The sequence below is a fragment of the Carex rostrata genome, chromosome 11 (assembly GCF_964058835.1).
Source record: "Carex rostrata chromosome 11, lpCarRost1.2, whole genome shotgun sequence".
NCBI lineage: Eukaryota > Viridiplantae > Streptophyta > Magnoliopsida > Poales > Cyperaceae > Carex > Carex rostrata.
In genome coordinates, this window is record NC_135928.1 from 10,751,681 (window position 1) to 10,814,188 (window position 62,508).

The window sequence follows — 62,508 nt, forward strand, 5'->3', positions numbered from 1 at the left end:
TATCCTACTGCGCATCGCATACGCCATTTGCGCGCTATGCAGTTGTGAGCCGCAAAAACAACATTTTAAAACATTGCCTATAATATATACTTTCTCAAAAATCATCCAAGAATTAGATGCTGTATTTTGGATAGATACAACCTCAATGATCTTTTTTCTCAAAAAACAATTGCTGCTAATTATAATTAAAGTGCATTAAGTCAGTAATGGGATATACATAAGAGTTGACGCCTAATCAAGTCAAGGCTTGAAACATGAGTTGAGTTAGGTTTCTCTGTTTTGACCCCCCTTAATCACATCCTTAGCTAGGCTACGCATTAATTTATGGTCAAAGGCGGTTCAAAAATCATAAATCATGCTTTTATCTTTTGAAGGATGTTGATACATAGATAACAAAAAGGATAATTAAGCCGTGTTTTGCTGGACCAAAAAGAGGAATCGCTATTATTGATAATTTGGATGATATCGGATGAAAGATACTACTTTGTTTTGTAGTAATTGTTTATATATTTTAAGGATTGAAGATTGATGATTCACAACATATCTGTTCCTCTTTGTTGATAAGCACCACTAAGATTTTATGTTGTCATTTGATCTTAAAATTTTATGTTGTTAAATGACACCTTAACAGGAAGCTTCTAAGCTGCTCTGATGATAGAAGATTAGAATACCTTAATTAACATGCATGCATGACCAGGATATATTCAGTTACTAAAAGAGGTAAATGCAATTAATTCTCATGTCTACTGAGTACTGATAGAACAAGAAAATTGATCATGTCATCGGTGATAACTACATGGTTTTAAAAAAAGTTTTTTGGTCTCATCTTGAGAAAATGTCTTCTCCAACTGGAACACTCTAGGCCTCGATAAAACATATGACATCACTATCTTTAGAATAATAAACACGCTTATGGTAAAAAAATTAATAAAATTATGCAGCTAGTGACTAACTAGGCTTCTGAAGGGTTTCCCTTTCACCACCCAAATAATTATGTTGCTTTTTTTTTTGTTAATTTGTTAACCATCTGCAGTAGGTCTCCACTAAACATCTCCAACTTGAACAATTGTTTTTTTTTTTGAGGATTAATGCCCGTAGGCTTTGATATTTTAACCAAATCGTCTCATTACATCAGATATCATTTCCCTAGTACATCGGACTAAGAGAAAATTGGATAGGTAAACTTGAACAATTGTTAGGGCATGCTTCAGAACGCCTTCATTAATTGAAGGAAAGTAAAAGAAGATGAGAGAATACTTGCTCCGGAATAAAAAACATTAAGGGGAGTGAGAGGCAGCGGACAGGAGCGGAGGTGAGTTCTGCATATAATTTATTTAGATCTGAATCGGAATGTAGAGAAGGTGAAATATCTAGCATGTCCTTTTCTTCTAGTCCAATTTCACTACACATGATGCGATTGTAAGTAGATCCTTATTATAAAGGAATAAACTAGTCCTGATCAAGAGAGGGAAGGTCGTTAAGGTCATTCTAAATATTTTCCCATAAAATAAATAAATTAAAATCGTTAGGCTCTTAATGCTGACAGAAAATAATAAAGAAAAAGAAACAAAAATACAAATGATAGTTTCAGCTCATGACGTTAAAAGAACTGACTAGTGAGTCAAGCAGTTAAGTGAAAATAAACACTTGCCATCTTAAGGAAAGGGAAAAAGACCATTCAAGCAACAAAGATGCAGAGACACGTGCTAGCTTGAGAAACAGTAAAAAAAGGTCTCCTAAGCGGTGAATTTTTAGTCACTAGCTAGCTTGAGAAAAAGTTGGCAAAAAGGTTTTAAACGCATGTCCGTCTCTACAAGCGCAACTTGTGGGGATTGTTGAGGATTATGCAAGACTTGGAGACAATAGCTAGAGACCTATGTTGCATGGATGTACGGGTATCGTATCGGATACAACACAAAATACGGCAGTACAACAATTTTCAACACGATATGGGTATTGGGCGATACGATACGGGTATCGATATACGACAATAAGATACGTATCGGATATGAGTACAGGGCCATATATGAAGTATCAGGGTAACACAGCTAAATACACTTAGAAGCATATGCTATATGCAGTTTATCAAGATTATAATATCAATCACATTAATATCCGATCAATTAGGATCATTCTGTTGGATTAGATTTTGTGTAATAGGAAAGCTTAACATCTTGTAAAATAATTAGAAAATACTATATTAGTTAATTAGCCTATATAAACCCTTTGTAAGTAATGAATGACTAATTAATCAATCAAATCATCTCTCTTTCAATTCAATCTTAATTTTCAACAATATGTGTAGTAGAAGGTACTGCCACAGTCTAAAAAATTTATTTGCATCCTTGTGTCCAAAAGATAACAATATACTAACAAACCATAGCACTTCAAATTTATTTTTAGTACAAGAAAATTTTATGGAAAAGATGAAGTACACAAATTATCAAACCAAACCAGCCCAGATGTTATTCTGACAGTAGATTCTATGCGCCCCTTTTGTTTAATAGTACTATATGCCTCCATTATTTGCTCAAAACGCTTTCTCATGATTACTTGTTAAACTTAATTAACACAGCAAAGGTGAGGGGGTTTTGAATCCCCAATAGCATCAAGCCACATAGGGGTGGAACACACGGTAAGCACAAACCATTATTTTTCTTTAAAGTTTCACAAAAAGGGTTGGTTGGTGAATAAGTAACAAATATTACAATGCAAATCTGGCAACATGACAATGGCAATTCGGTGATTTTGAGTTGCAAAGGTAGTGGAATTGGCAATGCTTTGAAAGGGACATGTTGTTCATGATGGAAAAGTGTAAGATATATAGTAAAATGTATGTATATATATAGAGAGAGTGAGATGAAACACACGGACAGCACACATCACTACCAATACATATATTTCCTGACTTAGGAGACAAGCCTAGTTTAAAACTCAAAGGCTTCTCTCTTTCTGGGAGTTGGTTTCTCTTTTGCTTAAAACATGGAGCAGGTGGTATGGAGGAAGGGTCCATGGACAGCTCAAGAAGACAAGCTTTTAGTAGATTATGTGAACCAGCATGGAGAAGGCAGATGGAATTCTGTTGCTAAAATTACAGGTTAATTTTCCATCTCTCTCTCTCTCTCTCTCACACACACACTATTTTTATGAGTGTGTTTAGCAGCGAATTATACGAATTTCTTGCTTTATTTTTTTATATCAACTTTAGCAGCTTAATTAGAGGGTTATAAAGTGTTAGTTAGTCTTTCTCAAAAAAAGAAAAGAAAAGAGTGTTATGTTAGTCTTTTGGCAACAATTGATTTAATGAAAGTAAACAAAGTTCTTTCAAGCTCACAGATAAAATTCCACTTGTATTTTAAATGTCTGACTTAAATTCAAGTTAATTACTACCACTTAATTTAATTTTGTGCAAATTAATTTTTATAGGTATGAGGAGAAGTGGAAAGAGCAGCAGGCTGAGATGGGTGAATTATTTAAGACCAGACCTCAAAAGAGGCAAAATAACCCCACAAGAAGAGAGCATCATCATTGAATTACACGCATTGTTTGGCAACAGGTATGTAATAGTATCTCACACATGCTACAATTGACCAAAATCGGAGACTCAAAGTCTTCTTGTACCCACAAAGCAAGTCTTGCAAGTTGCCAACTAAAGGTTCTTTTAATGATTTAATCTTCAGGTGGTCAACTATTGCAAGAAGTCTTCCAGGGAGAACAGACAATGAGATAAAGAACTACTGGCGGACACACTTCAAGAAAAGTAAGCCCTCGAAAAGCATTGAACGGGCCCGCGCACAGTTTCTAAGACAACGCGAACAGAGACTCTACAACCAAGAACTACACTTACAGCATCAATTACAACTCCAGCAGCAGCAACAACAACAGCAGCCACAACAACAAATCGAACAGGTCGATGTGAAAGATGCCATGTGGCCAGCGGAGGAGGCCACATCGGCTTATAACATTCCAGATATGGAGTTGATGTATTCCTACTTGCCATATGTGCTTCAAGACAGTGCCAACTGTTTTGCCAATGATGGATTTGTGGAAGAAGAGGGAGCGTGGGGCACACTGTGGAACCTCGATGATTGCGACATGGCGTGGCATGGCACCCCTGCAATGCATGCAACAGAATTTGCTTTATACTAGTATGAAGGGGAATATTAATCAGTGCATGTAATATAGGGGTGGCCTTGAATGTTTTGTGTTGGTGGATAGACACATATTCTTACATGTAATATAGGGGTGGTAATACTTTTTGGAAAGAGAAATGATGAAATAATATGTATTGAATTTTTTCTAATATTACAATCTATTCTCTTGGCCTTTTATAGACTGAGAATTATATGCTGAATGATATAGCCGTTGGCTACTTTCCTAACGTACAATATTCTAGATTTTCCTAATCTCAGGAAATTATGCTAGGTACTAAATTAAGCTTGACAGCTAATTTAAGATGCTAGTCTAATTTCATTCTTAAATGGTCAATGATGATTTTCTGAGACCTAAACTCTATTTCTCAACACTCCCCCTCAAGTTGGGTTCGAATAAATTTATAGAACCCAACTTGTACAATATATTTTGAAACATCCCTTTATCTAATGCTTTGGTGAAAATGTCAGCTAACTGATCTTGACTTCTCACAAACGGAGTTTCGATTTCTCCAGCTTGAACCTTTTCTCGTATGAAGTGACAATCCACCTCAATATGTTTAGTTCTTTCATTAAATACTGGATTTGAAGCAATGTGCCTGGCGGCTTGATTATCACAATACATTTACATTGACCCTTCACATGAAATCTTCATATCACATAACAATTGCTTGAGCCATACTAGCTCACTAGCTGTTGATGCCATTGCTCTGTATTCTGCCTCCGCACTTGACCTTGCAACTACGTTCTGCTTCTTACTTTTCCATGTCACGAGATTCCCGCCTACAAATGTGCAGTATCCTGTGGTTGATTTTCGATCAAAGTTCCCAGCCCAATCTGCATCAGAGTAAGCGAGAATATTGTTAGTATTGTTTTTCTTCATCCATATCCCTTGTCCAGGAGATCCCTTTAGATACCTAATAATTCGGTTCACTGCATCTAGATGAGTGGTTCTTGGTGCATGCATGAATTGGCTTACGGTACCAACTGCAAAAGCTATGTCTGGTCTAGTAACAGTTAAATAAATTAACTTACCAACCAATCTTTGGTACTGTCCTATATCCTTTAAAGGTTCACCACTTTCTGGTTCGAGTTTATTATTGGTATCCATAGGGGTATTAGCAGGTTTTATACCAAGTTTACCTGTCTCCTTTAAAAGGTCAAGGGTATATTTTCTTTAAGAAAGCAACAAACCTTTGTCAGAATGAGCAATTTCAATACCTAGAAAGTACTTTAGTATTCCTAGGTCTTTGATGTCAAACTTTTCTTTTAGGTTTCTTTTAACATTATCAATTTCTATATTGTTATTTCCAGTGACAATTATATCATCTACATAAACTAGAACAATTGTAGTTGAAGTGTTTGTGTGTTTAATGAACATAGATGAGTCAGCAGAACATTTTGTAAAATTGTGAAGTAAAAGAGAGTGGCTAAGTTTGGCATACCATGCGCGAGAAGATTGCTTTAAGCCATAAATTGACTTGTGTAATTTACATACTAGGGTTTTGTCAAATTCATGTTTGTGACCTGCAGGTAAAGTCATGTAAACCTCATCTTCTAAAGTACCTTGAAGGAATGCATTCTTAACATCCATCTGAAATAAACTCCAACCCAAATTAATAGCAACTGATAAAAGAACTCTAATAGTGTTCATTTTGGCAACTGGAGCAAAAGTTTCTTGGTAGTCAATACCATACGTTTGGGTAAAGCCTTTTGCAACAAGTCTAGCTTTGTATCTTTCTACAGTACCATCACTATTGTATTTAATTTTGTAAACCCACTTACATCCTACATGTTTCTTTCCATTTGGTATAGAAACAATAGACCATGTGTTATTTTTCTCAAGAGCATTTAATTCTTCTTTCATTGTTTGATCCCAAACGGGATTGTTTTTTGCTTCTTGAAACGTGGTTGGTTCAATATGTTCAGAGATACTAGTTAAAAAGGCTTTGTGTTTTAAGGAGACCTTATTATAAAAACATAATCTTGAATTGGATACCTTACATTGTATGTGACAAAATCACGTAACCTGGATGGTGGTTGTGTTGACCGAACTGGATACCTCCTAAGACTTGTATTTTCTTGACTTTCTCCCCCTATGTGTTGCTCCTCTGCCTCATTTATTTGTTCGTCATATTGATTTTCTCCCCCTGAGTGCAAGTCCTCTTCATTTGTACTTGTGCAATTTTCTTGAATTTTTGTACCTTCAAAAATTGTTAGTTCTAGAAAAGCAATATCATTTCTAGGTTGCAAATCCTCTTCTTTTTTATAAAAGGGTACTTTTTCAAAAAATGATACATTTCTAGATATATATAATTTTTTGTTAGTAGGGTCATAACATTTATATCCCTTTTTTTGAAAAGAATATCCAACAAATATAGCTTTTACTGCATTTTTATCTAATTTATCTTGTCGTTTAATATGTACAAAACATGTGCATCCAAAAACTCGAAGATGATCTAAGTTCATTTTTCTTTTGTTTAAAATTTCTAATGGACTTTTATTGTTCAAATTTGTGCTAGGTAATATATTAATAAGATATATAGCAGTTAAAATAGCATCCGACCAAAATCTTTTTGGAACATTTGATTGAAAAAGCAAACACCTAGTAACTTCTAATATGTGACGATTTTTCCTTTCTGACACTCCGTTTTGTTCAGGTGTGTTTATACATGTTGTTTGATGAAAAATTCCTTTTTGTTTAAAAAACTCTAAAAATATTTTATTAACATATTCAGTACCATTGTCGGACCTAAATATTTTAATTTTGGTACCATATTGATTCTCAACAAGGTTTAAAAATTCTTGAAATTTAGAAAAAACTTCATTTTTGGATTTTAGAAGATAAATCCAAGTGGTGCATGAAAAATCATCAATAAATGTGACAAAATATTTAAAACCATTGTAAGAGTCTACTGGTGCCGGCCCCCAAACATCAGAGTGTACAAGTTCAAATACTTTTGAGGTTTTATTGGTAGATAATGAAAATGGTAGTCTAGTTTGTTTTGAAAAACGACAAATCTCACAATGACTTGAATTTAAATTTGAAAATGAAAATAACTTATTTAATATTTTATCAGAGGGATGACCAATCCTCCAATGCCATAATTCAGTTTGTTCTACATTATTATTAGCAACAAAAGCTTTATTTGAAAAATCTAAAATATAAAGACCATTTTCTAATCTTCCTTCACCAATCGTCATCCCTGTTGTTTTGTCCTGAAATATCACAGCTTGAGATGAGAAAATTACATCACAATTTAAATCTTTTGTAATCCTACTAACAGACATGAGATTAGAATTAAATGTTGGTAAATGTAAAACATTTGGAATTTTTTGTTCCACATAAATTAATTGTTCCTATATTTTTAATAGGTACTTGGTCACCATTTGCAACAATTACATTTTGTGGGTTTTTTATTTTTTGTACATTTTCTAAAATTTCAATATTACCTGTCATGTGGTCAGTTGCACCAGAATCAATAATCCAATTTTTACATGAATTTTGGTGCAAATCAGATTTAACTTGACATGCAATACCTGTGTAAATACCTATTATTCCCAGCTTATTTGTGATCTGGGCCACAATATTATCGAGTTGGGCTTGAGAGAGAAGTGGGCCTGCGGCTTGAGAGGAGACAGATGCGGATTCGGACCCAGGCAAAAACACGGACCCGAATGGCATTGAGGAGGACCCGATTGGCTGTTGAACCAAGTTCGCCTCTTTTCTCTCCGTCGCCCCTTTCTTCTCCCCTTCATTTGCTCTGTAATCGCCTCCCTTGCGAGCTCCGCCACCTCTTTCTCCCTTCCTCTTAGGGCGGAGATGCGGGTAGAGGAACCAACATTGGTCTCTCCTGTGTCCCTCCTTTTTGCAATTTTCACACTTTTCAGTGTTGTTGGCTCCCCGTGCCTCCCCCTTAAAACTAGGGTTTCGGTTATTGACAAGGAAGGCTTGGTTTTCGGTGCTTGGTTCACTGTTCATACCTTTTCTTCTCGACTCCTCTCTTTGCACTGTGGCTACAATACTCGAAAGAGAGGGGAGCTCGAGTTCCATGAGAATCTGAGCCCGAATTGGTTCAAAACTGGTGTCTAGACCAGCCAAATAGGTGTAGATACGCTCAAATTCTACCCTATCTTGAAGAATTTTGGGATCACAAGTTGGTGGAAGGTAAACAGATAACTCATCCCATTTTTTCTTTAAATTCCCATAGTACTCAGTATTTGGTCTATTTTGTTGTTTTATTTGAGCAATTTCTAGCTTGATCTGAAAAATGTGTGCAAAGTTTTGTTGGTGCCCAAACATTTCTTTAACTGAATCCCACATCTCTTTGGCAGTTTCACAAAGCAAAAAAATTCCACTTATGCTTGGTTCCATGGAATTCAGGAGCCAAGAGCAGACAATATCATTGTTCTAGTGCTTGAGGATCAACCTCACCTTCTTTTGGGGGTTCTGGTTTTTTTATCTTGCCATTGATATAGCCTATCTTACCTCTGCCGCTGAGAGTCAGTGATACCGATCTTGCCCAGGACAAATAGTTGTTGTCGTTGAGTAGAGTGGCCGTGAGCCTCAGGTTTGGATTAGCGTCGCCATTGAGCGACTGTTGACCACCTGTTGTTGCTTCTGCCATTCTTGTTTCAACTTTGTCTGTTGTTGTTGCTTCTGTCATTAGGGTTTTGTGATTTTTGTTCTCAGGTCCTTTAAACCTGGCTCTGATACCATAATACTTTTTGGAAAGAGAAATGATGAAATAATATGTATTGAATATTTTCTAATATTACAATCTATTCTCAAGGCCTTTTATAGACTGAGAATTATATGCTGAATGATATAGCCGTTGGCTACTTTCCTAACGTACAATATTCTAGATTTTCCTAATCTCAGGAAATTATGCTAGGTACTAAATTAAGCTTGATAGCTAATTTAAGATGCTAGTCTAATTTCATTCCCAAATGGTCAATGATGATTTTCTGAGACCTAAACTCTATTTCTCAACAGGTGGCCTTGAATGTTTTGTGTTGGTGGATAGACACATATTCTACTTTCCAAAGGGCCTAAAAGATATACATACCTCTTTAAGGGCAGCCATACCAATTGTTCGGCAGATGGCCCCACAAGCATCTGACATGGTTCTACTTTGGAGATGGGAACCAAGAGGCTACTATACAGCGAAATCAATTTATGAGACTTTCATGGGGTCAGGGAAGATAAAGGAAGAGATGCGAATATATGGAACTATAAAATACCAGAGACAGTGAAGATCTTTGCCTTTTCTGATGTTAAAAATGTAAAATTCTAACACAAGATGTTTTACAGAGGCATAATATTGGATGCACAATAGGATGTGTTATGTGTCAGACCCTTATTCTGGAGACCAATATACATCTATTATTTGAATGCACATATGCGGTAAAAGGTATGGCAGGCTATCACAAGAAGAATAAGGCATCTCGTCATATTGCCGGGACGTTGCATGCAGGAAATATGGCACAAATCCCTGGAGTTACAAGCAAATCGGAACTGGAAGTGACTCAGACTGGTATTGACAATCTGTGGATGTTAGTTGATATGGAAGCAGCAGAATGAAATTCAGAGACAAAAGACTGCCGCGCCAATAGTGTTAGTGGATTGGATCTTGCAAGAGTTTCAGATGTGGCGTAAATTAATAGTGTTTACCAGTAAATTTTTAAGTATATATAGCAATAGGCTAGGATAGCTAGTTGGAAATTTTTTTTTTTTTCAACTAATGTAACTTTGGCAGCCTCTGCCGAATTTTCCAAGAAAAAAAGTTCAGACTTATTTAAAAATCTTGACAATTGACAAAGCGGTTACTAAAATATAAACATGTAAAATAACAAATATTCTAAACTAAACATTCTTGATGATACATGGCTTGCTTAACAATTAAGCACATGTTCTAAACACAATTCGATCACAAGCGCACGACCTTACTATGTGATACTACAGTTTGTCGAACCACGACAAAATATTAGAAATACTGACTGACAAATTGTCAGTAATCTAGATCAATTGAAATGAGTGAATTCTAGAATGAAAACTAAATCTTAGAGATGCGTGTTAAATTATGAGAGTGCAGGTTCAATTATGTAAATGCAGCATGAATCTCTAAATACAAGTTGGAAGTTTTAGAATTCATGTTAAATCCTAGTGTGCGACCCTAAATCTCAGAATGCAGGTAGAATTCTGGAATCCAGTAGATAATGAAATCTAATGAGATAAATATCCAGGATTACAGGTTTATTGTAATATCTTATTATGCTAATATTTGAGTTGTGATAATTGAGTATTATTATTTAAGGTAAGTACTTATAAATTTTCATGGCATCATACTGTCTTCAAGTTACGGATGATTTGATGTCCTGTCGGACTGTTCAATCGGCATCGAAATTCACACGTTCGGTTTAGGTTTATGAATGATTTATTTCTATCCTTGCATCTTTCAAATTCTTCCTAAAATTTGTATTGTCATGAGCTGTCGTTCAAAAATTTTCTTTTTACACAAATTTCTTGCAATTTTATTCTCTAATTCTGCAATAAATAAACAAATTACATATATATTATTCCATCTCTTGATCAAGCACAAAACATAGAAATTGGAGATGATTTTAGACCTCACCGTACATAAAAAAGAATAGAAGATTGACACTTATCAAACTCCTCTCAACTTAAGAAGCTTTGCATGTTCGCAATCAAATCAATATACTAAGAGTTCATGGCTGGTGTCTAAATTAATCCATTTAACATATATTTCTTGAGAAAAATGTAGAAACATAAAATATAGAAATTAATTTTGCATAAAGCTGAATGTTTTTGACAAAAAAAAAATAAAAATCAAAGGATGTTAAAGATGTATTACAGGTAGTTCTTGTTCACACCATTACATACACAACACTTTTATCCTCGCGGATACTGTCCTATTTTTGTAGTGAATTCATTGATCATGATTAGATACAGCAATCAGAATGATAATAATTCAGTTTTATTGATGCTTAACGGTTGACCAAACCATTCACAAATTGCATCATATATATTTGATGTGTGATTAACCTAGATTATAGAGAATATATATAGTACCCCACTTTCTTCCAAAAATAGCATATATATAGAATTTTATTTTTAATATTTTAATTTAATTATAATAATCGTGTTATCAGTTATAATAGTTCAAATGAATTCCGATGCCAATTTATTTTGTCCCTTATAGAGCTTAGTTTCTATTTGTAGAGTTTGTTTTCCTCCGAAGTTACATGAAATAATATCACATTCCAAATTATTGTGATATTCTCCATTCAACGAAGACTGTTAAGTATGATAATTGAGAAAACTGACCGATTTAATTCACTTGTACATACGCACAAATGAAAGTCCAGTTAAAGATATAGTAGTATATGTAAATATGAAAAATTGATTGGCATATATAGTTAATTTCAATTATTTGGACTTTTTCAATTACTAAAAAAGTGGCCTTTGATTCGATGTAAAATGTATCATAAACCAATTAGTATGAGAGCTGAATTAATTACATATATTTGAAGCAAATTCTAATTGTATGAAATGGGGATGTTAATCAAAAAAAGTACTGAGCAAATATACAAATAGCCAATATGTTCTAGAAACAACATGATCATTCCATTCGTTCCTATCATTGTTTGCAACTTAATTAATGAAGTTGTTCCTTCTAGGTTGAGTAGGCAATCTAGAATCTTGTAATTAAACTTAATTTATTTATTAAAATATCATTAGCGACAATTTGTTGCTGATCTTAAAAAAAATGAAATTGTTCCGTTTTGCTTTTCTTAGTATTAGAATATTATCATGAGTATAACTAGGGTGTTCTTAAGCTCACCAAAGTGTTTGGTGAGCTTAACTTCAAAATCCGTCAAATCAGTTTCAAATGACGAATCTGAACCATTGAAACTCGCCTAACTTACAAGTGCTGCATCTACATGTGAAAATTTTAAACATTTGAATTAATTTAATATAAAGTCAAGTGGTCAAAAAACGTTCAAAAAATGAATGCACTAAAATTAATTTATTAGCCTTCTAATTTTGACCTATTGCCTTTATACTAAATTAATTCGAATGTTTAAAATTTTCACATGTAGACACATCACTTGTAAGATAGGTGGATTTCAACAGTTCGGATTCATCATTTGAAACCGATTTAACGGATTTTGAAGTTAAGCTCACCAAACACTTTGGTGAGCTTAAGAACACCCTAGTTCTACTCTATTATCATACTTGATTGTATATGCATGAGTTGCTATATATCCAGCAACTTCACCAACTCAAATATAAACAAATCTTTTTTTCACTAATGCACCTCATCTAAAAGTACAGGTTAAGAACAACCTTTAGATCTAACGACAAAGAACAACACCCTTCATATGTCGTAAGTTCGAAATCCGGGTGGGGTTCTTTGTGAACATTAAATGAAAGTTGGTAATTAGATCTCCACCTTTTGATTAAAAAATATAGGTCCATACAATTTTATCTGAATTTAATTCATATCTAGCTTCTGGTTAACAACATTTTTGTATATCAAAAAATATGTCAGCCTGTAAAGAAGAAAATGTTTTTGTTTGGCTCTATAATATATATATTTTTTCAATTGTTGATCTATCGAACGACAAAGATAGGGACTGTTGATACAAACTTCATTATAAAATATAATACTAGAATCTATTTTAGAATGAATTAGGATGATGTGGGATCATTAAAAGCCGCCACGACTGCATTTGCTTTACTTAGCATATATATCCTTTCTTGACTCATCAAATCTTGTTTTTTGTCCAGTGTAACTTGTTTCATATAGTATATATTTCCCTTTTCGTTATAATATAGCATAGTGCATACGGCATACCTTCTCAATGTGCATAGATATACCTTTCTCAATGAGCTCACAGACAATGCATGGGACAATGATACGATGCACTAAGCTTTCTATTCATAGACCAAAATAATCTTTTGTAATATAATACACTTTGAGATTCTTCTAAACCACACAAACCAGACAGGTGTCGACTTTGGCAGCGTAATTTTGAATAGATTAATCACAATTGGATCCCAAATTGGAAACCCAAATCCCCACTTTATTGTAATAAATTAACCTCAAATTTTATTGTAAAAGACTTAAAAGGAAAGCAGGGACCACCGCCCACAGGCCAGGTGGGCTTCTTTCAACGGCACAAAATCCACCCACTAATTAATTAATTCAAAGTTATCATTAGCGTGTAAACCATATTATGTTGTTTAATTTGTTTTTGTACAACACCGCTGCATATATGAAATGTTTTGTTTTGTCCTTTGGTGTGCAACGTTTCAAAATGGAAGAAAAGAAGGGAAAAGGAAAAACCATGCATGGAATGAATCAGATCGATGTTGAGATATGTTTTGTAAAAAAAATACCTAGTTTTTACAAGTAAATATTAATAAATTTAAACAGCATGCTTCCTCTTTACACTTCAACAATATAATGATATAATGTTCAACTTTTCATATTATTCTGCCTAAGAAAAAAGGCCTACGGCTCTACAAAAAGCCTCTATGCAACGTGGGCCTTGGCCCAATGCTCCATTCTGCCTTTTTGCTTTTCAAAATCTCAAGTGATAGCTTTTATGTGCACCATAAAAGAGAGATTTAATTATGAGACAAGTTAAAACCAAGGCTATTGTTAGTAAGTGACCATTTGTTTTTTAAATATATATTTATATGTCGCCTCAGGAAAGAGAGAAGAAAGTACATAGCCACATAGGTTCTAGCTTGGCTGTTTTAATCTTTTTGCATTGTAATGTTATACTGTAATTTAAAAGATATGAAATAGTTGCATTGGTTAAGTTACATATTATAGAATCATCATGTCAAAGACAGTGGAATTCATGCATTTGTTACTATATAAAAAGAGAGGCCAGGTTCCTATCTTTAATTACTTACAAAAGAAAAAGAGTCTAGATCAACTTCTAAAGTGCCCAAATATATAAAATGAAATAGGCGGTATGTTGTTTTTCTCAAAAAATAAAATTAAGTTTTCTAGATTTCACTTGTTTTGAGGAGTTGATGTAGAAGAAACTCAGACACGGTACAACAAAATATAAAGGAAAAACAGCACTTAGGCAACCGGTAAAAATAGTTTTGAGCACACTACACAAAATAGTGTTAAGAAGCATGAATTACATATTCAATAATTAACATACTCAGATTTTTTAGAATTTTTACCTTAGACATATGAAGTTGCTGATCTGAGCCTACTATATATAAATATAAGATGATACCAGTATCTTATAATATTTTCTTATGTTTAACTAAAATTTTCTAAAAATATTAATTTTAATTAAAATCTCAGAATACACTTCCTTATACACTATCTACATATCATACTGCGCATTGCATATGCCGTTTGTGCGCTACACAGTTGTGAGCCGCAAAAACAACGTTTTAAAACATTGCCTTTAATATATACTTTCTCAAAAATCATCCAAGAATTAGATGCTGTATTTTGGATAGATACAACCAAATTTTTTATTAATAGAAATAAATTAAAAAAAATATTTAAAAAGAGCATTACTTTAATTTTTTTGCGAAAAGTAGGTAGAACGGGTTTACGTAACCCGTCCCACCGGACGGGACTACACAACCCGTCCTGGGTTTATCGTTAATCCATGTTCCTAATTAAATTCGCTAAAAAAAAAAAAAAAAAACGGACGGGACTACACAACCTGTCCCGAGTTTAAAAAAAAAAACCAAATACTCGGACGGTTTTGCTAAACCCATCCCGTCGGAAAAAAAAAATCGGGACGGTAGTACACAACCCGTCCAGGGTTTAAAAAAAAAAAGAAAGACTCGGACGGCTTGTTTTATACCGTCCAGGCACTTTAACTCACCCACAAAAGGCAGGCAAGGAGTTCAGACGGAGAGGAAAGTTCTCATTTCTACTCAAACAGAAGGCAAGGCATTCAGACGAAGACATCACTCAAATAGCAGCAGACAGAAAGAAGTTGTTGTTGTTAATAGCGAAATCAAATTTCAAACAGGTAACTCCTTAATTATATTTTATGCTATATTATTCAGTAATTTTTATAAAATAATTTAATTAATATTAGTTTTTATTAATGTAATAATAATAATATGTAATTTATTCATTATTGTGTAGGTTAATAATATGTAATTTCTATTTAATTAATATTAGTTATGAATATATTTCAATAGGTAAATTTGGTAAGGTATCACTAAAATGTTATGAAATTTAATTTGTTTTTACGTAATTATTGAACTTTATATTTGTTTAATTAAATGATTTTATTATTTTTTGCTCTGTCATTCAGTAATTTTTGTAAAATAATTTAATTAATATTAGTTTTTATTAATGTAATAATAATAATAATATGTAATTTATTCATTATTGTGCAGGTTAATTTATAAAAATAATTAATCATGTTGATGCTGAGAATTTATTTTGGTGGTGAAATACGACACGGTCGTAAAGGAGTAGAGTATAGTATTAGTCCTCGATTCTCATTGAGTGTGACTGATGAATACGGTTGGTATGATGTGAAAGGTAAAATTTATCGCCAACTTGGATATTCTGAGAATGAGTATAACCTAAAAGCACATGCACGGGTTAATGTTGGTACAACAGCCCGACGTTATTATGAGAAAATTGAAATCGTGTGCGATCAGAGTTGGAGAGGTATTTATATCCAAAGTATGCGTGCCCAAACCCAGTATACTTTTCTCGATTTATACATTGAGTTGGTTCCAATCATCGGTGAAATACAACCGCAGTTATTCGTTAATAGTATTGTACCAAAAACAAATCCAGAACCTCGATAGACCCAATATAGTGATAACTATGCGGGTCCCAGTTTCTTCGAACCCTATCAGACACAAAAAACACCGAGGCGAGACCTTTATCTGCATCCTTATCCCAATATGAACGAGTTGTCACCGTCTGTTCAGACAGAATACAATAATCAGAATAGCCCATGGATCGATCCACCGAAGGCAGCTGATCCTAATACTGATTTTGATGATGTGCCACAAAGTGATGATGAAGAGGACGCTGACTCATGTGAGGATGACGCCGACTGGGATAATGAAGCTGATTTAGAAGGGGATGTCCGGGATGATACCTCAACACAATCACACCAAACACCACGCGTTCAGGCTGAACATTTTCCCATAAGTGACCGCGGTGTAAGTCACCCTGTGGCAAGCTTCAATGACACCTCAGCATTTCAACCCGCAGATGTCAACTTCTTCAGTAGGCCGAATCATGTTCATGATACACTTGCTATAGGTAATGAGTTCTCTTCAAAAGAGGCTCTACAATTGAAAATAAATAGTTATCACATCAAAAAGAATATTGAAGTAAAAATTACGGGGAGCAATAGAACTAGCATGGTAGTCAATTGCAAGGACACCAGGTGTGCGTGGCGTTTGTATGCTAAGTCTGGATTATTTTCATCTAAGTGGGAAATTAGAATAATTTCAGGACCACATACATGCCATGCTGATGCTTCTCGTACCGATCATGCACAATTAACTGCAAAAATGGTCACCGATGTTATACGAGAAGATATTAGGGAGAATGTTGCCTTAACCATTAAAAGCGTTAAAGGGCTAGTCTGTAAAAAATACAAGGGAATCATTCCCAAATATAACAAGTTGTGGCGTGGTCGAGAGCTGGCAATTGCACAACTATTCGGTAGTTGGGAAAAATCTTACGACCTTCTCACTCCATTGTTGGAAGCAATTAAAAAAGACAATCCAGGAACAAAATTTGGAGTTGCGCACGAACCCACAGGAGATCCAACAGAAAGGTTGTTTAAGGCAGCTGTGTGGGCTTATGGTCGGTGCATTGGTGCAGTGCCTCATCTCAGGCCAATCATTAGTATTGATGCATGCTTCCTTTCTGGTAGGTATCAAGGGAGATTGCTGATAGCGTGCGGTTACAATGCTGAGAACCAGTTGTTTCCTCTGGCTTTTGCATTAGTCGGGGAAGAGAGTTTCCAGACATGGGGATGGTTCATGAGGTGGTTGCGTCTGGAGGTAATTGGTAATAAGTTCATGTTCGTTGTTTCTGATCGGCACATGGGAATCAAAAAAATATTCACCGATAGATACGGTGGTTGGTACGAGGATGGTGGCGAGTGCGTTCACAGATTGTGCTCACAACACATTGCCGAGAATTTGATGAAAAAAGTACACAATAGAAAACTTTGTGACCTATTTAAAATACTTGTGAACAAAAAGAAGCCACGGAGGTTTGAGGAGTTCTTCGAAATATTACGAAAAAAAAATCCAGATGCAGTTGCGTACTTAAATAATGTCGGTAAATATCAAGATACCAATCATAATGAGATCCCTAAACCATGGAAGGTGTATCAATGTATGGACAACGGCGCTCGTTGGGGAATTATGACTACTAACGGATCTGAATCGTTGAATAATGTATTCAAATTTAGCCAGAGACTGCCAGTCGTTGCACTGGTGGAAGACACATATTACAAGTGTCTTGTGTGGTTTAGGGATAGACAAGAAAAAGCAATGGCTCGCTTAGCTAGTCAACAACTTTGGTCAGAGCGAGTTGAAAAACTATTGGCTAAAAGAATCAAAAAGTGTCTGAAAATGAATTCCATGCCACTCGGTGTGCACGGTGAACACGAGGTCAAGGTGAATGATGAGAGGGTCGTGTACAAAGAACGAGATGGAAATTTTACTTATAAAAAAGAACTTTCCGGTATAAGGTCATCATAAGCAATGAAAACATAGCACAATGTGCATGTCTCAAACCACAGATTACCAGTATACCGTGTGCTCATGTACTTGTCGTGTGTCGAGAACGGAGATACAACCACAACATATTCGTGAATCATTTGTATTCCGCAAAGACACTTGCCGAGACTTGGAGTGACCAATTTCACGGCTATGCCAACCAATGTGAATGGCCTCGCTATGACGGTCTAACTATTGTTCCAGATAATAACAAAATCAAGAAGGGTAGGAGAAAGCACGCTCGTATAGTCATGACGATGGATGAAATGCAAGGGAGGAGAGTGGGACACCAAGCTAGACTTTCGACGTCCGACAGACGTGCGGCAGGTTGGTTGCATTATTTTTGTGTCATTCTCATTTGAAATGTATGTACATAATATATTAATGACCTTGTTATTGTGTTATTTGTTTAGAGGCTTCCTTCAGTAGGAATCAGGGACAGCAAACTAGACATTCTGTGTCTGACATATATACAGTAGGTTTCTTAATATTTTAATATTGATTAATTTTTTTTTCCTTATCCAAAAATTGTGTATTCTAATTAATGCTTTTAAATTAGGAACATCTTCTGGTTACAGTCGAAGATGAAGTCGTACATGGAAGACTCTTTTTAAGTAGTTTATTTTTGTTATTTGGTTTGTCATTGGAGATTATGTTTGTAGTTTGTATTATGCATTGAATTTTTTTCTATGTTGTAAGTAATATATCCATGTTTACATCATAATAATCCTTATTTGCATTAAAAAAGCTATTTTGGCATTTAAAGAAACATAAAAATAAAAAAAAAATTCTCAAGTAGCATTCATGAAGCTAAGTATCATTCATACAAATAACTAAAACTAAATTAAAGTAACAGTTTATTTATCCAACAGTCCATTTATTACAGTCCATTTAAATACCTAGTCAAAAGTGAACAAGTCTGGTGCTCGGTGCTCTCGTCGTGGGTATCTTCGTTCAGGTCTAGCTTCCTGTTTGTCCACTCTCCTACGCCTGACGTAAACATTATTGTACGATGGGAAAAAGTGATTCACTGCTTGTGTACATGGCCTAATGACCGAACTAGGTCCTGTGTTGTCTTCTGCACCAGTAACATCTAGCGGGGCCAGCCTGATATGATCCGAATTCTACAACAATCATTTTAGTATTTAGTACACATGATCGACTACTATTTAAATAAAACTTAAAATTTTGAAATTACTACTTGATATACCGGACTAGGTCCTGTGTCACCCGTGTATTGCGCATCCTGACGATAGGCCTGATCGTATGTCTGGTCCCAATTGACAAACACATTCACTCCCTGTAATAAATATTTTATTATTTGTAAGAAATGTAATAAACAATTATTTAATAATTATTTCAAGAGAGATAAAAATACCTGATAGACCTGACTAGGTCCTGTGTTGTCTTGTGCGAATGTGATAGGAACCTCTGATTCCTACAATAATTATTTTAGTATTCAATAAACCATTACAAAAATAATGAAAATTGAACATCATAAGTGATGAAATTATTACCTGATGGACCTGACTAGGTCCTGTGTGATAAACTGGGGCTTGCTGGTACACCGAGCTATCTAACAACTCTGACATGAACTGCCCAATGTCATCCGTTCTCTATAAAAATAATGTAGTATTGTAATAAACAAACTCGACGATTATTTGTAATTTCTTGGAGTATTAAATAATTACCTGATAGGCCTAGTCAGATCCTGTGTTGCCTTGTGTGGACGTGCCATGATCCTCCGCTCCCTATAATTAATATTTTGCTATCTTAATAAACATAATCGACAACTAATTACAGTATTTTTTTTATACTTACCAGATCAACCTGACTAGGTCCAGTTTGAAAGCTTCTGAGGTATTCATGTAATCTGTCATTTGTTTCTATCCATCTCTCATGATAGTTGGGATTTATGTCTTGTGGCAAGTCAGGGATGTGTTCTGGATTATCACCGTCTGAGATGTCATCGATATTGTCTGGAAGATCGGCTGCCCTCAACATACTTTGCAATTTAGCATCCATACCGTTGTCTCTGAGAAGGCCACAACTTGCTTTCAGAAAAAATTTCCCTATTTTCTTGAGTGCCCTCGATTTCGTCAATCCAATAGCTGCTGATATTATCTTTATCCCTCGTAATGTCTATAAAATAAAAAAAGTGGTAAGTCCATTGAAAGAATAATAACATCTCATTAATATTTTTAATTTGTAAAACTTACATCACGTGTCGATTTCGGAGCACCGGGAATGTACCCTACTTCGCCAATCTCATCTCTGTATTCTGGAATGGGATCATCAAGACTCTCTATGCACCGCTTTCCTAAGAAGATGTTGAACATGCCATTCTCTTGGAACCAACTTCGATATGGCAATATGTCGTAATGACTCCAATACCCGATTGGAACAACCAAGTGGCCTTCTGGGTTAGATGCCTCATTTACGTAATTCTGGTGCACATTAGACCAATTTACTAGTCCCACATTGGCACTGTGAACAAATTTATGTAACCGGCGTACCTCATCCTCGGGAAGCGGCAGTGGTGGCGGGAGCGGCTATGCATACCCAAATTGCCTCATCACACGATCTGGATAATAGTGCTCAATTATCCAAAAGTGCACAAGTGGCACACGAGCTAGCCATACACCCCTTTCGTCATTAATCCGTGATGGCAGCTTACATGGTATCTAATTTAACAATGCGTTGTAGGGCTCCCAATTTACCATGTAATCTTCGAGCTTCTGCAGTTCGTTGCGGAAGTAACTAACTCCACTCCGATTGTGACCTTGGCGATAATCATGGAGACAACACCCAATTTGGACTCCAATCATTTAAGGGACGAGGACGGCCGGTCGGTAAACGAGACCAACACCAATGTTGTAGAAGCACAGTTGGCCCTGACATAAGCTTTGTTTTGCGCTGAATTGCAACACAAAGACTTCTGTAGAGATAAGCTAGAACAGCCCCACCCCAGTTGTACTGTTCCGGGGAATCAAGATTTTCTAGAAATTGTAAATACATTGCCGGAACCGAATCTCCCGACGAATCAGCAAAAAACATAGACCCGAACAAATCGAGTACATACGCCCTTGTGTAATGGCGTATCTGCTCCTCTGTCGGCTCACCCGGTTCCGTATTTGGCATTGCAGCAAATTGAATACGCAACTCCTTCAAACTTATAACATACCCAGAAGTCATTCGAACCTCTTGCGTGTCGTTTGGCCCCGATCTCTTTTTCTTTTTAAGCACCGCACTTGCGGTCCCATTTCCAAGAAGTTGATCCACTAAGATAGACCAAGTACGATCTGAAGGACCTGTCACCGGTAACCCTACGATCGGCAGCGCCCAGAGACAAGAAACATCCTGCAGCGTAATTGTCATCTCTCCCACGGGAAGATGAAAACTGTGGGTCTCTGGTCTCCATCGCTCCACGAGACCAGCGAGGAGTGCTGGGTCAATTTTTATGTGAGCCATTTGAGAAACCTGATACAAACCGAGTCTAAGCAAGAATGGTTTGCAAAGGTCGTTGTACTTAATCCCAGTCCAGATACCTCGAGGGTCCACTCCTACATTTCTGTAATCCTGTCAATGTTATAAAATTTAATTAAAGTAAAATATTGTAATTCAAATAGTTATATCATTTTATAAAAAAAACAAAATTATATGATTCATGGAGTAACTTACATCATCATGGATTCGTGAGATCTTATGTTGGTCATGCGGCATTCATAATAAATTGCTAACATTATTTGCTGACCATGCCGATTCAAAACCAAAATCATCATGTGCAGCTACAGCATGTGAAGGGCCACCCGAATCACGACTGCTTGACATTCTGCATGCATGATATTTTAAAAAAAATTAATAACAATCTAAATTTACTAACCACTAATATTATTAAATAAATTACTAAATTAAGCAATTACTTATGAACTCTAAAACTCACAAGAATAAATAAATTGATAAGTAAATAAAATACGAGATGAATAAATTATCTAATTTATCACTTCTTGCAAAATACACTTACCAAACTAATAAAAATGAAATCTAATTAATTCAATTCATTTTCAGAATAGATTAGAAAAATAAGTACCTACATTACCTAAATTACTTGTATTACCAAAAAATCTAAAATTAATGAACTATGAACTTTAGGCTAGAATATTGTCCAAATAATCCTATGAATTATTTCTATCTAATAAATTGCAACTACTAATTGAGAGTAGGTAGTTAATCTCAAGAATAATTAAAATAATGCTATCAAACTAGGGGTGAACTTGGAAAACCAAAGTTATCATTCAGTTTTAAAAATAGAACCGAACCGACCCGAATTAGCATAGCAACCGAACCGAACCAAAGTTTTATTTCGGTTTGCTCGGTTTGTTCGGTTCAAACCGAAATATATTAATTTTTTTAATTAAAACAATTGGTTATAAACCAGACTATTAAGAAATAAACTAAGATATTTAGAAATAAACCAAGTATTTAAAGCAATTGATTAAATAAACCGGAGTATTAACAAATAAAAGGGTGTGGTTCCGATCAAATTCGTATTATATGAAAGTTCGGTTGGTTCAGTTATTTTGGTTTTAAATTTTTTCATACCGAATCGAACCGAACCGAAGTTATAATTCGGTTTTGAAAAACCAACCAAATTGATCCAATAAACTGAAATAACCGAACCGATCCAACAAACCGAAATAACCGAACTAATTCAGTTCGGTCCAAAATCGAACCGTTTGAATACTCCTAATCAATTATTTTAAAATGCAATTAACAAATTAATTAAATTCACTATAATCAATAGTTTGATAACAAATCAAATTAAAAATTACTACAAATTAATACATTTTTACACTAATTTAATTTAATTATATTTAAATCAAACCTGAAATGATGGATGACTGAGGCGGCTTGTGTGAGGCGAAAATTCACCGATCCGGACGGGTTGCGTTAGTCCGTCCCCTTCGTTAGCTTCAACCCGCCTTCCGGATCGTTTTTTGCTGCGGAGCGGAGACTTTTTTTGTTGCGGAGCGGAGACAACAAGAGTGTCTCCGAGAGACAGCGAGAGATAGCGAAAGGAAGGAAGTAAATAAGTGGGGGACGGGTTAAGAAGACCCGTCCAGGAATTTTTTTTTTTTTAGAGTGGGACGGGACGCTTAAACCCGTTCGAGAATATATATATATATTTTTTCAGGGCCGGGACGGGATGCTTAAATTCGTCCGGGAATTTTTTTTTTTTTTCCGTGATGTTGGTTAACGGCTAATCAGATTAACCAGGACGGGTTAAATGAACCCGTCCGGTGGGACGGGTTAAATGAACCCGTCCGGTGGGACAGGTTAACAGAACCCGGTCTACCTACTTTTCTCAAAAAATCAAAAGTATTCTTCTTTTTCGATATTTAATTTATTTTATTTCTATTAATAAAAAATTCGGATAGATACAACCTCAATGATCTTTTTTCTCAAAAAGTAATTGCTGCTAATTATAATTAAAGTGCATTAAGTCAGTAATGGGATATAAAAAAGAGTTGACGCTCAATCAAGTCAAGGCTTCAAACGTGAGTTGAGTTAGGTTCCTCTGTTTTGACCCCCTTAATCACATCCTTAGCTAGGCGAAGAATTTATGGTCAAAGACGGTTCAAAATTTTATCTTTTGAAGGATGTTGATACATAGCTAACAAAAAGGATAGCATAGCCGTGTTTTGCTGGACCAAAAAGAGGAATCGCTATTATTGATAGTTTGGATAATATCGGATTAAAGATACTACTTTGTTTTGTAGTAATTATATATGTATTTTAAGGATTGAAGATCGATTCACAGCACATCTATTCCCCTTTGTTGATAAGCACCACTAAGATTTTATGTTGTCATTTGATCTTAAGATTTATGTTGTGAAATGATAACTTAACAGGAAGCTTCTAAGCTGCTCTGATTAGGGGTGTCAATGACACCCGTTTACCCTACCCGTATCGTATTCGATAAGACGGGTATAGGTTAGATTTTTTTCATTAATTTATTGAGTATGAGTATGGGTAAGAATTTTATTTCGTTAGATAAATGACTATGGGTACGGATAAAGGATATTTTGTATCCGTTGGGTAACGGGTAATTATATAAAATAAATTATATCATAAGAAGAATATTATGTTAAACATTTTACTTTTTTATTTGAATATTTTATTATTTAGTTAAGGAATTGAATTTGTTAGAAGAGATATTTGTGATTTTGATTTTTTTTCTTAATAAAAAACTATTACTTAGAATTAATTATATATTTATATTTTATATTAGTAATTGTGATTGTATATGTATGACATGATACGTTTTGATAGTTTATTTGTAAAAATATATAATAAAACTATTATATTTGTATTATTCGTTGTTTGCCCACTATCATTTCGTTACCCACTAATCTTAACAGGTATGGGTAGTGATTGGTAAACGGGCCGGGCCGGGCGGTCCGGGCAAAACCCGGGCACGGGCACGGGTAACCACGGTCACGGGCGTCACGGGCACACGGGTACAACGGGCCGGGCGTCACGTTTTTTTTTTTTTCAAAAATCCTGCCCTGCCCGTTTAATACCCGTGCCCGTCACGGGTTCGGGGGCAGGACGGTCCGGGGGCCGGGCGGTCCGGTCCGGGTCCGGATCGGTTTTTTTTTTCTGTTTTTTGTTTCTGTTTTTCTGTTCTGTTTTTTTTTCTTCTGGTTTTTTTTTCTGTTTTTTTGTTCTGTTTTTTTTTTGGTTCTGTTTTTTTTTCTGTTTTTTGTTTCTGTTTTTTTTTTTGGTTTTTCTGTTCGGTTTTTCGGTTCTGTTTTTTTTGTTCTGTTTTTTTTTTTTCGTTTTTCTGTTCTGTTTTTTTTTGTTATATTTTTTTTTTCTGTTTTATTTTGCTGTTTTATTTTGCTGTTTTTTTTTGCTGTTTTATTTTGCTGTTTTTTTTCTGTTTTTTTTTCTGTTTTTTTTAAAACCAATAAATTATAAATCCAAATTTATACCAATTTAAACTCATTTGACATGGTTGTATATTTGAACTCAATAATTTTTGTTATAATAAAATATAAATAAAAAATTTCTTAAATCAATTATTTTAAAAATAATTAAGCTCTTATTTTAAAACAATAGATTAAAAAATAAAAGTTACCCTCTTCTTTTATTTCGGGCTTGGGACCGGCTATGTAAAATAACATAGGCAGAGTTCTAACTTTTTTTTTGTTAGTAATTTTTCGTTAAAATGAATAATTTAAAAACTAATTGATAATTAGGTGGATAATTAGAGGAACTATCAGGATAATTGGGTTGATAATTTTATTAACCTATTAAAAATCTAACCTATTCAAAACAAATCAAATTACTTCACATATTCAAAAAAATAAATCTAACATCTTTCATTACCCTATTAAAAATAAATCCGAATTTCAAAAATAAAATCTAACTTATTCAAAACAAATCAAATTACTTCACATATTGAAAAAAAATAAATCTAACATCTTTCATTAACCTATTAAAAATAAATCCGAATTTCAAAAAAAAAATCTAACATATTCAAAACAAATCTAATTACTACACATCTAACAAATCTAATATAAACTAAATAAATCTAACAAATCTAACATAAAATAAATCTTATAAATCTAATTACTTAACAAATTTAATAAATCTAACATTCAATAAATATAACAAATCTAATTACTTAACATTCAATAAATCTAACATTCAATTTAAATTCTAAATTTTTTCTACAAAAATAAATCTAACATCAAATTTAATTTTTAAATTACTCTACAAAAATAAATCTAACATTCAATATTTCAATCTAACAAAATTTAATCTAGCAAAATTTAATCTAACAAAATGTAATCTAACAAAAATTAATGTTACCTTTTTAATTTCGCGGGAAAATCTTCGAGAATACCTTCGTAATTCCGTTTCCGTTTGCGTGTTTGCATTTGCGTATTTGTTAAATTAACAACTATTTTTTTTAACAATAAAATTAAAATTGGAGAATAATAAAAATATCGAGATTGAGATTGAGATTGAGAGAATGAGAGATGAAAATATTGAGAGAGATGTGAAAATTTGTAAGGAATGGGTGTATATTTATAGAATTTTGTTTGGAGGGATTAAAATTTGAAAAAAAAAATGGGTAGGGGTCCGGGTAGAAAGTGGGGATGTGGGGCATGGGGGGGGGGGGGGGGGGGGGTAGAATTTGAGTTAAAATTTTGAATTTTAGACCAAAAGTAAAAAAAAAAAAAAAAATTCTGCCACGGGCTCACGGGCAGGGACACGGTCACGGGCACGGGCGTCACGGGTACGGGTTACGGGTACGGGGGTCCGGCTTCTTGTTAGTTTGTAATAATCTAGAAGTCAATAATACGATAATTTATCATAAAGCTTTGTTCATGAATTGAATGTTTATTTATATATCATTTTGTTGCCATGAGTATTATTGAATTTATGGATCATTTCGAGTTCATGACTGAAATTGTGAAACTCCATAATATAGATGATATATACTCTTAAAAGTCACTGACCAAGGTAATTAGCAGGAACACTAATTACCGCGATAAGGTTAGTATGTGGATTAAAAGATGGTTAAGTTTTACAAACCACCTAACACGAGATGTCATTTTAATCACATAGATACATGTTCTAGGAACATGGTATTTGACAGACCCCGAATGAAACATTAAATAGAATTGTGTTTGTGTCATTAATGTTTTCATTCAGTGTTAAGTTCTAAAGTATGAGGTATTCATCTTTCCTACTAAGAAATGTATATGTGTGATTGTTATCAAACGCTGTCGGTAAAATGCAGTTATAACGGTAGCTCTTCGGTATACATGGCTTAGCTGAGGCAGTGATGGTTTACCAAAAGTACTATTGTCCCTCGTATCTCTATACGAGCTATAGCATCACTGGGCCCCTTGATAGAGTAGGATTATCTGCTAGCAGTATAATTACAAGAGTAATTATATTTGATAATCTGCTCAAGATCAAGAAAAGATTAAGTTTGCAAGGATGACACACATCTACCTTGAAACTAATCTGATAGCTATGAGACAAAAGAACTGACACAAGTAAATAGTTTACTGGATCGTGATATTGTACAGTACAGCATCATCTGTGTAATTGGATGGTCATGATGTGTTGCCAGATACCACTCATGATTATAGAAGTTAAAACAGTTTTAACTCTGTTTACCAACATAACACAGATCCTATTGGGTCACACCATATAAGAGCTACTCGGAGAATCTTACTGATTAATTATAAATTGATTATAATTAATATTAAGATGGTTATAATTAATTATACGTGATATAATTAAATTATAAATGTCATTTAGAATGACAAGCAGAAACAACGGTTAATTTATAAACATACGCGTTACGTTGTATAAAAGTTACCGAACAACAACCGAAAAGAAATATAATTGTATATGACAATTATATATATTTGATTTGGATTTTAATTTGTTAATTATGGATTTGAATTATGGGTTTAAAAGCCCAAAATAATCAAAGCCTTAATTAAAATTAAAAGCCCAAAGTCCAAAATCAAAGCATTTTACTATTCATGCCTTAATGGGCTAAGGGCAAAATGGTCTTTTTACACCTATGCCACCTTGCATGACACCTTAGGGTGTAGAAGCATGGAGAAGAGTGTGGAAGGGTGTGGAAGGGGTATTTTGGTCTTTTCACATATTAAAGGATGAGGTATCAAGGGTTTTTGGTAAATAGATTTGTTTTGAGGGGTATTTCGGTCTTTTGCGAACCTCCTCAAAACACTATAAATAGAGGGGTGAGGGTAGAGAGAAAACTTACTAATTCACATGTTAATCTGATTACTTCGTTAATCGGAATTTCTCTCTTCCCTGTTTCAGTTATTACGAGATTCGGAAAAATATATTTTTGCAAACTCTGCGGTATTTCTTGTTTTGCTTTTAAGTGAAACAGAATAACTTGGAGTCTTAAATATATTTAATCTGTCCCTATTTTGGTGAATAGTGTTTCTGCAGAATTCCGCGGTTTATAGTATTTCTGGCAGAAGAAATAAACCGCTCTCCGGTTAGTCCTGGTGGATAACTAATAAAGGTATCACACGTGTGATACTCCGAGTCGATTCCTTCCCTGGTGAGGCTCTACTCGATCGGTCTGCATTGCAACTGTGATTTGGAAACAAGGTATAAATATGTTATATTAATCTATTTAATTGGTAAGTAGATTAAAGTTTTAGAAATCAATCATGGGGTAGATCTGTAAAAGGATTAAATTGGGTTTTGATGCCGAAGGAATACTGAAGGTGGACCGCCTTGGAAAGTTTCCTGACATACCCCGTTTAATCTTGAGCTTAAGTTGGCCGTAGAAATTTTTGTTCTACGGTCATTCCGCAGCTTAAGCCTAAATGGGTTTTGGTTACCCCGAAACCCAACAGTTCTCACGGGCATTTTTCCAAAAAACCGGGTCCGGCCCGTTTAATACTCGTGCCCGTGTACCCGTGCATACCCGTGGCACGGGCACAGTCCGGTCCAGGCACGGGCACGGGCGGACCGGTCCGAGTTGGGTCTCTGGAGGCATTTACCAAACACTAGGTATGGGTAGGTTAGGATAAGACAAATTCTTAACGGGTATGGATAGGGTATGGGTATGAAAATGGTTCCACCCTATCCGTATCGTAACCATTGACACCCCTAGCTCTGATGATAGGTTACCTTAATTAACATGCATGCATGACCAGGATAAGTATATATATTCAGTTACTGCAAGGGGTAAATGCAATTATATATATTCTCATGTCTTCAAATAGAACAAGAAAATTGATCTTGTTATCGGGTGATAATTACCTGGTTTTTAAAACAGGATTTTGGTCTGATCTTGAGAAAAATATCTTCTTCAACTGGAACACTCTGGGTCTCGATACAACATATGACATCACTATCTTTAGAAAAATGAACACGCTTATGGTAAAAGTATTAATTAAATTAAGCAGCTAATGACTAACTAGGCTTCTGAAGGGTTTCCGGCCCTTCACCATCCAAATAAATTATGTTGCTCGTTTCTTTTTGTTAACTAACTGCACTTGGTCTCCACTAAACATCTCCAACTTTATCAAATTGTTCAGGCATGCTTCCGAACGCCTTCATTAGAGGAAAGGAAGACACTACTACAGTATTTCAAATCTGCACCGCTTTTTTTTTACATTTAAAACCGGTTTTCACACTGGTGCTGATCGGGCTAGTGTTGATTCCACTGATTGATTAGCAACGGTTTAAAACCGGCGCTAAATGTAATGCAACAACACTGGTTTTTACGTAAAAACCGGTGCTAAATGTAATGCAACAACACTGGTTTGTTCATAAAAACCTGTGCTAATTGTTATAAGCTAAACCGATTTCTTCATAAAAACTGGTGTTATAAGCTATATTCAACACCGATTTTGTTAAATAACCGGTGTTATATATCAATTGAATTGTTTAGTATTTTTTTTTAGAACCGATTTTTATCTAAAACCGGTGCTAATTTTTTTCTTATTGTTTGGAATTCGGTTTTGCATTAGGTTGGCCTCCGAATTTGCTAGCTATATATAAATAAATATTCACATGTGCAAAATATAGAATGGCAAAACATTATACAAATGAAACAACACATAATTTAAAAGTATTATCTTAACTAAATTTGATAGTTTCAACAAAAATAATCTAAGATAATATCATCTCTCACACTATCTTAACTAAAACAAGCTAAGATAACTTCATAGTCAATTATAAATATTTTTTCACAAAGAAATTAGGCCATATTATCTGAAATTGTTTAAGATCTTCCATCGAATACGACGACAAACTTAAGCACTGCATGAAATTATATTAAATTGTTAATTTATATGTTGAACTTATTGGACTTAAAGAGAACTGCATCAAATTAAATTTAACTAGTACCTTATTTTCATATCTCAAAATATTTGCACATGCTTAATTTTAATTAACAGTGACAACCAAAAATATAAAGTGTAGTAACTATCATTTTTCTTTTGATTCGACGAGTCAAGAATATACACCATACCTTTGCGAGGAACAATTACGAGCAATATCCAATGTTCGCTGCTATTTATTTAATAAAAATCAACAATAAATATATTTATTAAAATGTGTTAAATTGTATTAATGAAAGTAGCATGAATTAAGTAACTTACAATTCATAGTATGGTGCAAGGATAAATTTCTTATCCTAATGCTTGAACATTGTTTCGGCTATGCAAGTACAGCGACTGGAGTATTATTGTTGAACTGAGTTGGACTAATTCTACATGTGTCCATGAATTCAACAGAGCTATGGGTTTGCGAACTTTTATGGTTCGAATTTCATAATAACATCGGCCGTTCATTTACTTGATGGAATTAAAATCCAAGATAGAAAGTCATAATTTAACTTAGCCGACGCTCTCAAATCTCAATAATCTAGTTCTCTCTCCGCCTCTCCCTAACTCACTCTCCCTCGCGCTCTAAAACCTAGCCGACGCTTTCGGCGACTGGCTGTCTCTTTGGTCGTCACTCCTCTCTCCGGCCTAGATGGTTGTTTCTCCTCTCTTCGGCCGTCTCTCCTCTGCCTTCTCTATCTTTTGGATTCTCACTTCATTAGATGGTCCGATCGAGTAAGCACTCAAGGTACGATTAGTTGTTTTACTGCATATTTCAGTTCTTGTACTTAATCCTCTTTTTACGATTATTTGTTGTGATGTATTTTTTCATGAATAATTTTTGAACTTAAAAACTCTCATTTCATATCGGTAAAAGGAGGCCGTGTGAATTTTGTCCCACAAGAAAAAATTAATGTATAAACTACTTATATAACTAGGGCTGCTAAAAAATAATTTAGTTTCGTGATTCGATTCGGGTTCGATTCGAAAAATGTGTAGTTCGCAATTAATTCGATTCGAAATGGGTTCGGTTCGAATCTTATTCAAACTAAACTCAAACCTAGGATAAGTTCGATTCGGTTCGATTCGTTGCCACTCCTATATACGACTACATAAAAGCCAGAGAATATATATGAATATTATTACAATGTGTTATCCTATATATTCCAAATCTATGAGAGAATATGAGAGACGAAGCATTGTTAATAAGATAACCGATCTCCTAAATCAACCTCATTACAGAAAAGACAAGCAAAAATTATCTTAACACCGTGTTTTTAATGAAGTATTTTGTTGTAATTTTTTTCTCTGAATTAACCAAAGGAAAGCCTTAATTTTAAGAGGAATATATTCTAAACTCCATGTAACGCAGAAATCCTTCATCTAAACTCCACTAAAAACATCATTTAATTATATATATCATGAAGAGTTAAGTAGCTAGATAAAGTTGCTGTGTATCTTTCCTAGAACTATACACAACATATCTAAAAATTAAGTACAACTCTGTTTTCTAACTGTTATCACCTATCCATATACTACTGTGTAGTAGAAGGTACTGCAACAGTCTACAAAATAATTTATTTGCATCCTTGTGTCCAAAAGATAACAATATACTAATAAACCATAGTACTTCAAATTTATTTTCAGTACAAGAAAATTATATGGAAAAGATGAAGTGCACAAATTATCAAACCAGCTCAGATGCTATTCTGACAGTAGATTCTATGCGCCCCTTTAATTTAGTAGTACTATGCCACCATTATTTTCTCAAAACGCTTTCTCATGATTACTTGTTAATTTAATTAACACAGCAAAGGCGAGGAGGTTCTGAATCCCCAATAGCATCAAGCCACATAGGGTGGAACATACAGTAATTAAGCACAAGCCAATATTTTTCTTTAAAGTTTCACAAAAAAGGTTGGTTGGTGAATAAGTAACAAATATTACAAGGCAAATATGGCAACATGACAAGGGCAATTAGGTGATTTCGAGTTGCAAAAGGTAGTGGAATTGGAAATGCTTTGAAAGGGACATGGTGTTGATGATGGTAAAGAATGATATATATTGTAAGATGTATGTATATATATAGAGAGTGAGATGAAACACACGGAAAACACGCATCACTACCAATACATTTCCTGACTTAATTAGGAGACAAGCCTAGTTTAAAACTCAAAGGCTTCTCTCTTTTTGGGAGTTGGTTTCTCTTTTGCTTAAAACATGGAGGAGGTGGCATGGAGAAAGGGTCCATGGACTGCTCAAGAAGACAAGTTTTTAATAGATTATGTGAACCAGCATGGAGAAGGCAGATGGAATTCTGTTGCTAAAATTACAGGTTAATTTTCCATCTCTAGCTCTCTCCCTATACACATACACACACACTCACTCTTTAGTGAGTGTGTTTAGCTGCGAATTATGCAAATTTCTTGCTTTAATTTTGTGTTTTGTTATATTAACTTCAGCAGATATAGGATTTTAAAGTTTTATGTTAGTATTTCTTAAAAATAAAAAATAAAAAAATTGTGTTATGTTAGTCTTTAATTTAGCATCAATTTGATTTATATGATAGTAAACAAAGTTCTTTCAAGCTCAATAATAAAATTGGACTTGTATTTTAAATGACTGACTTAAAATTTGAGTTAATTAATTGCTATCACACAAAGAGATCTATCTTACCAATATGACACTGTATCTAGAAAGAATTAAAGAATTAAGTACTTAACTTTGATATTGTACAAAATTTGATAGGCCTGAGGAGAAGTGGAAAGAGCTGCAGGCTGAGATGGGTGAACTATCTAAGACCAGACCTCAAAAGAGGCAAAATAACCCCACAAGAAGAGAACATCATCATTGAATTACACGCATTGTTTGGCAACAGGTATGTAATAGTATCTCACACATGCTACAATTGACCAAAATCGGAGACTCAAAGTCTTCTTGTACACACAAAGCATATCAAGCAAGTTGCCAACTAAAGGTGTTTTTAATCTTCAGGTGGTCAACTATTGCAAGAAGTCTTCCAGGGAGAACAGACAACGAGATAAAGAACTACTGGCGGACACACTTCAAGAAAAGTAAACCTTCGAAAAGCATTGAGCGGGCCCGCGCACAGTTTCTAAGACAACGCGAAGAGAGACTCTACAACCAAGAACTACACTTACAGTATCAGATACAACTGCAGCAGCAACAACACCAGCACCACCAACAACAACAACCACAAATGGAAATGGTTGATGTGAAAGATGCCAGGTCTCCGGCAAAGGAGACCACATCGGCTTACCATATTCCAGATATGGAGTTGATGTATTCCTACTTGCCATATGTGCATCAGGGTAGTGCCAGCTGTTCTACTAATGATGGATTTGTGGAAGAAGACGTACCGTGGGGCACACTATGGAACCTCGATGATTGCGACATGGCATGTTGTGGCACCCCTGCAATGCAAGCAACAGAATTTGCTTTATATTAGTATGAAGGAGAGAATAAATCAGTACATGTAATATAGGGGAGGCCTTAAATGTTCTGTGTTGGTGGATAGACACATATTCTACTTTCCAAAGGGCCTATTAGATATATATATATATATATGTATGTAGCTGTCGTTCTGATGGCAAAGTTTAAAAGTTGCTTTTCTGTATTAACTTTGATGAGTAAGAATTGTACTTAAATAGTAATTGATATCTCAGCTAGCTAGTACCTCCATGGTTGTGCATGTGAGTGTGCTATCATTTATTAATGAAACGCTTTCAAGTTTTGAAGCCCCAGCATGGTATCAATCATGGTGCCGTTGACACACAACTAGATTACTGTAATGAGTGTATAAAATGTCTATTTATAACATTTAATTTGTAGTAATTGGAATCGCATATCAAAAGGAAAAATTAAACAATCACCAAATAATACTTATATAAAGCAAATTCTTTGGCCCGTGTTTTTCTATGTTTTCTATGTTATCATGGGATTGTTTTGTTGGGGACCATAATATCAACATCTTTTCCTATTAGATTATCGATTTATCACGAATCTAAACGCGGCCTAAAATCAAAAGAGGCCTGAGACTTTTTTAAGGTTTAAAATTTACGAGCTTTTATATTTTACATATTTTAGACAACTAAAGCCCAAACCCATTGGTGCAGCCCATGCTAATTATTTATTTGTATTGGACCGGAACAACAAAAGAGCCCATTTAGTTTCTATATTCCCGGACTTTATAATATTTTATTGTACAATGGAGCGGTTCGAACAACAACTTTATAGTTTATACTTAATACACACGTGACACGTGGCATTCTTTTGGTACCTCCAGGAAATTTCGACATTCTTCTGATTCCATCAAAAAGTAAAAAGGATGTATTCTGGTTATTTCGGAGAAAAACTATTAATGGAGTAATAGAAATAATAATTCATCTCTTGAAATTAAACCTTTTCTCTAACAGTAATTAGAGATCATGGTTCGCAGTGCTGTTAGAGACCTCTCTGCACCATTGCTGGTTATAAATCTAATTTTCTACTTAATAGTAGTGGCTTATGCGAGCTGGAACCTAAATCATTTCATAAATGGACAAGCTGCCTATCCTGGTGCATATTTATTTAATTTTTTTATTTAATAATTTGGTTCATTCTCTTTTCGCCCCAAGGAAATTTCCAGTTTGGGGCATATACATTTTTTCTTCAATTTTCCTATTTTTGTTCAAATTATTTATTCCTTAATTAGACAGATAAATTTTATTTTTTTCTCCGACACAAATACTCTACAACTCTACAATTGGGCCCAATTAGAAAAATAATTAAGTAAATAAATAAAACAAGTGAGCAAACTCTAAAATCAATTGCAATATTCATATAAGACATATTTTTGGTTAATAGTTCTGAATAATACTCTGATAATTCTTTCAGGAGTAGGAGCCAACCAAGCAACAATCTATTTCCTTATATTCGCTATCTTGGCCGGTGTGGTCGGTGTCACGGCGACACTACCGGGATTACACCACCACTTCTTATGGCGGGTTGATACTCTTCCTGCCGCCACCTCATCTGCTGCCAATGCCTGGGCAATTACCGCACTCGCATTTGGGTTCTTAAATTTTATCTTACTATTAATTATCTGATTTATGTATGTTTCATGATTCAATAAGGGTATATATGATTTTGATCTCTCTGTCTATTATCAGGCTGGCATGTAAGGAGATACACATAGGAGGGCAAAGAGGCTGGAGGCTGCGGGTGCTTGAAGCGATCATCGTTATATTAGTTGCCACACAGCTGCTTTATGTTTTGCTTCTACATATTGGAATGTTGAACAGCAATTATTGGCCTGATTATGAATATCCCTACAAGGAGCCTCGTCGGGAGCCTACTACGGATCGACCTTTAGAGCGGGTTGAGACTTTGGCATAGGCTTTGTTTTTTTTCTTTTTCTTTTGAAGGTTAGTGGCTTTAATTAATTGGCATAGACCTCTTTTTTACATATTTATCTTTGTACTTTGATAGTTGTTCTTTTGAAGGATCAACAATCTTTAATTCTCACTTCCTAGTGGGAGGAAGTGAGAATTGGGTGTGTGATTATTTCTATTATGTGTGATTTAGAATGATTGTGTTTGTCAAGGAATGCTTTACATATTTTTCTTTGCAATTAGAATGATTTAACATGATTCTATTCTGAATAATAAGTTTGTGATGATGATGTGTACTTTTGTTATATATTTCCAGGTTGTAAAATATATATATTTTGTATCAATTAATGGATGTAATAAAAATCCTTGCTTTTCTTCTTATTTGAGCAATATATGCTAATATAACTTTGGTGGAGACCGGTATGAACTGTCAGTAAAAGATTGGTCGAGACAGTATATAGTAGCAGTGCTAAATGATTTTTATCCAGCTGCAATTTTGTTTAATATTTATCCTCCTTTTACAGATCCGTTATGTTGGTGGGGCCACAGCCATAGGATACTACATCACTTCCATGCATGAACTATGAATCACTGATGAATAGCTAAGACCTAAGAGCCTAAGAAACTAAATGCAAAATGCTTCCAAAAACAGCGCTGGAGGTGGAAGTGGAGCCTCACCAGTGGCCACTTCTTTCATGAGCTTTTAGTATATATCCTGCACTCAACTAATCTGGAGAAAAAAGGTGTTTGTATTTAATGCATGGTGGAGCATTTAATTTATGGAGCTTCCCCCAGTAGCTAAGCGACAAGATCCGGATTCTGTGTGTGAAAAAGATTTACGAAAAAAAAAAAAAAACATGAGCCGTTACTATTTGTATCAAATATCAATTATTCCCAAGAGACCAACAAAAATTTAATCTACTATATAAATTATTGATTATCAATTAAGAGATAACAACAAAAAAATGTTAGTTTTTGAAATTACTCAGTAATTGATCACATCATAATAAATTTGATATACCATATATATATCATGATCTCAATATCAATATCTTATACTAATATAGAAGTATATTTTGAAATTTACATGTAGTTGAGCTCATAGTGATAAAAGAATAGTTCAAGTTTAGTTCGGTGAGATCAAAAGTTCGAGATTCAGATAGAATTCAGAAATGATTCGGTACAACAAATAAGCAAACAAAAAATCCAAAAAAATCCCCAAAAATAAAAAAAAAAATAAAAAAACTTTTTTCAAAAAAATAAAGAAAAAGTTTTGCGTTTTTCTCGCGAATAATTTGTTATTTGCATTTTATTCGCAAATAATACGTATTATACATTTTTTTGTGTTTCATTCGGAATTCGATTAGAAAACATCAAAACGAATAAACGTGATTCACGAATTTTTTTGTTATATTGTTACTATGGTTGAGCTGTCTTTATATAGATGTCTATTGTTTAGTTCTAGGCTGGGCCTATTTTGATTTTAAATAGATAAGACAATATTGGAGAGGTTGAGTACTTAAATATTATTTCCCAATCAAATCGATGTATACCTCTATTATCTTCTTGTACGAGAACAAACCAGAAAATAAAGTAAAAACCAATTTTGTTAAATTCTCTTGTTTTATCATTTCTTATTCAATTTCTCTTTATTATGCATCTTTTGCTTAATTTTTGTTTATTTCTTAAAATTAGGAGTAGCCTAAAATATTTTGAAGACATGGCCTTTTCGGTACATGACACAATATAACTTTTTTTGTTTGATAAAAGTGGCAAGCCACCTGTTTTATTAAAAATATAAGAGTTCATATATACAAAGTTGACATAAAAGTTTATACAAAGCTAAAAACTAAAATGATAAAGATTCGCAAGGTGTGAAGCACCAAAAAGGTATCCAATAATACTAATGACATAAAGCATATGTCTTGGTTTCAACAGTAAACTAACCTATGCTGGAAGATGACAAATGCATCTTCAATCTTTCAAACTTGTACATAATTTTATGTTTTCATTTCTCTACTTTTCAAACAAAAACTATAATGTAAATTGACATCCCTGATGTCTGTTGCAATGGAATCTGAGGGGCTTGACCCCCACATTTCTGTTTCAAAAATGACATAAAGCATATGGCAGAACATGTTACCAGGATAACTAGAACTTATCAAGAAATCTAAGACAAAATACCACAAAACAAATCACAGACAAAATAAACTTGACAAGCACAGACTAATCAATCACGACAATAGAACAAGTAGAGGCATTAACAAAGGAAGAGCTAGAAGAACTAGACTCTACATTAGATGGGTAAGTCGCCATAAAAGCAACATCAAAAGCATCATAATCAGCACGGCCGCGAAGGTAATCAAAAATATCAGAGCCCTATAGACCAAGACATGGGTCTTGCTCTGACTGACTGCTTACCCTTTCCTGGGTATCTGTATCCGACAAAATTATAATGTTGTCTGTCTAATTCAAAAAATTAACATCCATAGACAATATTAAAGTTAATTTAAAATAAGAATCATCTAAATCAATTTTACACCAATAAGAAGTAAAAGCGATAATTTCGGACCCAAGTGATTTACTAGAAGATATTGATGCATCATATTAAAGTACATTATTTTGAACTAACCATGCATACTACTCAAATGGTAGCTGATCTAATAAGGTCAATTAACTTACAATCTTTTATACCATCAAAAAAAACTTACAATCTTTTAATTAGTGATATTCAAGCATCTGAAAGTCACACGTCTGTGACAGTATGACAGTTAAACGTAAAATTATATATTAAATTGTGCAATCTATGACCAAATAGAGTTAATTAAAGGACAAGTAACAATATAACTTGTTTAAACTACGAGATTAATATATTTCTATTGTTATGTTTTAATAACCTTTTTGTCCGTTGTTAAATAAATTTTTTTTCCAATATATCATATTTAAATTTAAAATTTTACAACTGCAAAAAAAGAGTTCGTTGTACACAGTAGCAGATCTACACTGATATGCTTAGTCATGTCCATGATTTATATATATATATATATATATATTGAAATTAATTAATTAAATAATTTAAAGAATTTATTTATAAGAGGAAGGTTCAAATGCAAAATGTGTGCTAGTTGTTTATAATATGGTACAACTTCAGATGAAATGCTAAATGTATGCTAGTTGTTTTGTAGTTAGAATTTCACTTTATGTCTTTACGGTTATAAAGACTTTTGTGTTCAATATCACATATTATATATTTTACATTTCAGCTCCTTAGTTTAAATTTATTAATTGTTTGACCCAGTGGTAGAGTATTTCCACTTGTGTCCTGAAGATTATAGGTTCGAATCAGTCTCCTTGTAAAAATGCAAGGAGAAGACTACCAAAAAATTCTCTTCTCCAGACCCTATAATCAGAGGCAGATTTAGGATTTTTGTCCAGAGGAGTAAAAAAATATCGAATTGGATTTAAACCCATTAACTAATAAGACACTCGATAAAAATAATACTTTAACTTATATTTTCTAATACTCTGACTTGTAATTTCTGATTCTCTAATTTATAATTTTGATTATTAATCATAATTCAAAAAAATTATTCTAATTTTAATTATAAATTTAACCCGAATTACAAATCAAACATTCTGAGTGAGGTAAAAAAAATTTCAAGAGGAAGACAAAGTCAATCAGAATATCTGATCTCCATTAAAACTCAAAATTCAGAATAAAACAGCTGCCACTCTTGAGACCATGTGAGTCCGCCCCTGCCTACAACGTTTGGGAGCTTTCGGTACCAGATACGCTCTAATTGCCTCTCTAGTTGTGCAACTATTAACGCGTACAGGGGCAGGATGTCGACCACTCGTGCTATGTTGATCTAGCTGTTACTTGAATAGCATATTACGCACGTCTATAACTAACAATAGCTAAACTGGAGACGCACAGTTTCCATTATATTACAATGTACTGACATATATACTATTGCAATACAAACAGTAAGCAGATCAAGCAACATTAATTAATACATGAGCCTGATGTCAACTGTCAAATTTAACACTTCATAATGTTCAATTCAAAACCCTCCGAATTTGATTCTGTTTGGCGCAACGCAAAAATGTGTCATGCACAGAAAAATTAAAAGAAGCGCAAATCAGAGTATGTACTTGGTCCTGTTCACTGCTCAACAGTGCTGACTGCTGCATCTTGTAACACACTTTGTTGATCTTATGTAGGGTAAGAAAAAATTATAGTTTCAGGAGCGAATCTAGGATTTTTTATCGCAGGTGCGGGGCAAAAAAAATAACAAATTAAGTTTAAATTTATTAACTAATTAGATACTTGATAAAAAAAAAATAATACTTTAACTTATGCTTTCCAATACTGTACTTGTAATTTTTGATTCTCTAACCTATAATTCTAATTACAAATCATAATTTTAAGAAATTTATTTTAATTTTAACTCTAAATTTAACCCGAATTACAAATTAAATATTCAGAGAGAAGCAAAAAAAATTTCAAAAGAGGGCAAAGTCAATCAGAACATCTCGATTTCTACCAAAACTCAAAATCCATGGGACCAGAACTATGTGGATCCGCCTCTGAGTAGTTTGATTCAATAAAATATAATTATGCGTGAAAAAGATAAGAAATTGGATTGAACAACTTTTCTGTGTGGACAAATCGGAAAATTGTTTCTCATTTCAAGGGAATAGATTACCTTTTCTAACTATAAACAAAAACCTTGTTTGAGAAATAATATTTTTTTTCGAATTTTTTTATCTTAATTTAAGATTAATAAACTATTTTCGAAAAAAAGCTGATCCCAATTTATTGTTGTAATGATTAATTGCATATTTTTTAATATCCATTTTTGAATTGATTTATTAAAGAATTTCATATTTAATCAAAAGCTTACAATAGCTTGTCAAACAAAAGCTAGGAGGAAAAGTCACCGATTCAAAATTAAAATAAAAAATTATTGTGAATATTATATAGTTGGATGATATAAATTCCGAATTTTACTAAAAAAGTCAGAAAAATTGTTTAAAGTATTGAGCAGTAAAAAAAATTATTAACTAGATAAAATAATTGGTAACAATAATAATATTAAAATATTATCTCAGCTCTCCATTATTGTTATATTTTGCTTAGAGCTTCATAATTTGAGCATAAAATTAAGGGTGGGGTTTTTGTGTAAAGAGATTTGAATAAAATCTCATTCAAAATCTGCCCCAAATTAATTGTTTGATTCGCGTAAAAATTAGCACAGACAATTTAAATTCATAGGGACAAATTAAATTTATTAATTTCTAAATCCATTTGCACAAATATTGACACAAATCAGACTATTTATATCAGACTTTGGATAAATTTTGTTTGACAAAATCCAATTCCTAAACCTTGAGCAAGATACCGTTACCAGTATATATCCCATTCAAATTTCAAAGCCCAAATATATCCTCGCAGTAATTCAAACTGCACCATCTCGTGAGACGACTCAGTCTGAGGCTCCCCTTATTATTTCCTCGTGAGATACTTAGCCTTGCTTGGTACTTCATCTCCTCACGTGTTTCTCTTTCCCTACCACAAATGCCCCTTAATTCTCATTTCATTCTCTAAATTGTTTCCTATACATCTACAAATATATATAGTAGCAATCCATCCCGTACCTCCATGCAAAATAACTCGAACAATTCCAACATGGGAAGACAACACAATTCCTTCCTCTTCGTTTTTCTCTTCTTCGCCATTCCTCTCTATAATTACACAACCATTGCTCAAGACCTCCAAACCTACATTATCCAACTACATCCTAATGAAATGGATACCTCCTTTTACAAAACCAAACTACATTGGCACCTCTCTTTCTTAGAGAAAGCCACTGTACTAGAAGAAGAAGAGGAAAGCCACTCTGCTCGGCTTCTTTACTCCTATGATACTGCAATAGAAGGCTTTGCTGCACAGCTAAGTGAGCACGAGGCAAAGGCTCTGAAAGCTCTTCCAGGTGTCATTTCTGTTCAAATGGACCGTCGTTACGAGCTACACACCACTTACTCTCACAAATTTTTGGGGCTGAATTTCAGCCCGACTGGCGTGTGGGTCAGGTCGAAATTTGGACAGGGTGCAATAATTGGAGTGCTAGATACTGGTATATGGCCAGAGAGTCCCAGTTTTAATGACAGTGGTATGCCACCAGTGCCGAAACATTGGCGCGGCATATGCCAAGAAGGAGAGGGCTTTATTTTTTCTAATTGCAACCGAAAAATCATCGGTGCAAGGTTTTACTCGAAGGGACACCATGTAAACTACCCCGACAGTCGAGACACGGCCATCCCTCTATTGGAGTATGTATCTCCAAGAGATGCCCATGGGCACGGGACACACACATCATCGACTGCAGCCGGCTCTGCAGTCCCTGGTGCCAGTGTCTTGGGGCTTGGTCTTGGTACAGCAAGAGGAGTTGCACCAGGAGCCCACATTGCAGTATACAAGGTGTGTTGGTTCGACGGGTGTTATAGCTCTGATATACTTGCTGGAATTGATGATGCAATAAACGATGGGGTCGATGTGCTGTCACTTTCTCTAGGTGGCTTTCCAACACCACTCTTTGAAGACAGTATAGCAATCGGAAGCTTTCGAGCAGTAGAAAGGGGTGTCTCTGTAATTTGTGCTGCTGGTAATAATGGACCTGCTGCCATGTCAGTTGCAAACGAAGCCCCATGGATTACCACAGTTGGTGCAAGCACAATGGATCGGAGGTTCCCTGCAATTGTAAGGCTAGGCAATGGGGAAATGTTATATGGAGAGTCAATGTATCCGGGAAATAAATTTTCAAAACAGGCCGAGAAGCGGTTAGACTTGGTTTATGAAGGTGGCAGGAACCAAGGGGCTGAGTATTGTCTTAAGGGTTCACTTTCTAGGACCAGTGTCCAGGGAAAAATGGTGGTTTGTGACCGAGGAATTAATGGCCGGTCTGAGAAAGGTGAGGCTGTGAGGGAAGTTGGTGGTGTTGCTATGGTGCTTGCAAATGCTGAGATTAATCAAGATGAAGATTCGGTTGACGTGCATGTCTTACCTTCAACAGTAATAGGTTACGAGGAAGGTGTTCAATTGAAGAAGTACATCAACTCATCAGCCCGACCAATAGCACGTTTTATATACGGAGGGACAAAAGTCGGACGGTCAAGGGCACCTGCTGTTGCGCTATTCTCTGCACGCGGTCCAAGTTCCACAATACCATCAATTCTAAAACCAGATATGATTGCACCAGGTGTGAACATAATTGCTGCATGGCCGGTGAGTCTCGGCCCAACAGGACTCAAAGAGGATCAAAGAAGGTCTAACTTTACCGTGCTATCTGGCACGTCCATGGCATGTCCGCATGTAAGTGGAGTTGCGGCACTTGTTCGGTCGGTGCACCCTAAGTGGAGCCCTGCAGCAGTAAGGTCTGCTATGATGACAACTGCTGATGTGGCAGATCATCTTGGAAAGCCCATACTGGATGGGAAAGACAAAGCAAGTGTTTTTGCGATGGGTGCGGGGCACGTTAACCCTAATAGAGCGATTGATCCGGGTTTGGTTTATGATATAAGGCCAGAGGATTATATCACTCACCTTTGCATTCTTGGATACAACCAGAAGCAGATTTGCACAATAACGCACTGTAACACTAGCTGTAGTGGAATTCTCCGTCGAAATAAGGAGTTCAACCTAAATTACCCCTCAATAGCTGTCAATTTACAGAATTCACGCACACCGGTTATGGTTCAGAGGGTGCTCACAAATGTTGGGACGCCTAATTCTACATACACAGTCCATGTAAAATCACCAAAAGGAGTTGCAGTGAAAGTAGTTCCAGAGAAGTTGACATTCCTGAAATTGAATGACAGAAAGAGCTTTAGAGTGTGGTTTGAGATGAGAAAACATGAGGCTAATGATGGTGTTGTTGATGGTTTTTTGGTGTGGCAGCATAGTTCTATAGGAAGGTACAGAGTAAGGAGTCCAATAGCAGTGACTAGGACAATGTAGAAGGCAATGTAAAACCTCCTAAGTTCTGAGTTCTGACCCTTGGATTGTTTAGTTCTTGTAGGAGAAGCTCTTTATTTTATGATAGAGCAGAATTATCCTGTATTCATTGCCAACTGTTGTAACGAGTTGCAGTCAAATATTTGACTTGAAATTTGTTTAGCAATAAATAAATCTATTTTGTTCTTATCAATGTTTTCTTTTCAGTTCTTTGTTTTATTTAAATAATAACATAATGTAATTCATGAAAAGAAAGATAATAGGGGTTAAAAGTTCCAAGTTACTGATATTGTATTTGTACCATCCAAAAGGATACTCAACCTCTTAATCTCAAAAATAAAAAAGATCAAAATTTCATGTACTGGCATTGGCAAATGCCACAGTCCAAACAGTTGTGAATCTAATTCTTTGGTATGAAGTCAATTTTGTCTACACTGATATCAGGATGTTTGAAAGCATAAAACTTAAATATAAACTGATAAGCAGTGCAAAAAGAAGCACAAACATTAGAAACACCCGGCAAAAAGAAGTTTGGTATCTCAAAGGTACAACAGTATTACACTTACAAGAATGAAAACCATTAATTGCACAATTATTTCTTCACAAATTGTAGACCATTCGCCTGTGAGTACCGCTCCATGAACCGCATGAACCGGTCCCACTCACGGGGGGTCCGCATTATGTACTTGGCCTCAATTGTTGATGGTTTACCATTCACAAACTTAGCACTCACATCAACTGACTGTATCACCCCCTCATCATCTATCATATAAAACCCTGTAATATCACCCAGTTCACCGGACGAGTCAAATAACGACGGTTCATCGAAGGTGAATATAGCAACACCATTGGATCCATCGCGGGATTTAGTTAGTTTGACGTTTGGGATAGTCTGCTCATCTGTTCCTTGGATAAACTGGATTTTGGCTGTCATTTGCACCTTTATCAAGGATTGTGTGGCACGAGGTTTTGTAAAAGATATGGGTTTTGCATTGGAGAGGTTTAAGGAGGTGCCGGCGAATGATGAGTGGACATTTGGAGAAGCAAATCTGTTGTGGGGAGATGCTGTTCCTGCAAATTATTCGATAAGTGAACCTTTTGTAAGCTTTCTTTCAATTCCTTAATTAGCTACAGAAATAAGTTCTGTGTTGCAATTCCTTAATTAGCTACAGAAATAAGCTTCCTTTCAATTCCTTAATTAGCTTTCTTTCAAAAATTTAAGTTCTGTGTTGCACCATTTGCTATAACTTTTTGCTGACCAATACAATGTACAGTCACAAAGAGTACTTGGTCGAAGTGGAATTAGCATTCAATTGAGGCTTCAACCTAAAACTCTGAAAAACTTTCCATTGAAACACACCCAGAGGCTAAAATGTCACTTTTCATAGTGATGCCAGAGCTTCACTCTTACCAGCCCTGGCACCAGCCAGCTCCTGGTCCAGTATCTGTCAGAGTTTCGGGGATGTGGTATGATGATTACATAATAAGAACATAAATAACCAAAATTCAGTATCTAGTTTATTGAATTAAGTTTGTAGTTTAAGCAATTGATTGGTTTACAATTACAACGTGTTAATTTCAAATTTGCCAAGATAACATCCACAATTGAAGTACCATAATTGAAATCATAACGTGGAATATGCTTGTTGTGAAATAATAAGACAGAGCAAGTCTAATGTTAATGAGCATGATACTAATATTTGGCAATAGGATAGTAAGGGGTGTTATACGGTTAAGTTCATTATACTGGGTTAGAATTTGGGGGAGTAGAAAGTAATGCTTCAGGGTTACTTGGCAAGAAAAATATAATTAAAATTAAAGCAATTTTGTAGTTGGTATTGAGGAAAATGATTCTAACTAATGATAACTTGATGAAATGGGGGGAAATACTAATTGTTTTTTCTTTGTCAGACTTTTGTAGAAACTGTAGATTATATATTTAGTTCTTCTTTCACTCAATGTGTTTGGAGCTAAATTGCTTTAGAGTTGAGTCTGACACTATAACAAAATTATGGAATATCGTTAGGTTGATACCTTTGAAAAAAAAAAATAGTAAACTGGTGAAATTGGTTAGAGGAGCTGTTCTTTGGTCTAGTTGGACCCAATGCTAATCTGTGAGCAGTCTAGGAGCTACTATCATTTGTTTGGATTCCTTTTGGTGTCAATCAAATAGGAACAATTCATACTAATTTTACCTCTTAATGTGCTAGATTTGCCGGTGCCGGTGCAGATAATGGAGAGGTTTTACATAAATATATAGGAAGTGGCAAGGGCTAGAATTGATATCACTAGTCATGGGAGTCTTTGTTGGTACAGGTTTGATTCATGGTATGGTGATGATTCTTATCCACAGTTTCAAACCTATGTGGCAATGGAGAAGCCAGGACTAAATATCAAGAAGATCAAGGACTGATTTGTAGTTTTGTGCAATATTTTGTGAAATTTGACTGTTGCATTTTGATGTTATCTGTGTTGCTCAAATGAGACTCTGGTAGTACTTATTATTATGAACTTAGTTATGATATTAAGGTGCCAACCCATTGTTCAAATTTGAGAACACTATTTTGAACCAAAATTCTCTAGTATTTTTAAGGAGAAAAAAAAAACAACCAACAAAATAATAACGGCATATTGGGTTGTTGACTACCAGCAATTCTCATGCAGTTGACAATGGCGAAAATTTTCCCAAAATAAAAAAAAAAATCATAAAAAGAAAGCAGAATGTGCCTTGTGCAGAGAGAGAGATACCTGAAATGAGGTGACGAGGCTGAGAGAGATGCGACGAGAGAGAGAGGCACCGAAGTGTAGCCATTTTTGGAAGCCCAGCAGAGTAGAGAAAGTACGAGAGAGAGAGCGAAACAGAGAGGAAGAGGTCAAAAAGGAGAGGTGAAGGGCTTTTTAGGATTGGGAAAGAACGAGTGGTGGTGTGTACCAAACACAATCACACAATTCTCTCCTCTCCTGTTTCACTGGAATTCAATTCCTCCGAGTTAACTCAAATATTGAGGTAAGATCATGACCGTCCGATTTAAATCCGCACGAATATTAAAAGTTCCTGATTTTGATCGGACAGTCCATAGATTAACTCAAATAGTGCGTTAATGCAGAGGATGTGGATTCTGGCGACCTACTGGTAAGTTGGTTTCTACTTGTCTCCAGTAATGTTGTAAACTGAATTGTATTTTTTTTTAAATCTCTGTATGACAAGTTACTGACAAAAGGGGTCACGAGAGAGATATCATTATTGAGATTTGAGAAGAACGATGACCCACCACAATTATGGACTTACTGTCATCATAAGCATAAAGGATTCAGACTCCTGATCCGTTCTTTATTGGGAATCCGAATACTCCCAGGTACCTGACTCGAGGAAATTGAAACGGACAGTAGATTTGAACTCAAAATGGTGTCTATTCGGGGATGGCGCAGGGTAGCAGTGTAGTAAAAATGCGGTTTTATGCGGTGTATATGCGGCAGCATATGTGTTTGCGCATTACTTAGCTGCATAAAATTTGACTATGTGGATCTAATATGTGAATTCGAGGTTTCAGTATTAATCAAAACTGCAACCCACTTATAATATTTTATTAATAGAAACGAATCTGATATCTAGTTTCAATATTAATCAAACTGTAGCTCACTTAAAATATTTTATTAATAAAAATAGATCTGATATCTGGTAATAACCGAAACTCAATCCGCACTCTCATTCACATTCTCTATTGCAGTAGAGTGATTTCTCAAGTTAATTCCGACTGCTTTTATAGGCAGTAGAAAGATGTTTTTTTTGTTTTCAGGAGATGTAAGACTATAAAAAAATATGTTATAAACGAGTTAGGCTAATATGACACTAGTGTTATTTCAAACTAAATAACACCACATCTTAAACCGTTAGATCTGCTTTAATATTCGTACAAAATGAAGTGCTTGATTAGTAAAAGCGGATATTACGAATATTAAAGCAGATCTAACAGTTTAAGATGTGGTGTTATTTAGTTTGAAATAACACTAGTGTCATATTAGCCTAACTCGTTATAAACCAGACGGAGGCTTATTTTTTCTCATTGCTTTTTGCTTGTGGGACTAAGGGAATCACGCGGTTCCACACAAACAGAGAGAGAATTATGCGCTGCATTTCTCTTTTCTTTGCTTTTTGCTTGTGGGCTGGCTAGGCTTTGTCTATTTATTTTTTCATCTCCTTACATTACATGAATGTTTTTACGAACATGTGCATGCATATAAATATATGTTGGTATCGGAGTGAAAACTCCTCAATAATCAATCTAAGTCCAAAATAACTAGCAGATATTATTCCCGTGACATGTGAAAGCACTAGTGAAGCTTGCACATCAAAGATTAAAATAAAACCTCCCTAAACTTTTTTAAAATGTGGCTTTTATAGCATTGTAAACGGTTGAGTTTGTACATCAAGGTGGCATTTTTAACTTTGAATGCAATTGATTTCTATGCTTAATTATTATAATCTGGGGACTATAAATCTTTAAATCTGCATATATAAATCTGCATAAAAATCTATATATGCAGCCACATGCGGTATGCGGTGGTCTTCCGCATACTACATGAAAACTGCATTTTCCTACACTGAAAGTAGTATTATTTGGGCTTTCAGATTCTTGTTAAGTTAAAAGAACGATCCTGAACCGTACGTTTCTAATTTGGTTGAGTCAGGTACCTGGGGGTTCAGTAAGGCCGTGACCTTGTGTCCGTTCTAACGGCGCTGGATCTCTCCAGTTCTGATAGCATGCATGATGCTTCATGCCGTATGGTAGCTTCTACTGTTTTTTGTCAGCTTTTAGAGGTCAGAAAGATAAAAACATATTATTCAAGCGCCTTCCAAATAGTTCCATTGTTGACGTAGATTAACATAAACACATTGCTATCGGCCATTTTTATTAATATCCCTAAAAAAAATCAAAATTTTAAAAATGTACCTGTTCCTCATTTTTTTTTAAAAATGCTCTGACCGCCTGGGCCCAGGGCGGCCCAAAATTCCCCATGGGGCACCAGCCCCTGGGGCGGCCCATAGCACAAGTGAGGCGCCAGCCCCCAGGGCGCCTCATGTGTGTGTGTGTTTTTTTTTTTTTTTTTTTAGAGAAATCTTAGTATTTTGATTTGAATAATTTTGTGAAAAAAGTTTAGGGTTTATGTATATGTGTATGTGTATGTGTATGTCAAAAAATAAAATATTATGTGTATGGCTACCGGAAGCATTTCGGCCGAGGTGCTTCCGAGGTTATATTTTAGTGTGTATCAAACAACAAATCTAAACCGTTAGATGTTCAATCTATTATAAAATATGCTTGGAGACCAAATTTTACATTTTTTGGAATTTTTTTACTATTTATTAAGATGGTTTGAAAATCGCCATTTTTATTAAAATTCTGCACCATTAAAGCTTATATTCAACATAATGCGCGCCAATGTAATACAGCAGTCCCATAGTTTATCTGCCCCTACCACGAGGTCTCAATAAACCTAACAAACGACTAGTTGTACTGGTATGAGCTGCAGGTGCGGCATTACTTGTAGAGGCTTGGCAACTAGATGATTGACTCGGAGAAAGGGGGGTTGTGTTCTACCAGTTGCTTCAGCAACAACTCTAGCATTTTCTCTTTCGTTGTGCGCGTTTATGGCATCTGAAAATAAGAATACAATTCAGTTAGTAATATAATAAAATCATAAATGAATTTCGTACAATGCTACATACCTGCCGTGCGCCTGTCAGAAACAGAACGGCGAGCCCGATTTTTCGACGGTCGCCTACCACCCATCTCGTCCATGGTCATTACAATACGCTTGTATCTCCTCCTCCCCTTTCTTATCCATCCTTCTGAAGGGAGTATTCTATCACCGACATATGCAGGCCACTCGTGCTGATCGGGATAAGAATGGAAAGATCCACCCCAAGTGGAAGCAAGGTAATCGGTACGGTACATGTCAGCAACATAGTGATCCTCGCAGTAGTTCCTCACTCGGCATACCGCCATCACGTGACTGCAGGGTATGTGACTTAGTTGGGGTCCCTGGCATGTACAGGTTACCGCCCTGGCATCTCCGAATTTAACCACGTACTTGCAAGCCCTCTTGACAAACGCCATAGTCTCATCTGGTTTACGGCTAGTAGGAACGTACTCATTTGGATTTTTCACTTCGAATTCTGTTCCATCATTACCCATCGGGATAACGGTCATAGTTGCACCTTTGTCCCTGTGTCGTCTTAGTTTCTCCTCCACCCTTGTTGAAAATGACTGGTTCATCCTTATTAATTCTGCGGCCTTAGCACGCCGTTCCTGAAACCAGGCATTTAACTTGTAGAATGTGTCATCTACAATTGCAGCCACAGGCAACATCCGGCTCTGCTTGAATACTGCATTCAGCAACTCGGACCCATTAGTTGTCATAATTTCCCAACGCCAACCTCCATCACGGGATTGATATATTTTCTCGTATGCTGGATCTTCGTTGACATCTCGGAGATTATTTTTGCCCACCTTCATTAGGTAGAGATTTGCCTTTGGCATGTACTACACAAAAAATAAGGAAATAGAATAATGTAAGTAAACAATTGTACTAAAAAATCGTTTTCTTAAAGTACAATAGTATGTAAACAATTGAAATACATGTACCTTTGCAAAACTGCTAGTCATCTCTACCACCCTTCTCGGTTTTTTCTTTCTGCAATTCCATCTAAATGTATCAGTAACCCACTTGTCACCCCCGGTTGCCTTGGAAAGGTTCTCCGCAACGTGTTGCATGCACAACCTGTGCACACACTGGCCAGTACGGGTTGACCAACCGTAATCTTCACGATCAAAAACATATTTTATTCCTTTGTGCTGGTCTGATATCACGCAGAAAAACTTCCCTTCCCCAATCACCCGTCTTCTTAAAAACTGCATAAAGAATCCCCAATTCTCGCCGTCCTCTTTATGAACAATTGCAAACGCCAAAGGCAACAGCTGGTTCTCAGCATCATATGCGCATGCTATCAGTAGCCTCCCCTCGTAACGGCCAGACATGAAGCATGCATCAATGCTGATAACGGGTCTGATGTATGGCACAGCCTGGATACAAGCACCGAAAGCCCATGCTATGCCCTTGAATTGTTGAGCTCCCTCTATTAGTACTCCGTCTTTATCAAAAAAAGGGCCATGCCATCGCTCATATACGGTGTCGACATTTGTACTTGCCATGGCCTGGAGCAATGGTGCCAGATAGCCATACGAATCCTTCCAACTACCGAATATCCTGCAGATAGCAAGTTCACGACCTCTCCACAGCCTGTTGTATTTTGGGATTACATATTTGTATTTGTGTCTGACGGTCATAGCCACTGCCTTGATGCTCATCGATGGATCCAACTTAATGTCCTCCTCAATTGCATCGGCAATTAGTGATGTCGTCAGCTGCGCATGGTCTGTCCTTGTGGACGCAGACTTGCATGTATGAGGTGGTTCACACTTCTTAATCATCCATGCTTCCCCTGAACCCACAGGGGTTGCAAAAAGGCGGAACTCGCAGCGCGGGTGAGTTTTACACAGCACAACTAACCTTGTTCGGTCCCTTTTGTGTATTATACTTTCCCAGTTGCCGTGAACATGAGTCTCATTTATTTTCTTTACAAGTTCGTCTATGTTGGTATAAACTTGCCCTGCGGCAAGTTCTTTATTGTATTCAACACGAGGACCGAAGAAACTAATGTCTGCCTCTTCGAAAGATGTGGTGTCGTTGAATGTGGCGACCGGATGCTTACTTCCCCGACCTGTAATCGGGAATTTTTCTGCCCTGGATAAACCTGGTACATTTGCATCACCATCTGATAAGTCATCAGCTTCCCAAACCCCTTGGTATTCGTCCCCCGTTTCCATTTCCCTTTCTGGTATGGCATCAATAGCATCAATAGCATCAATAGCATCAACATCAATATCAATATCATTTCGATTAACGGGTACCGGTCCTGACTCTGGCATAGTTGGAAATCTAGGGATTATGGGTGTCTGTCTGGGTAGTGGTGGCAACTCTTCAGTATTTTCTGGGGAGTTGTGGTACCCCTGGTTGTCATAACCGGGGCTGTGGTACCTCTGGCTGTCATAAGGGGACTGCCGGTGATATCCCTGGTTGTCATAAGGGGATTGCTGGTGGTACTCCTGGTGGTCATAAGGGGAGTGCTGGTGGTACCCCTGGTTGTCATAACCTGAAGGTCCGGCCCTCGTTCGGGGAACCCTCTTCGAATATATGTCCATTACCGGGACCCCACAAGCTACAAATTGAGTATACACAACTCTCCACAAATTGGCATCTGTTATTGGAAACTTAACAAAGTAAGGTCTACCCCCCCCCCCCGCGTGAGTTGTCAATCCGTGTAGCCAATTCTATTTCATACCTGTTGGGGTTTACAGATGTCTTTTCGTATATTAGCTGCTTCAGTTCCTCAAATGTGGTATTTTCATTAATCTCGAAGCCAAATGCGACTTCTTTCGTGTAATGCATGCCATCTTCATCCCTTTCTAGCTTGCCGCCGACATACAGTGCAACTAACATCTCTTCTTTAACAAACTACATTTTAAAAAAAAATTTACAAGTATTACATGACATAATAATGGGTACAGTAATAAATGACTAACTAAAAAATAATTAAAAAAAAAATTACAATTTTGCTACAGTACGATACAGTAATTACAACAGTCAGATACAGTAAATGTACAGTGCGCTACAGTAAATGTACGGTACGCTACAGTAAATGTACGGTACGCTACAGTAAATGTACAGTACGCTACAGTACCTACAACAGTCAAAATTAACTACAGTAATGACTAATTATCAACAGTAATGACTAATTATTATAATTAAAAACATACCTATTCACTCAGTTTCTCGCCTCGAGCGAAATTCTCAAATCGGGAAGTGACAGAGGCAGAAAACGAAGGGTTTAAATCAGCTTAAATATGGGGCGCCCGGCTGTGTGGCGCCTCACTTGTGCTATGGGCCGCCCCAGGGGCTAGCGCCCCATGGGGAATTTTGGGCCGCCCTAGGCCCAGGCGGTCAGGGCATTTTTAAAAAAAAATGAGGGACAGGGTTATTTTTAAAATTTCTATTTTTTTTAGGGATATTAATAAAAATGGCCGCATTGCTATTAATCATTCATTTCAGACATGTTGACGTAGAATTAAATTGAGGAGGTTCTAATTTAAATAGGAGATTTTTTTTTTAATTTCTTCTACTAATAATAAATTTCACAGATAAAAATTGAGATAATTTTTAATTGAATAAAGATTTATTTTCCCCATCCATTCCCCAATCATTAATTATATGAGGGGACCACAACTTCCAACACAAAAAGACAAAAGAAAATGTGTATCAGTCATTAATAATGTGAAGGACCGCTAATTAACTGGGGGATCACTTATATTTGAAAATCTTAACAACTAATGCGCGTAAATATGTATACTTATACACGCAAGTATTAACATCTAATATAGTAACTATTCATATATAAGATATCAAGTATTTTTTTAAACAATCTTTCTTATCACATACTCATTTTTTACACATTTTTAAAGATGATTTTTTTTTCTTACTTTAATGTCGCACATATTTCTGACAATCTGTAAATTTTTTTGTGAATCTAAAGTCACATACGTTTTCTACGTAATTTTCTCTTTCAAATGAGATCCATGATGAAGTACTTTTGAGTTGTCCGCCGCTCAAGTATTCATACCTCGTAGTGCAAGTATTCATACCTCGTCATGCAAGTATTCATAACTTGTCGCGATCTCGATTCAAACTACATCACCTTCAACTTCCTATCTATCGGCTCCTACCGATCTGCGGGCAACAAGGCAGGTTGTCACAAGCGATTTATGAATTACTTTTCCAACGAGGTATGAATACTTGCTTGACAAAGTATCAATACTTGCACAAAGATGTATAAATACTTGGTCGACGTGGTAGAATACTTGCCCAACGAGATATGAAACTACATGATAAGATATGAATACTTATGCGACGGACAACTCAAAAGTATGTCATCATGGATGTCATTTGAAAAAGAAAATTACGTAAAAGACATTCGTGATATTAGATTCACAAATTTCATTACAAATCGTCAGAAATATTGGCGAGATTGAACGGGGAAAAAAAACTCACCTCTAAAAACGTGTAAAAGATGGGTATGATGTGTCCAGTTTTTTTTTTAAAATACTTGATATCTTAGGTATGAATACTTGATCTATTATATATTAATACTTGCGTGCATATGTATCCATATTTGCGCGCGCCAATTGTAAAATCTATCAAATATTAAGCGGTCCCTCAAGTAGTTAGTGGTCCACCTTAGTAAATGAGCGGCCCCTCAACTTAATAATCGATAATGATGCATTTTGTTTTGTCTGTTAGTGTTGGAAGTTGTGGTCCCCCTCTTAATTAATGGTCAACAAAGACAGTTATTGACTGGGGGATAAATGAAAAAAATGAATTGGGGGATAGTTAGTTAATCCCTTTTTAATTTACCCTTAACAACTCATGTAGTTTATTATGTACCTCTAAAAATTTAATTTGTCTTAGGGGAATGCCATGTATATCTCTCAAGAATTTTGATCTTATACCAAAATTGTCATGATTCTGTCGCTGGGTCGGGAGTCGCAATAAGAAAAACATTCTCGCATCCATTCATCGTCCCGTAAACCTACATCGCAATAAAAAAATACAAATAGAAACAATACAGAGTCAGCTACAAAACACAGTAATCGGTTATTTAACGACATGTTTCTTTATAATTGACTTATTTAAACAAACATTCAAACATACTGGATTAATCTACACAATTTCATATCAAATTATACCTGCATATTTAACCAAAGATAGCACCTGAATCAAGGTTATAAATAAAACAAGTCACACAATATCCATATCATTTCATTTAGCACAATCTCAAATTCATAATATCATATTTTTACCCCCTCTGAATTTACTCTTAAACTTGCTACATATTTTTCAATTTTTTTAATAAAGATAAATTTTATATATTATAAATTTAAAATGAGTTTCAATAGAAAACGTAATAAATTGAATAAATTTATGAGTTTTAAAAACTTAAAGGCTAAATATATAATTTTGAGGTCTCGGAGGGGTATACATGCAATTCCCCTTTTATCTTATGCAACTCTCAACTCATATAACATTTACTAATTGATCTCTTATGTAATTAGTATCATGTTAACTCTAATTAAATTATTAAAAATATTAATTTATCTCTGATGAAGAATTATCAAGTCAAAAGTAGCTTGACTCTCATTTACGCCATCTTTGCATTTTTTTTTTTTAGTCTATGTTTTATCCATAACAACATGTCTTGCTCACAAATGCATGATTCCCTTTTGGGCAAACGATGCAACAATTGATATGAAAATTTGAACTGTTCCTCTTCCGTTTGATTGTTGAGCCAGAAAAGTTGTGGACTCAATCCAAACATAAAAACACAAATAATTTTAAGTTCAAGTTTTACCAAAAAAAATATTTCAGGTTATGTATACATCATGTCAAAACATAGGATTCACTCCCATATTCAATCATGCATTTGATGTTGGAATTTTCTTTACTATTTCTGTTTTATTTTGTAGTTTTATATTTAAATAAAAAGATTATCAATCTCTTTTTTTTAAATGAAAGGTAACAATTAATAAATATGTGAGGCCATAGAATATATTTAATTTTAGAATTTAGGCATATACGTATTCAAATATGAAAGTTTTTTTCAACTGAGTCAGAAATTAATGATCAGAAATTTCGTCTGATTTTTGTCTGATTTAGGCATATACGTATTTATTTTGTCTGATTTTTAGTTGACAAGAAACTAATGATCAGAAATTTCAACTGAGTCAAGGATAATTTTGACTTTATAATTCTTAACTAGAGGTGAACTAAAGTTTTTTTAATAATTTAATTAGAGTTAACATGATATTACTTAAACAAATAATAATACAGTTTGATGACTTTTGATCACTATCAGATTTATATCCGACCGTTTACACTCCTAACTATAGTTCAACATCTGATTCATACAAGTGAAATCTCTCTCTCAAAAAAAAAGTGAAATCTCTCAATACAAATGCGCAATAAATCAAGAAATTAAAAGGATTAAAATATTTTATCTTTTTTTCAGGAAATCAACGATTAAAGTTTTTGCACGAGTGGTCGGGAAAGTCAAAGAACAAAAGAGAGACATTTACAACGGCTACATTTGAAAAAGAAAAACAATATATGGATGGATAGAAAAGGAGTAACTATGGAAGAATTTATGTTGGATGAATGATCTCCAACACTACCCTTGCTCAAAATTAAAATTTAAAATAAATTGAAAAGCAAAGATGCTGCGTTTGGGCTGGGCCTGGGATTGTGAGGATTTTTTTTTTTTCTTTTCTATTGAACATTGCAAGCCTCCAAATTGTGAATTTTGTTGCTTTGAATTTTTCTATTTCTCAGTTTTTGAATTTATATATTAGTAAGGATATTTTTGCCCGAAATTTGTATTCATAGGAAAATAAAAAAATATATATTAAAAATAAGAACCATTGTATGAAAATTTTAAAAAAGGAAAGCAGTTATGGGCCATGGCACTTTTCAACCCCGAATTTTTTTTTTCTAAAGTGGGACGCCATGGGACAACCCAATTCAGAAAAAAATATTTACATGAATTCTAAAATAAGAAAATATTTACAGAAAATTTAAAAATAAATATATGTTTGTGTGCGCATTTTAATGCACTAATTTGCTCATTTTATTGACCACTTTACTTGATAGTAAATAAATTCGAAACTTAATTTCTTTTTTATATGGAAACAAAACTCTCGTTAAGGACATTGGTTTAAATGGTTCGGATTTTTCATTTGAAGCCGATTCGATAGATTTTAGAGACTGGAAGCATATTGTTGATATACTAGTGGAAGCGCATTAACCGTACTCCAAATTATGTATAATATTAATGGATAACAACACAATTAGTCACGTGGGAATGAAAATAATAATATTATTTAGAAAAAAAAAGGTTGCATAACATCTAATTAGACGCATTAAACAAACTTTCAAATGAGATGAGAGGTATAAGAATACATGAGTTCTTTGAGATATATAAGAAGAGAAAAAGTACATTAAATGATGAGCGTTGAGTGATGTGGTGGTATGCCTAAACTTTTTTGAAACCCAACAACTCTGATGTAGTACTTTTTAAAAATATAACGCACTACTATGAGTCCAACTGTCCAACCACATATTGTCCAAGAAAATATATATATGTTGCAAATATTCAACAAAAGGTTCTATAGATTGCGATATCTTACCACTAAATAAACATGATATTTAATCAACAATACCTCACAACTACTTCAAATCCAAATTGTTATTTCGGTACCTACTTATATACTAATAAAATGGATTTTGAGTTTTAGTGGAGATCGGGACGTTCCGATCGACTTTGCCCCCTCCCTTCCCTCCTCTGAAATTTTTTTTGCCCTCTCTAGATATTTAATTTGTAATTCTGATTAAATTTAGGATTAAAATAAATTTCTTAATTGGTAATTAGAATTATATGTTATAAAATTAGAAATTACAAGTTAATATTGGAAAATATTAGTTAAACTATTATTTTTTATCGATTATCTAATTATTTAATGAATTTAAATTCAATTCGATATTTTTTTACTCCCCTGACAAAAATCCTGAATCTGCTCGGAGATGCTTCTTAAAAAAAAAGTTAGATTATATTCTATCTAGTATGATATTAATTTCTACGTACTTCCCACGTACACATAAAAACCTTTTTCCACGAGATGAAGTATTATCAATTTTTTATTGATTAAAAAGAATATATAGAAATCTACCTACGTCATGAAACAGATGCTCCATTGAACCCAGTTGACAATAATAATGGAGAAGGTGAGGTGTAAGCCTCATTTTGTGCTTTTTCTCTTTGATTTTTCCCCCTTTGTTCTTCCAATGGGAAGTGGAGATACAAGTCACTTCCAAAAAGAGGTCGACCAAGAAATAAGCAATTAAATAGGTTTATATTTCAATTTACCCCTTCACAAAATTTTAATCAAGAGCCAAATTTTTTATCTAGTCGTTAAGACAATGTTCTTTCGTATAATATGTTGTAGCTTCAAAATTTAGATGGAAAATTTGTTGTGCATGTTTAAAGTTCGAAGATTTGAACTAATCTTTATCTTAATTTGAATTTTGAAGTTTTGATAAAAAAAATTAGAATGAGAATTAATTATTTAGATGGCTATTATGTAAAATGATTATGATTTTAGTATAAGACTTATTTATTACCAAAATTATAACCCTTTATTATCAAAAATGTAGAATTGAGAATGCATCCAATAAGATTCATATATTTGCAAATAAATTCAGATTTTATCAAAGGAGAAAATGTATATAAACTGAAGTGCAAATATATAAGGAACAAGACACAAGGCAATGATAAAAAAAAAAGTATCCATAGAAATTAAACAATAAATTCAATCTTATGTCCTGTTCAGAATAAAAGATCATTTTACAGATAATATATATTACATGGAATACAATATCATAGCTAGTTGCTTTTAGGGAAATAAATCTGCTGGGATAACAGGACTCTGTTATTCTGATCCCAACTATTGAACTTTGTCAAGATTCGCACATGACAATTTTTTTTTCTTGAGATTTGAGTGTAGAAAACTTTGAATAGTTGAGATAAGAATAACAGGTCCTTTTATCCCTTTGGAACAACAATATATTTATTTTCTGCTTTTGGAGGCAAAATCAAGCACAACCTTAAATTCATTAAAAGAAAATTCTAAATAGTCATGTTTGCTAGAGTTCTTTTGCATATTTTTCAGAATTTTTTAATACCGAAGAAATATTTGGTTATTGCATACATGCCATCTGAAAATTTTGAAATTTACATTTAGCCCAATAAAAATTATAAAGAGAAAGAATATTTACAATCAATTTTATTTTTGAAATCATGACGAGTAGACAAAATTTGTTGAAACACCGGGGATTTCTTCCTTGTACTTACATAGCTTATACACCAATTAAATGTCAAGAAAACTAAAGCGTTAATTATTTTCAGATTGTTCGTTAAATTACTAATTACTTTTAAATTGCATCAGAAAAAAAATTTCCAAACAATGGAACCAGAATTGGTACGCATGTGCAAACAAATATTGCATATTTAAAATTTTGGAAATTCAAGGTGACACTTGTGAAACTTTAAAATTTAAATGGCATATATGAAAAACCGGAAACATTGTTTTATTTATTTCTCATCTTTATCTCTTCCTCTTATGCCCTTTAAAGCATTGGCCTTCTGGGTTGTCAAATATCAAAGTCCTTCAACTTTTACTTGCTCTTTAATTTCATTTATAATTCCATGGCAGAGATTGTCTCTCACAAGTGCATGGCGCTTTTACCAGTGAAATCAAAGAAGAACTGTCGAGGTGAAATCCAAAGGAGAAGAGCTTAATTTTGATTAATTGAATTCGTAGGCAAGTCTGATGCTTGGCTTTTGGGAGTACATGTTATTCATTTTTTTTTTTTGTTCCTTCTTTTCAGTTTTACATCATTTACCAGCTTTCTTCAATCAATTGTAACATTTTCAATACTGAATCTCTGTATTGCATAAAGAAAATAAAGAAATTAGTATCTTGATCTTGATTTTTTTTTCTTCTTCAAGAAACTATATGAATGCATCTGATCAAGTACCATATATAATATATCTCTTCTAAATTGTTTTATATTTGATTATGGCAAAACAACTCGAACAGTTCAGTTTGGTACCACCGGTACCCCATAGTAGTACAGTAATGAGTAAATTCCCTGCAATATCATAATATCAGAATAGAGCCTAAACCAAGGTAGGTCAACTCAATAAATCCAGCTTGACCATCTTATTTGTACCTGGCATTGCAACAACACCCAACAAAAACCTTAATTAATTTGTAAATAATACCCTTCTGAACATAATAATCATTAATAATTAGTAATAATGTAAAATGATCAGTAAAACCATAATGTAGAAACATTACTCAGCAAACGAACTATATAATAATGACGACACCATAATTTAACCTTTCTATCCGAGTTTTATTAACCTAGAGAATACTAACTCAAACCAAATAACTAAACTAGTTCACCTATGCATACGAGTTTTTAGCATAATTTGAGCTCACCAGTGGTGAGCAAATTGGGATACAACAACAACAACAACAACAAAAATAAATACAGATTAATTAATTCTTCATCTCATCAACGGCCAAAATGGTGCTTAAATTCATGGGGTGCATGTAGTCAGTCGTGCCAGAGAAGATCTGGCTCACAATAATGCGGTTTGCCTTCTCAGTCGGGTGAAATGGGTCCCAAAATGCATATGTGTTGCGGTCTGGGCATACATTTGATGTCGGTGTGCACAATCCGACTCCATTGTAGGGACCTTGGCCACAGCATGCCACCTTAGTTGACACAAATCCTAACAAAATGGACAGCACATAATCAAATTCAATTATCTATTACTCTGAATCAATAGTTCGACTTAAGTTATATTTCTTTTATTTCACTGGCAAGAAATCAATTTAGGTACTCACCAAAATCTTGTGGATTATTGAGGTAGTCAAAGTGCGCCTGGTATGTGTTGGCAGCGATAAACACATCAGAGCCAACCTCACTGTTAAGTTCATTTATAATCTGAACTAACTGTGGATTGAACAGAGAAGTAGCATGTGTTAGCTCTAAATCACAATTGCCATCGCGGCTTTTTAGTGCTAGCTCAGCCGGTACACACCCCAGAGGCCCTGTACCAGTCACTATGACTCGGCGAGCCCCTAATTCATACAGCCTCTGAAAAATTTAGAAAATGTTATAATTTTTAAGTGATAGTTGTAGTATGTAATGGTCAAGTACTGCAACTGGTACAGTTCTGGTACCAAGGACTAAAGATTTAAGATCTGTGATCCAAAATTTCCTTCAAGAGGGACAAAGGGTCCAACAGATCTGCTGACTGCTTTTACACCAATTAGGCCAGAAATTGTTAAGAAAAGAAAAAAAAAACTGAGATTGCATTAATTAAGTAATATCAAGGTCTCTGTTGCATTATAAGGACCATTGGTTTCATTCAAAATTGGTCCAGCTGGTACAAGGAATTAATGTAGACAATTAATTTGAGAATTACAAGGGGGCAGGTTTTGCTCAGTTAAGTGGGGAACCTTATGTTCTTATCCAGCCAACATGGATTTACTAATACAGCTCCAGTGTAATTGTTTTTTAACCACATGTTTAGTGTTTCAAATTAATGCTTTCATTGGGTTAGTTGATGCTAAATTCCTAATATGGCAGGTGGACAGGTACTGCCTTTGCAAAACTATATATGGGATGTTCCTTAGTTTAGTTTGCACTGAAGGCAGTTCCCATTTTCTACTCTTTTTTTTCTAAGATAGTTAAGGTAGAATGAACAAAATTCTGCATCTATTTGTAGTTAAAAAATTGAAGCTGAATATTACCCTGGAATTGCAAAGTTAATTTTATTCTATGTATTCCAGAAAATTTTACCAACGGGGCAGGATTTGAAAAAAAAAATGTAATCCCAAAGGTAATTCCATTTTTTTCACTATTTTTCAAAAAAAGCAAAAAGATTACTAGGTTTCTAATTTTGATGAAGGCTATAGGCCAGTATTCAACTACACAAGCTACCACAGCTCTTCATGTCAGAATGCTGGGCATGGAAATTTAAAACAAGAACAATTAATTTACCGCAAGAACTTTCTTGTACTCAGAAATGACATATTTGACGTAATCAGGCAGCGCGAACTGTCGAGAGCGAAAAGAGTAAGGAACCAAGTAGTAGTTGTTCACGAAATCATTGCCACCTAGCGTGATCAACACAAGTGCCTTGTTGACCCGCTGTGTCGCCTGGTCCTGTCCGATGAGTCCACTCAGCCTTTGTTGGTATTGCTGAAAGTATCGCAACTGATCACCTATCCTTATGATGTTCACCTGATGTAAGTATAGATATGTATATAGGTCAAATTTTTGCTGTCTGGAACCGTAATGTGAAAAAATTATTAGTAATATTTTTTTTATTAGTATTTCCTAAAACAATATTTGTGCATTGAAGGCTAGAATTGAAGGGACCACATATGCTAAATATGTAGCATTTATGCTACAATCCATGAATATAGAAGGAGGAGAATAATGTACTAAATGTTCCAACCAAAATAAGGAACCAAAAGTTTCAAATATGTTAAGGATGTTCTAAACCTATAATTATCCATAAGGGATAGTAGAAACTAGCTAGACACTCTTTTCTTACAAATTGAATTCCAGTATCATTCAGAACTCCAACTCCTGCTGATGCGAAATTGGCACCTACTAGAAGTTTCTCCCCCACGAGCTCTGGGCTCAAGTAAGGCAGTGTCGGTTCAGCACCAATGTGTTCACCTGACAATAGAAATTAGACAAAAGGACAAAAAAATTAGCAAGCCTAACGTCAAAAGTTACTCAATTAAGAATTTCTTCCGAGTTATCGTTACAGTATTACAATCTAAATGTCAGAAAAAAAAATGCTGACAAAACCCTACCGATTTAATTACAAACTGACATGTGTCAAACGGGTTGGGTTCAGTATCATTAAAAAGTACATTCTGGCATTTCAATTTCTGGTTTATGAATCAGAACACAAAAGATACATGGATATATATAGAGTAACAACTTCAGAAGCAAAATTGTGAAGTATAATGTAAGGAAGAGGATTTACTGATCATATCAGGTATGTTAAGCCCGTTGGAAAACCTCCCAGTAGGCCGATGACCGGGATAGTCAATTCCATAAGGCAGTGAGTCGGCCCGGGCAGTCGTCATCAAGAAATTATTATTACCATTATCCACAAGAGAATCACCAAAAACAAAGAAAGCCCTAGCTGCATCACAATGCCTTGACAAGGTTGCTAGAGATACTAGAACAACAAGATAAGAGATGTTAATTATAAACAGAGATGAAGCCATTCTGTTGTAATGATTCTTTTACTAGGAATTTTGCAAGTGTAATGCATCAACATGCAATATTTGCTGAAGGTGATGCACTATGTTGATTTATAGAGGGACTGAGCTAAGTGGGTCACCATCATGCACCTAAATGTATGAACAAGTGAGGAGCGAATGAGGAGAGAGAGAGAGAGAGAGGAGAAAACTAA

At 34.9% G+C, this 62,508-nt stretch overlaps 6 protein-coding genes across 8 annotated transcripts in view; 4 read left to right on the top strand and 2 right to left on the bottom strand.

Annotated features, from left to right (window-relative positions):
* Positions 1-2,942: 2,942 nt before the first annotated feature.
* On the top strand, positions 2,943-9,261 carry LOC144562158 (uncharacterized). The gene is made up of 4 exons (XM_078311321.1): positions 2,943-3,097; positions 3,427-3,556; positions 3,681-4,187; positions 9,148-9,261. Exons 1-3 carry the CDS (start codon positions 2,983-2,985, stop codon positions 4,147-4,149), a joined length of 714 nt encoding a protein of 237 aa, XP_078167447.1. The 5' UTR covers positions 2,943-2,982; the 3' UTR covers positions 4,150-4,187; positions 9,148-9,261.
* A 22,651-nt stretch (positions 9,262-31,912) lies between these two features.
* Positions 31,913-33,708, top strand: LOC144562088 (uncharacterized). The gene is made up of 3 exons (XM_078311238.1): positions 31,913-32,193; positions 32,607-32,736; positions 32,853-33,708. Exons 1-3 carry the CDS (start codon positions 32,079-32,081, stop codon positions 33,325-33,327), a joined length of 720 nt encoding a protein of 239 aa, XP_078167364.1. The 5' UTR covers positions 31,913-32,078; the 3' UTR covers positions 33,328-33,708.
* A 570-nt stretch (positions 33,709-34,278) lies between these two features.
* On the top strand, positions 34,279-35,624 carry LOC144562154 (membrane protein PM19L-like). The gene is made up of 3 exons (XM_078311317.1): positions 34,279-34,436; positions 34,755-34,932; positions 35,030-35,624. The coding sequence occupies exons 1-3, from the start codon at positions 34,307-34,309 to the stop codon at positions 35,253-35,255; spliced, it is 534 nt and encodes a 177-aa protein (XP_078167443.1). The 5' UTR covers positions 34,279-34,306; the 3' UTR covers positions 35,256-35,624.
* A 5,131-nt stretch (positions 35,625-40,755) lies between these two features.
* On the top strand, positions 40,756-43,455 carry SDD1 (Subtilase family protein). The gene has a single exon (XM_078310841.1). It carries the CDS (start codon positions 40,917-40,919, stop codon positions 43,269-43,271), a length of 2,355 nt encoding a protein of 784 aa, XP_078166967.1. The 5' UTR covers positions 40,756-40,916; the 3' UTR covers positions 43,272-43,455.
* Positions 43,456-43,661: 206 nt separating this feature from the next.
* On the bottom strand, positions 43,662-46,235 carry PSB28 (photosystem II reaction center PSB28 protein). 2 transcript variants are annotated; one of them, XM_078311267.1, is made up of 2 exons: positions 46,017-46,235; positions 43,662-44,339 (listed from the first exon to the last, which is right to left on the bottom strand). In XM_078311267.1, exons 1-2 carry the CDS (start codon positions 46,078-46,080, stop codon positions 43,861-43,863), a joined length of 543 nt encoding a protein of 180 aa, XP_078167393.1. In that variant the 5' UTR covers positions 46,081-46,235; the 3' UTR covers positions 43,662-43,860. The 2 variants fall into 2 exon arrangements, with proteins under 2 accessions (XP_078167393.1, XP_078167394.1); XM_078311268.1 differs by having other exon boundaries at positions 43,662-44,335; positions 46,013-46,187.
* Positions 46,236-59,387: 13,152 nt separating this feature from the next.
* The window catches only part of LOC144562198 (GDSL esterase/lipase At5g33370-like), a 3,137-nt gene continuing 16 nt past the window's right edge, over positions 59,388-62,508 (bottom strand). Inside the window, exons 1-5 of one of the 2 annotated variants that reach the window (XM_078311369.1) lie at positions 62,074-62,508; positions 61,630-61,757; positions 61,071-61,313; positions 59,909-60,161; positions 59,388-59,793 (exon numbers count right to left, since the gene is read on the bottom strand). The exon at positions 62,074-62,508 is cut by the window's right edge and continues 16 nt beyond it. In XM_078311369.1, the coding sequence (XP_078167495.1) occupies positions 59,558-59,793; positions 59,909-60,161; positions 61,071-61,313; positions 61,630-61,757; positions 62,074-62,320 (1,107 nt within the window). In that variant the 5' untranslated portion in view covers positions 62,321-62,508 and the 3' untranslated portion in view covers positions 59,388-59,557. The remainder of the gene's footprint in view (positions 59,794-59,908; positions 60,162-61,070; positions 61,314-61,629; positions 61,758-62,073) is intronic. The other variant, XM_078311370.1, reaches the window with a different exon arrangement.

Bases quoted from the DNA above. Each gene is read 5' to 3' on its own strand.
- PSB28 (XM_078311267.1), bottom strand. From the start codon at position 46,080: ATGGCTACACTTCGGTGCCTCTCTCTCTCGTCGCATCTCTCTCAGCCT. The intron at 44,340-46,016 runs GTATCTCTCTCT...AATAATTTGCAG, and splicing joins GCCTCGTCACCTCATTTCAG to GAACAGCATCTCCCCACAAC.
- LOC144562088 (XM_078311238.1), top strand. From the start codon at position 32,079: ATGGAGGAGGTGGCATGGAGAAAGGGTCCATGGACTGCTCAAGAAGAC. The intron at 32,194-32,606 runs GTTAATTTTCCA...AAAATTTGATAG, and splicing joins TTCTGTTGCTAAAATTACAG to GCCTGAGGAGAAGTGGAAAG. The intron at 32,737-32,852 runs GTATGTAATAGT...TTTAATCTTCAG, and splicing joins CACGCATTGTTTGGCAACAG to GTGGTCAACTATTGCAAGAA.
- SDD1 (XM_078310841.1), top strand. From the start codon at position 40,917: ATGCAAAATAACTCGAACAATTCCAACATGGGAAGACAACACAATTCC.
- LOC144562158 (XM_078311321.1), top strand. From the start codon at position 2,983: ATGGAGCAGGTGGTATGGAGGAAGGGTCCATGGACAGCTCAAGAAGAC. The intron at 3,098-3,426 runs GTTAATTTTCCA...TAATTTTTATAG, and splicing joins TTCTGTTGCTAAAATTACAG to GTATGAGGAGAAGTGGAAAG. The intron at 3,557-3,680 runs GTATGTAATAGT...TTTAATCTTCAG, and splicing joins CACGCATTGTTTGGCAACAG to GTGGTCAACTATTGCAAGAA.
- LOC144562154 (XM_078311317.1), top strand. From the start codon at position 34,307: ATGGTTCGCAGTGCTGTTAGAGACCTCTCTGCACCATTGCTGGTTATA. The intron at 34,437-34,754 runs GTGCATATTTAT...TAATTCTTTCAG, and splicing joins TGGACAAGCTGCCTATCCTG to GAGTAGGAGCCAACCAAGCA. The intron at 34,933-35,029 runs GTTCTTAAATTT...GTCTATTATCAG, and splicing joins ATTACCGCACTCGCATTTGG to GCTGGCATGTAAGGAGATAC.